Source organism: Megascapheus bottae, chromosome 7 (genome assembly GCF_031878675.1).
Source record: "Megascapheus bottae isolate mThoBot1 chromosome 7, mThoBot2.hap1, whole genome shotgun sequence".
NCBI classification, from domain to species: Eukaryota; Metazoa; Chordata; class Mammalia; order Rodentia; family Geomyidae; genus Megascapheus; species Megascapheus bottae.
The window spans coordinates 44,831,348-44,892,295 of NC_143515.1; the positions used below are offsets into that span (position 1 = coordinate 44,831,348).

At 36.8% G+C, this 60,948-nt stretch overlaps 1 pseudogene; it reads left to right on the top strand.

Moving 5' to 3' along the window:
- Positions 1–20,974: 20,974 nt before the first annotated feature.
- On the top strand, positions 20,975–40,216 carry LOC150060722 (TAR DNA-binding protein 43 pseudogene; annotated as a pseudogene).
- The last annotated feature ends 20,732 nt before the right edge of the window (positions 40,217–60,948 follow it).

Genomic DNA, 60,948 nt, shown 5'->3' on the forward strand with positions numbered 1-60,948 from the left:
CAACATTGCCACCAGCATTGTAATTATTAAATGAAATATCAGACTTCAATTTGCATTTACTTTGTGCTTTAGAAATGTCCTAGGAAGATGTTCAGTTAAGATACTGTTTCATAGCTACCTGGAACTTTCCTGTCTGCATGGTTATACCATTGAGTTAGTACAAAGTTAACTTAAAAGATTTATTTTGCTTCTGACGTTTGGAAAATACATAAATTTTTGAATTTTATAGGTGAACCTTATTATTATAGAGCATATTTAGTTTAAACACATAGTGCAAAAATCTACAGCAAATATTGTATTTTCAGAGTGCTGAGTTCTATTCACTTGTCGCCTTAAAAATAAGAACATTATATGTATGCGGACTCATGTATGGATTGTCTTTTTGCTTTGATATTCACATATACTCAGTTTGCAATGGCACCAAACACAAAATGAGTGGAAAATAAATGTGCTTCTGACAAATTAAAATTTACAAAAGTAAACAGGTATAGATGATTTCAGAATAAGAAATGTGACATATATATTAGGTTTTTCCTATAATTGCCTATAATTTCTTAATTTCTACTTTCCACTTAGTTTTGAATACAATGGCCTTAGCACCAGAGTTTACATCATCTTGATTTACTTATAACAAAGATGTAGCTGCCTACCAGTTTTGACACTGTGCTTGCAAACTTAGTCATCTGTGGATAGCCACTCGACTGCATTTCTGGTATTTCATATCCTTGTCAGCAGAATGGATTGAAGAGATTCAATCAATAGATTTGTGTTTGTATTTTCTCATCTTCACTGTAGCTATAATTCAACCCTTTGCTAAATATCAATGGCTTAGTGCTTTTGCTGCTATACCCAAGGAAAATTTCTGCTTTACACTTTATTAAAATGTTCTACTTTTGTCAACCTCTTTACATCAGTTTGTAATTATGTTTGACTACATGTAACAGAAATCCAATAAAAATAGCTTAATCAAATAGGGGATAATTTTTCTCACATTATTAAAAATATGGAAGCAATTAATTTAGCATTGGTACAGCAGCTCAGCAAAGATCTGAGATATTTAAAACTTCTAGCTTTACTATTATTTTTAATGATTTTTAATTATTTCAAAATGGCTTCTTCATTTACAGATGTCCACCTTTTAATACTTCAGGAAGACAAAATTTGATCCATTGCATTGCTAAATCTAAAATTAATGGCAATAAGAAAATAAGAACAACACAAAAGCTACAAGTAAAAAGTCACACATGGCCATCTTTCTCAAAGTTCAAACTGTATAAAGATTCCATTCCAATTTTTATCTCATCAGTACCATTTGAAAATTACGAACAAAAAACCTAGGTGAATATACAACATTGTCAAATGATTCCCAATTCCTGTGATCTATAGATTCTAATAGGTTATTAAATTAATTTGTCTAACTAGCATAAGTGGTCATATATTTTCAATTATTGACACATTAAACTCTAAAAAGCCAAAAACCCAATTAAATTAAATCCCAGTAAATTTCCCTGGAATTTGTGGAAGACAATTAAGCAAAGAGACATGCCATTTTTACAGTTCAATTTGCTTTTACCTGTCTACTTTTATCTATTATTATTTATCTCTGCTTAGTGTGTGATTATCTGCAGATAACCATCATCTGCATAGATAACACATAATATTGTAAGTTTGGAAAATTTTGTTAATGAACATGGGATAGATTAGTAAAATGAATGAACATCTCTTAGGCACTTGCCTCTATTGCTCTTATATGGTATTTTCCTGCCATTTTATAAACTATATAGTACTACAAGGCAATTTAAAACAAAACAAGCACAGCAGTGGTGATGCTTCATGTGAATTATCGAGAAAGGTAGAAAAACATACAATCCAAGCAAGTGTGAATTGCTATCGATTTAACAAATTAATGATTATCTTGAGAATCAATTCAGGTTTAAAAGTTTCATTCATTAAATAATTACAGTAATTATAGACTGAAATGGAGAATTTGGGGGTGGGTAAGGAGGTGTGATAGAGCTGGCTTGGCTGTCTGAGGTGTAAGTTTTAATATCCAACTATAATCAAGCTGACTAATAGAAGGAAGATTCTGGTAGCTGCAGCTTCTGTGTAAGCCTCTTCTCCAGAGTTCTTTACAATGAGATACTTCAGACAAGAAATCTATCATTCAGTGTTTGCTATATATCTAAACCAAAATCATCTGATTCAAATATTCTCTGTAGGTCAACTCAGTTAATTAATTGAACTTGCCTTTTTCAAACATAAGTCATTTAGTAGACACTGGGTACTTTACACTAAATACCCAGATACTTTTCTAGGTACTGGAGATACCATAATTGTTAGTTGTGTAGAAGAGAATGATTTGAAGGGGGCCACCTACAGATCAATGTATAGTTTACAAAATCAGGGACTGAATCTGACACTGATTCGATAAGTATCGTGATTTTCTCCATGGAAAGCACATCATTTTGATATCACAGAGTTGACTCATTTACCTTTCTAAAATGTTCCCACAAACATTGATACAGGAGAACACCTGCAAGAATGTCATTAACCCTCTCATTTCTTTTTGTCCTTCCAGCCACATTCTCAGAAGAGAGAAATAAAATCAGGGTGGTTTTTTTGCAGGCATTTTTCCCAAAGTGTTTTGTGTTAATACTTCAGATGAGAATGTTGATGTACAGTATTTATGTTATTTGTTATATATCCAATATGTGGCATGATAGATGCTGTTTGCTAGAGAGGAGACAGTACACCCATAGCAACAATTTTAGTCCCAGGTTAAAGGGACTGTTCAGAAAGTTTTAATGTTCACTGGCATGTGCTGTGCACTATACGATGCTAGGAAAAGAAATAGGAAAGTATCACCTGGTAATAGCCCTGAAGACCTTTAAGTTATAGGTAAAATTTGCATTCCTTCATTGATGGCTAAATCTTATTTCTCCATACTTTAATAATTCCCTGCTCCTCTTAAGTGATAAAAATGAACCTAGTGATTACACTGAAAAGATAGATGTTATAGGAGCGAGTAACTAATTGTGGCTTCAATGACATTATTCCTTGTTCAGTAAGACTCTCATGAACACACAAGCGTACTGGTCTCAATTGTGTATTTGTCACTCCAGAATCATAAGCAGGATCCATCCTAGAGTGTTTACAGATGCTAGGATTATAGAATAGGCCTGCCACCATATCTACATTTTCTCTCTGCAGTGGACGCTGAGCTCCTCCAATATGGAATGAGCCTCTTGAGGATATAGCTCTACACAAAAGCTTGTTATTAAGTGATACTTGATCCTGCTTAGGTGAAGGTAAGTAAAATGTGCACAGTGGGTACCATTATTTTGATTAATGAAGATTAATGCAGACACAAGCATATTTCCATACCACCCTTAACATTTAGCAGAATGGGCAACATTAGACCATTAACAGCAGAATATAAGCCATCCTGGTGTTTCCCAGGAAAGCTATAATAGGAAGCCAGGAGATGTGGAGAGGTTATCTATTTCTTTTCAAATTGATTATGGACTCTTAGAGGTCTCTATGAATGACAAATGCACATTGCCTTGTGTAATCTCATGAGAAATGAGATAGTACACTAGAGAGCACTTCCAAGAGACAGGAAGTAAAATGTTGGCATGTAAAACAAAGTATGCAATAGGCACATAATTAACCTTCTTGCCTCCATGGTTCAGAGACTCATCAGCGTTAAAAGAGCACAAAAATTTCAGTATTAAAACATGTAATGAAAACATCAAAGCAGACAATATCTTTAACTTTGAACTATCAAAACTCAAATTTTAAAGAAACATCCAACTTTGTTATCTGATATATTGAATTTATTTGTATTTGGTTATTTGAAATTTGATAGGGAAGGGGGGAAAACCAAGACGGGTGGGGGATGTGGGGAGGAGGGTAATGGGTACCAAGACATGTGAAAGGGTATCAATGTATGTGAATTAATGCACCTTCTATCTGGCAAATATCATGTAACCCTTTTACTAATTACAATAAAAAAAACAAGAAAGAAACATCCAAACTGCCTTCCAAAAGGTGCATGGTATCCTTAATATGTGGATATTAGATCCAACAGTACAAAAGTGGTAACTCAATATTTGGGTACTCAAGGTTATGCAAATGGTCTTGGAGATATAAACATAACTACATAGACATAAAAATCTATGATGGGCTGTATACTCTATAGACACAATGTATTATTACATAGATGAATATGTAACTATGACATATACAAAGACTCAGCTTAATTTTAATTAAGAGATTGTAGAGCTTCCCTTCTTGAATACTTGACTGTTAAACATGACATTTGAATTATGATAGAAAAAATATGTATGGAATTTGAAAAAAGAGACACACTATTGGAAAAAGAACCCCCAAATCTTTCCCATTTTGAAGAAATGTCTCCTTGTGCCTTGGGGGGAGTAAAACCTTTCTCTTTATCTCTTAATAGTTAAGAGCTACATTGGTTCCAGATTAAAAGTTGAAACCTTAGAGTTAGGGAAAAAAAGACAGATTTTATTTGGCCAAATTAAGAGGAGAAGAGGTGGAAAATACAGTCAAGAATTCAAAGCATTTCCTACAAAATTAAGAAGCACATGGGAAGAATTGAGTAAGGGAAGGATGGGTAGGAATGTTGAAAAAGTTGACAGTGACATATTGTATATATAAAATGTTCATTAAATCGCAATGCCTTTGTACAATTCCTTTGATAATAATAGTAATAATAATAATGCCACAGCAAGTTTGGCACCAGGTCTTTTTTTTACATGAAATGATGTCTAAGATCCATTTTTGTTTGTTGAAGCCCATTGTGGAACATTTATGCTTGCTGTCAATCCTTCATTTGCCAATAGTTAAAGCTACATAAGTGAAAAACACTAGTAAAAATCGTATCTTGTGTTGGAGTTAGGCTACCCCTCTCTCATTCAAAATCAAGTTGCTAATTTATTTAAAATAATCTCCCTTCTTTGTCTTCACTACTATGCCTTGTGAAGTCTAAGTTCTTCTCATACTGCTTTCTATCGAATTGCTAGCTACCAGTAAGTACTTAATACTCTGTAGTATTTGACCTTCTTGTAGCCTTTGTCCTGGCTGACTAATTCTTTTCCTTGATCTTTTCTTATATTTGAGGCCTGACACTTGTCCTTGTTGTTTGGTTCCTTCTACTTCCTGGAAGATTCTTCTTGCTTTCAAAAGTAAGCAGTATTTCAATTTGTTATCTGATATATTGGATATATGCGTATTTGGTTATTTGAAATTGGATAGGAAAGGGGGGAAAACAAGATGAGGGTGGGGGTAGGGGAGAGGGAAATGGGGACCAAGACATGAAAAAGGGTATCAATGTATGTGAAGTAATGCACCTTCCATCTGGCAAATGTAATGTAACCCTTCTATTAATTACAATAAAAATATATATGGAAAAAAAAGTAAACTCAGTTCTCACATTAGCTTTTAGCATTCTGTAGCATTTCCTGGGTGATCTCACTGAAAATATTGGCTTAAATTATATTGTGTAAATTTCAACATATATTGCCAAGGCTTCTGTGTTTAAATCTCTAGACCTAATTATGTGTTGGTTTCTTTCTATATTTGGAGAGCCTACAGATCTTTTTCTAAAATAAATCATGTTCTTACCACATCTTTACTTTTCTTTCTCACAAAGTAAGAGAAAGAAAGGAAAATAAAACACCTCCCACTTAATCTTTGTTTTTTACCTTTCATCTCTCTTCATATCTTCTCCCTCTTGTTCAAGCTCTGATGATGACTGTCTCTCAAAGGCCATGTATTATATACTGGGTCCTGAGGTGGCAGGATGGGAACAGTGGAAAAGACAGAGTCACTTGGAGATATTTAGGTCATTAGGAATTTAGAATCTTAGCTATTTTGGTCATTCTCTTCTGCTAACTTGCCATGAGTTGTGGATTGTGCAACCATTATTGCTAACCCATTTTTTATTTTATTTTATTTTATTTTTATTTTATTTTACTGGAGGTATAATGCTATAGATATGCCTGGTTGTGAATTGCTATCTCTAAAGCCATAAGGCAAAAAATAATCTTTTCTATTTAGAATTTAATTATTGCAGGTATTTAATTATCTCAGATACTTGTATTTTAAAGCTGAATGACACTCCATTTGCCAGGATGGTTAATCAAACAGCATTGTGTCACTTGCTTACCATTGCTTCCATTTCATTCTCTTTCCTCTGAGTTTGACTTTATTGACAGTAGCGTTTTTAGTGTTCATTACCTAATCCTCAGATCACCATGATGCTGAATAAAGTGCTTTCTCTATAATTCCAGTTTTGATACTCTATCCAGAAGGCTTTTCTAATATTCAAAAGCGACCATGTTTTCATAATTGCAATCATTTCTGTTGGGGTCAGTAGCACTTCCCCACAGATGCAGCTTGCTTGGCATATGATGTCAGACTCCTTAGGCCCAGATAAACCTAGACACATCTCTGAGATCCGTCCTTTCAAAATTCACACATATTTCACACATATTCATTTAATTTCCAAATGAAACTCCTCTCTCTCGCTAACTTTCAGAATTTAGTGCATTCCTCTTCTGTTTTATTATCTGGCTTTACCTTTCCTGTGTAATTAAAGGATTTTTGCCTTTTGATGAAAAGAATCCCATCATTATCTTTTGTACGCAATTGTCCATTCCAGAGTACAAAACTCAAATTTTAACTGAGACATCCTTTTGTAACTATTACCTCTCCACCTCCCCATCCTGAGAAACATACAAACACAATATAGGGGCAGGGAGGTATTCATTAGATTTGTTTTCCTAGTTAGGAATACATATTGAAAAATTATGTGATGAAGGTAGAACCTTCTTGTATTTTTTTCTTTTGATTTAATTCAGTTATATTAGATTACATTGCCTAAGGCTATTTTTCTGGGAGGGGGAAGGGAGTGGGGAAAGGGAAGACCATGCCATTCTCTCCTTGCCTCTGTGTCACATGGAAATGGTGGTCATGGTCATCACTTATTTCTGCTCTGTCTTTTTTTGTAGATCCTGGAATAATGGTGGTCAGGGCTATAATCTGAATATGAGAAAACACAGCACCTTTATTTTTTTCAATCAGATATGGACTTGAAAAGTAAATCTCAAATTGGTACAGCACTAGCTTGAGCTGAAGATCTTACCGACAGTGCCCAGGTGCAGAGTTCAAGCCCCACAACCAACAAAAACAAAATGAGAGAGAGAGAGAGAGAGAGAGAGAGAGAGAGAGAGAGAGAGAGAGAGAGAGAGAGAGAGAGAGAGAGAGAGAGAGAGAGACAAAGACAGAGACAGAGAATCATTTCTGTATTAATATCATTACAGTTTTTTAAAAAAATAAAATAATACCCTCCTGGCAAACTTTTCCACTCCCATTCTGGTTTCTCTTCCCATTTCATCCTGTACCCAGATCGTAGGGTATTAGAAATGTGAACATGACCACATGTTATTCTTGGTTTAAAATGATTTCCCACTAAATGGAGAATAAAGGATAAATACCTTCAGGGTGATGTATACAAGAGTTACAGTGATATTTGTCAGGTAGTGGGTATATTACTTCTTGAACATGGATACCCCTTTTCATATTTTTCTCCCAGTCTCCCTCCAATCATCTTGATTTTCCCCTTCCTTTCCCTATTTCAAATAAACAAATTAAATGTATATACAATATTCTAGGTCTTCTCATTTGAGAAGAAACTCTGTGGTATTGTTCCTTGTCTGAAAGCTATCATCTCCCCTGTTTGTGTCTTTTGGTCAGACTGTCTCTCTGTATCTTGTGTTCACATCTTGCTTGTACATCTGTATAGCTTATCATTTCTCATTGTATAATGAGCACTTTCTGTCTTTTCCCATTGTGCCTGTAAGCAAACCATCACACAGGACCATGGAGAGGCAGGCCAGGAGGAAAATATAGTAGGAGTTTATTAGGGAGGGATCCAGGTTGTCTGCGGGAGAGGGAGAGAGGGGCTGGAGGACAGCATCTGGCACCTCTGGGTAGGTAGAAGATAGTGACAGGAGGAAGGGAGGAAGGGAGGAGGGGCCAGATGGGCAGTGAGAGTAGGTGGGTCCATCTGTGCCAGGGCAGGGTTGAATGGCAAGCTTCCCCGCAGGAAATGCAAAGGGGAATGCAATGAGGGGGGGAGCCGAGGGCCCAATGTGGATGACAATATCTAACAGCTCCCTGTTGCAGTATTTGTAGAATAGCATAACTTCACATGATGGTTTGCTTCCTCTAGGTTCCATAGGTCTGGGAATCTCAAGACCATATGTTTAGTTTACCTCTGTAGCATCTATCAGAAATTTACTTCCCTGAGATGCAGTATTAATTATAACGTTTTGGGAACAAAGAAGTTGATGTGTTCTCATTGCTTGCCTTGGAGAGAGTAGAGTGGGACGCTAGCTGACCACGCATGCTTGCCATCTTCTAGCCATATCCTTTTCAATGCCTGAATTTTTGGGTGCATTCTGTTTTCTAAGTCCTTCTTTGATAGCAATAGCATTTGAAATCTTTTGGGAAAGCTGCTGGTGAGGCAGGTAGAAATGTTTCAAGCCCTTGAAAATATGATGAGTGTTTGGAGTAGGGTCTAAAACATTTTCTTTATCCTTAATTAAGACCAAGATTCTTCTATTTCTAAAACTCCCCTGTGGACAAATGTAAAGTCAGATTACATTACGCTGTGATATTGTGTAGTTCCACATCCTTGCTTAGCCTCTGTCTAGCCTTTGCCTATCCTACTTTCTCACTTAACTTTTGCTTTTCCGCATAAATCATTTTCATATGGATCCTTGACTCCAAGTCTGTTCTTGAGGCGTAAGCTTCACAGGAAGGGTTTGCAAATGTTTCCCATGTCCTTAGAACAGATAGTGTTGACCTAGGTTGTCAATCAAATCCTAAATTATTTCTTGTTTAAACAGGTACAGGTGGAAAACTTACTGGAACAGCCTCAGTGATCCATCCATCCATCCAGTGGCTTTGTTTTATTTATGAGGGTTTGAACAGTTGAAGGGCACTTGCTCTGCTCAAAGTCACAGGCTTCCCCAGAAGCAGAATGACAACCTGGACTAGAATCTCGATATTCCTCACACTCAGACTCATGATTTACATCAGGAAGTTTTCATACATTTAAACGAGATGTGTGAGACATAATGAGAAGCCACACACTATTCAAACAGTCCTGTAGATAAAAAGAATTCATACAGACATTAAAAATAATTAAAATGCATTTGCAGGGAAGTGGATGAAACTAGAGCAAATCATGTTGAGTGAGAGAAGTCAAGACCAAAAGAAAGAAAAGGTGCATGGTATCCTTAATATGTGGATATTACATCCAAACAGTACAAGAGCGAGGACTCAATATTTGCAAAACCAATGCTATGGACATAGTATTGGAAATATAAACACACCTGCATAGACATAAAATTTATGACTCTATAGACATAATGTTTTATTACATAGATTAATATGTATCTATGACATATAAACCCTCAGCCTAATTTTAAATTATGTTCTAAAATCTAAGTGTCAGTGACTGTATATAAAGATTCCCTTCTTGAATACTTGTTTGTTAAACATGTCACTTAAAATATGATGTAAAAATCAATGTTAATAAATTCTCTAAAGTAAAAAAATAATTAAAATGTAACTTGAGGATATTTGGACTGACAGTAACCTAGTGTCCTTTCCTATCATTTATTCCTTGGTTTTGGTTTTGTGTCATTTCCTCTAATGACTCCAGAGAAAACAGATAACACATGGAACTGTAGTCTCTGTTGTGTGTGTGTGTGTATAAACATTTCTATATAAGGTGTTTTGTGTATATGCATACCACAAAGCACCAGAGCAAATACATTTTAATAAATTTTGAAATATTTGCAAAATTATCAGTAAACCATAGAATAATTGCTTCAAAGACTTTAATGAGTAATAGCTTCCTAGATCTTACTTGAGATGCTGCAGAGTGCCTTAAATATATTATACTCATGAATTATGATTCCTCCCAGATAATACATAAGCCCATATTTTTCTGCTGTCATCATTATTCAAAATGATGGACTCAACTTAGGATGGAGTTGATTTATTTTATTAGCTTTTCTTACTCAGATGATGAAGCTAACATGTATTTCTGAAATTTCTGATTAATGAAAATTCTCTTATAAAGAAGCATTACATCACCCTAATTTTTACTGTAAAATACTTAATTGGGCTGGTAAACACCATCCAATAAATACCATATATTATTCTTTCTTACACACACATGTTCTCACTTTTTCTCTCTCTTTTGTGTGTGTGTGTGTGTGTGTGTGTGTGTGTGTGCACTTATATCTGTGAATGTGCATGAGTTTAATGGTAAGACCATGAAATTTTATAGAAAGTAGAGAACTCTTGCAACATCAACTTCTTTATTAGTAAGGTATTAGCATTGATAGTTTTACTAGAAGCAGCCCAGGTTCAGAAATTTTAATATCTTGCTGTGAAGTATATTTCTGGTAGTACAGTGTTGTTTCACCTTGGGTAAAACCACATGGAGCAACAGGTAAAGTCAGAAGGGATTGATCTGGTAATTACACAGCTTCTACTGGGTAGAGGAATGCTGTCTAACTTTTTTTCTGTGGGACTTGAACTTTGGGCCTGGGCATTGGCTCTGAGCTATTCAGCTCAAGGCTTCCACCCTACCACTTGAACCACAGTGCCACTTCTGGTTTTTCTAATGGTTAATTGGAGATAAGAGTCTCACAGACTTTAGAACCAGGGCTGGCTTTGAATCGTGATCCTCAGATCTCAGCCTCCTGAGTAGCTAGGATTACAGGTATGAGCCTGGCTTAACTTTCATTTTTTTAAACTGAAGACTGAATACTGCCAGAGATCCAGAGCTTACTATTTACAGTTTCAGACAAAATATGTCACAGGAAATTGTAATTTGAAGGCATATGCATACAACATGTGAAAATCCAAAGCCTTCTGGTAAGATATCAAATCAATCTTTCCTATGTCTTATAGGAGGACAGGTAGTCTCAGAGCTATAATCTGCCCATCACTCTTATTGTCCTAGATAGAACATGGTACCTTTGTTGTTCCTTTAAGCATTTCTCATGTAGCATGGTCGTTACTCAATTCTCTTTTTTTAAGTTCTTTTTTTATTGTAATTAATAGAAAGGTCACAGTTATATTCGTCAGATAGAAGGTTCATTATTTCACATACACTGATACCCCTTCTCATGTTTTTGTCCCTATATCCCTACTCCCCCTTATTTTGTTTCCCCCCTTCCCTTTCCTATTTCAAAGAAACAAATAAATGTATATACAATATACCAGATAACAAGGTAAGTTGAATGAGTAAAGTTCTCTCTAAAATTGTGATAGTCCCTTGAGAAAAAATAGAATTTTTCCTGCTCCTGATTTATTTATTCAATAAATATTGATTTGGTTTCTCTTCTCTGTCACAATTATTATTAAATTGGTTGAGAGGTGAGGGGCAGGAAAAGTTAGTCCTCATCTCCACAGTGTTAACATGTATGTTCTGCAGAGCCTGCCCTCTACACCTGAATATTCTCAATATGGCAATATGGTATCAAATAAAACCTGCCACCTTAATCTTAAAATTCTTCTCTTATTATTATATTAATTTTGCTAAAATATTTATGTTAGCAGGTAAATCATATTTGCTTATATATCTGAAATCATTGTGTGCTTATATTTGACAAATCATCCATCATTTAAGGGTTTCCATATATACACACACAATCTCATACTAACTCCTGTCTTCAATAATATCTAACATGAGCACAACATTTAGATCATGATCAACCTTTGGAAAAAAAACAATATTAGATGAGAAAATATTATCATGAGAGGACCGGACCAATTTAGAGAATGAGAGAGGATGAATATGATCAAAATAGATTGTCTACAATTATGAAAGTAGAAAAGAAACCTATTGATATAGTTTGGGGAAAGGGGAAAGAGAAAAATGAATGAAATAAAAGGGGCAAGATTGATAGGAATATATTGTAAACATGAAATGTAGCTGTAGTAATTAAATTTCCTCTTGGTTAACTACTAAAAGCTAATATATACATACATACACACACATATACATATGCAAATGACAACATTGTCTTTTATCTCATCCTCCAACTGCAAATGTTTTTAATTGTATCATTTTATATGTGAACTAGTCTTTCCAGTTCTGGGTCAGCCAAAAGTTGGGAAAATTTTTCTGTGCCTTAAATAAGTGATTTATATTTCAGACTCCTAAAATATGATATAACTATATTGCTTTAGGTTTCAAATGGTAATAACACATTAAGCAAACATAATTGACAAACAGAAAACAATAATTGACTAATGAAACCAAAAGTTTCCTGGAAAGAAATCTTACTTCTATGGATAATGATTATTGTTTAACTTACAGAACATATACACACACAGACCCCCCACATATACATAAATGGAACTATATACTTATGCTCTTTAAGCTAATGAAAATTATACCTTTTTCTATTTTAAAGTGCAAAAAGTATTTCTCATTCATTTAAATGTATTCGTCCACTCCCACTCTCACAGTGTACTGCAGCTCACTTAATGTATTCAATATTCACTGACATTTAAGCTAGGTCCAAAGTTTTTCCATTTTAAGCAACATGTCCTGTACATACCAAGGATATACATTGTTTGTGTACTCATATTCTCCTTACCTTAAGATACATTTTCCGAAGTGGAATAGTTTCAGAAATGGATATAAGTACACTCAAATTTAAATTTTGCAACACAGTACCAGCTTGCCCGCTGGAATGCATGAGCCATTTCACACAACCATCTCTATTAGGGAGTTTTTATTTCTGGAAACCTTTCTTTTTTTTTTTGCCAGTCCTGGGCTTGAGTTCAGAGCCTGAGCAGTGTCCTTGGACTTTCCTCAAGGCTAGTGTTATACCCTGAGCCACCGCACCACGTCTGGCTTTTTCTATGTATGTGGTACCGAGGAATCGAACCTGGGTCTTCATGCATGCTAGGCAGGCACTCTACCACTAGGCCAACCTCCCGGCCCTTCTGGAAACCTTTCTAAGTGAGGAAAACTGCGGGTCTTCCTAATTATTGTCCATCTAGTATTTTGTTTTACCTTGCATTTGCATGCTCAGCAGTACTCCTTTACATGATAACTGTAGGCTTACTATTTTTTCCAATAGTTGACTTTATTTTTCTTTTTATTTGTGAGTAGATACTGAGACTTTGCCATTTAACACAAATGTGTTTTAATATGTAATTTTTACATGACATGTATGGAGATTGTGTATTGTCCTATCTGGAAAACAAGTTTCTCTAGTTTTCTTTTTATCTTTAATGAACATTGTTCATTTTCTCAATCAACACAGGCTGGTATCAACACTACAATATCAAAATGGAGACTGTTGAGGGCTTGGACTGAAGTAACTAGCACATTATTATGTGTTTTATGCAGAGCACAGCTCTCTGTATAGATTTTCAAACAAGAAAAAACAACCAATAAATATCAAGAATAATAATTCATATGATAAAAATGTCATAATGATGGCGGATACGAATGCATTTGCTGAAACCTTTTTATACATTTTGTGTTCTTTTGTTAACTACTCTGGTTACAGACATGCATAGCCCACACTTTAGTTTCTCTTCTGTGATCTTAAAGTAGCACAGACATTTCCAAGGATTCTGAGACATCTCTGGAAATATTTGAACAATCACAAGTTTTCTTGATGCTGAAGATACAATTCTTTTTGATATAGAGACAAACCTTTGTTTAAGGCAGCTGAAGTCACTTGCTTCCTACTCCTCTTTCCTGAGTTTCAATTTTCTCCTAAGCATGTTTATTCTCTCCATTGTGGTCTACTGATTCCTTTATCTTTGAAAGTTACCACATTTTTACTTTGTACTTTGTTTTAGGCAACTATTCATCCCTGTTTCTCTGCATTGTAATTATCTGTAAATGCTTGATCTTCCTAAGGATATAATTTTCAGACATGATGGGTTAAAGCTGGTTTTTTTCCCCAAGCATTTCCTAATGTGGGGACTTAACTTTATGAAATAAATTCTTGGATCATTTTAAATCTCTCACCTTTTCTCGCTTGGATTTCTGTATTCGTTTCAGGTTATGTCTCTTCCTATCTGTCTTAGTCCGTGTAGGGAAGTATAACAAAAGTCCATAAACTGTGTCACTTATAGCAATGTGTTTTCCCAGTCTTGGAACTGGATGTCCATGATAAAATCAGGTGATTTTATCACACCCAGGTCCACTTTCTGGTTACCTATCATCCTCTCGTGGCAGAAGAGGCCAGATTACTCTTTACTAAAAGGGCATGAATTCTGCATTATGAAAACTTTGCCCTCATAACCTCCATACCTTCTCCAAACGACCTTCTAACACAGCCACACTGGTGATGAGGTCTCTGCCTACACCTGTGGATGTGGAAGTGCAAACATCAGGACCATAGCAGCACCACCAAGCACTTAGCTGCTTTTAGAGGTTGGAGAGCCACAGTATAGTCTACTAGTCTCAGAACCCTTCATGAGAATTTCAGTTCTACTCACAGCAATGGGAAACACCAAAGCTGGGGATAAAATTGTAAGAAGAATAGGACTGGAAAGGAGATCTGGGGAAGACAGCCATAGGTGGACAGACACGGCATGGGCCACCAGAAACAAATGGCAGCATAAATGCAAAGTAAGGCAGAGGAACCAGTCCCAAGGAGTCTATTCAATTCAGCAGAAATTGCATCTACTGCTTGCTTCTCAGGACTAGCGGCATCCATCTGAATGTGAATACATCTCTCTATTTTTCTTCAGATCTTGACCTAACTTTCCCTTAGACCCTCTCTGTACTTTAGCTATCTCATGTTCTGAATCAGATCTGCTGCTCTTGCTGAGGTAGACAGGGCTATGTATAGATCCATTGTTCAGATTTGTGAACTTCTAAGTTCTGTAGATTTGGCTCAGGAGGTTGATAACCGATAGGGTCAATGCTCCTTTTGTATCAACACATCTTACTTCTGCCACAGATCACTGGCATGTACACATGTTCATGAACTCTGATACTTCACTGGAAAGATAGAGGGAAATCTAATGACCCTTACATGGTATTGGTAATGGGTACAGACAGGAAAGGTTAAACCTGCTCAAGAGACAAGTGATGGATAAAAGATAAAGATACTACCCCTGGGATGCTGTGTCCTGAAATCTCTTCCTATGCAATGATACAGAAAGAATTTTAAATTTAAGATAGTGAGTTTTCCAATCCATGCACATGTCCATTTATTTTCATCTTCTTTAGTTTCTCTCTGTTTTATGTTATTAGTATATTTATAGACAGATATATGTGGTTTTGGTGGTGTTCTACCTAATTGAACAGAATCTCTAACCCTGCTTTTTTTTTTGAGATGGTCTCCTGGACTTCTAAGTGCAGGCTGGCCTCAAATCATTATACCCTTGATCTTAACCTCCTGTGTAGCTAGGATTACATATGTAAGCATCTGGCACACAGTTATGTGGGTAAGTTTTTTGTGTTTGTTTGTTCTTTGCAAGAGAACTGGTTTATGGTAGACTCTTGAATAGACAGACATGGCACTCGAGGTTCCTGGAATGGGCATCTTGAAATGTAGTTTCCTAGATGCTTCACATGGACAACAGGAAAGACATACACAACCAATCAAAAACAAAACCAAAGCTGCTATGCATCTGTTTTTCTGAGGTGAGGAAATATGATGAATAATCAAAACCAAGTTAGAACACACAATTTAACAACTAAAGTCAAGATAGAGCAGTCAAGTAAGACAAACTGTGAAGGCTCAGCCTTCTGATAGCAGTCTTCTTTTTCTTTTTTTGCCAGTCATGGGCTTGAGCTCAGGGCCTGAGCACTGTCCTTGGACTTTCTCAAGGTTAGAGCTCTACCACTTGAGCCTCAGCACCATTTCTGGCATTTTCTATGTATGTGGTACCGAGGAATTGAACCCGGGTATTCGTGCATGCTAGGCAAGCACTCTACCACTAGGCCAAACTCCTGGCCCCAGTCTTCTTAATTGTTCATTCACACCATTTGCCTGGCTGCTGTGAGGACAGGCTGACAGCATGCTTCTTTAACAGAAGGCAGTAAGTAGTCAGCAGGTTTAGATGGAGCACTTGGGAAATTATCAACAACATGACTAGGTCAGGATTGAGGAATTGCACACTCTAAAATTGGCCAGTAGATGGCACTAAAGCTTCACAAACTGGACCTTTTTTTCATTTTTTTTTTTTTTTTTTTTTTTTTTTTTTTTTTTTTTTTTTTTAGTAAAGGATTATTTTGACTATCAAAGTTACTTCACCAACGGATAGCTGCTGTGATTGCTGTCTGAATTAAATTCCTACTGGAAAGTCGATCTAATGTACTTTGTTTCTTGGTTCATCAGTCCAGCCCTTGTAACTCTGCACTGTGTTTCACAGCACTTTTGGCTAACAGGGCTGTCAGACTAAAAGTCTGACCTTGTTGTCTGTACATAACATACTGGTAATTAGACATGCTGGAAAGACCACATCAATTATCAAAGAAAGACAAGTTGTTTGGTAAAAAGATGTTGTGGTATCTTGAGAGGAATTGATTCATGTTTAAGCTGCCCAAATTCAATTGAAAAAGTAAAATGAGTTGAGAGAGTTAATGTCAATGTATCCTAATTTCACATTTTGAAAGAATTGACTATATGGGCATTCCCTGAAGTTGAGAACACAGATAGATAGATAGATAGATAGATAGATAGATAGATAGATAGATAGATGGATAGCCATAGCTTTGGAACAACATCTGGAAATTAATCTGCTACTAACAAGGAGCCATTAGGAAGAAGTCTCCCAGCACAAAGTAAAACAAAAAGGAAAAGTGACTATTTATACAATAGAGAAGGTAATAGAAACAGGACACTACAGTGGGCTTACATGGTCAGACTATCTTGGGATATATTTCTTCTTTGGAAGTGCCAATCCTGAGGAAACAGGCAAACCACATTTGACAGGAGTAACTTGTGATTTAAATGATTGCTCCTGATTTCTATTGGACAGTGGAAAATAATCCATGCTGAGAAATGTAACACTTTTTGAAAATTAAAGAAACAGTTTGAGACTGAATTGGCCCAAAGAACTGCAGGTCTTATATTAGAGAGAAGAGAAGACAAAAATATGAAATTAGGGAAAGTATCAGAGAAGGAGAATATGAACATAAATTCTATTTCTTTAGTTTTCCATTTGAAATGTTTTAATAGAAAAATCTATGACTACATTAGAGACCATCCCTGATATTTTAATAACAAGGTAACTTTGGAGAGTCATATATTATCATTCCCATTTTACACATCAGGAAAAATAGATGCTTGCAGCCATTCAGTGTGTCTGCTGAGATAAGTAAAATTAGGCAATGTTTATACAGAGCCCAAGCTTATGTTTCTTCTACCCAAAGTGCCAGTTCTTTTCTTCTATGGCTTGTGAAGTGGAGAAACTTTGAAAGGGTCACAATTTTCTCATTCGTGAAGGCAGAAAATCATGTAGATTTGTTAACCGTGTCAGAAATATGTGGGAGTGATCCATGAAAAACACTCAGGAGAGAGTTTGTCACAATTGGGCTTAATGAACCATGAGTGAAAGTTTAAAGTACCTGGTAACAGTGGAGGATTTGGAAGGAAACCTGTCAAGCCTCATGGACTTTCCTATTCTGGCTGCCTTTAAACTGTGATCTTTGGATCTCAGCTTCTTGAATAGCTAGGGTTATAGTTACTGGAAAACTTTAGCTCCTGTCCCCACCCTAAGCTCAGTTCAGTTCCCTCAGTCTAAAGAAAGAATTTTGCCAGAGTCTAAAATCAAAAACCAGATTATTTACAGCTACTATCCAGCACCATCTGCTGGAAAATGGAGAGAAATAAATGAAGTCAGAAAACTTGAAGGCTAAAAAGATGGAGCAAATTTAGATTTTTAAAGTCAATATGTAATATGCAAATGGCTAAAGGAGATGTTGGGTAAAATAGTGTGGCAAAACAGGTTTGCTAAGAGAGGGTGAATGTACTGAGGCAAGACTTTGAAATGCTGAATAAAAAGTCAGATTGTGATGTGATAAACACATATGCAAGCATGCTTTCAAGGGAGGAAGAACAAATGAATAAACACACTCAGATGGTTTAAACTGTTAAAAATTATTTTTTGCTTTAAATACAAACATATCCTTCAAATGATGTACGACAGGTGACAACTGAACTAAACTGCTTTCAATAGATCATCGTAGATGGGAGACAGAAGAGTATTTTAGATGCCTTATACTTTTCTTCAGACACTGTACCATCTTTTAATTTTATTTATTTATTTTTTGCCAGTCCTGGGCTTAAGCTCAGGGCCTGAGCACTGTCCTTGGATTTTTCTCAAGGCTAGAACTCTACCACTTGAGCCTCAGCACCACTTCTGGCTTTTTCTAAGTATGTGGTACTGAGGAATCGAACCCAGGGCTTCGTGCATGCTAGGCAAGCACTCTACCACTAGGCCAAACTCCCCGCCCCCATCTTTTAATTTTAAATGTAAAGGTTAATTTAGGATAATTCTGGGCCTCAGAATCCCACTCCCTCTCTCAGAAATTAATCCAAGATATTCATGCTTATTTGACTTCATAATTATTTTCTCTGTACACAAATACGTGCTGTAGGTGTGCTATATGTCATTTTCTCTCATTCATAAAATTATATTAAGAAAACTGTTCCATGGGAATGGCGCTGTAGCTAAGTAGGAGAGGAGTAGCCTTGAGATGAACTCGGGGACAGAGCCAGGCCCAGAATTCAAGCCCCACAACCACCACCAACAACAACAAAAAAGAAGATTGTTGCATGTTTGTCATTTTAGCCGAACATTTTATATTAAAGACTTATAATTATGATCAATCAGAAGCCTCTGGAACATGCCTTAAGCTACAACTTATTTCAGAGTAATCTCATACTGGTGCAACTTGAAGATACAAAGTTGCCTGAATGTAACAGACCTATCATGAATAGGCATTGTCAGGTTTCTTTTTAATTTAAATGATTTACATTTTAAGGATTGGTTCATTTCTTAAGCTTTGTTTTTCTTCAAATACATATTTCCATGGGGTACAGCTGATCAAATATTTCTACCTGTCAAGGTCAATATGCTTACTGTAACCAGCAACTAGCACAAGTTCTCCCTCTTCAGAGATTGCTTTTCACATTACTAGACTATTGTAGTATTATTTATATTCTCATGTCTGTGTCACATGCTAGGGAATACATGTCATATTTCATCAGTTTTATATAACATCTATTTCACTTTACAATTTGAGATGAGGAACTCACTGCTTAAGAAAACCTAAGCCTGTGTTCTCTTCACCAGCCAGTCAATACTCACCTTTGCATTCACTCTTAGGATTCATTGCATTCACTCTTAGGATTTCTTTCTCTATTTCTTATTTTCTTTCTTTCCTTCTTCCTCCACCTCCTCTCTTTCCTCTTCTTCTTCCTCCTCTTCTTTTTCTTTTCCTTCTCCCTGTCCCCCTCCACTCCCCCTCCCCCTCCTCCCCCTCCTCCCCCTCCTCCCCCTCCTCCCCCTCCTCCCCCTTCTCCCCCCCCCTCCTCCTCCTCCTCTTCTTCTTTCTTCTTCTTTCTTCTTTCTTCTTCCTGCTACTCTTGAGCCTGAACATTGCCCTTGGGTCTTCTCAAGACTAGAGTTTTACCACTAGAGCCTCAGCTCCACTTCTGGCTTTTTTTCTATGTATGTGGTACCAAGGAATCAAACCCGCATCCAACCCGTGTCTTTGTGCTAGGCAAGCACTCTACCACTAGGCCAAGCACCTTGTCTCTTCTTTTTGTATTTTTGACGTTCTTTAAAGATCTGACAATTCAGGGCCGGGAGTTTGGCCTAGTAGTTAAAGTGCTTGCCTAGCATGCATGAAGACCCGGGTTCGATTCCTTGGTACCACATACATAGAAAAAAGCCAGAAGTGGTGCTGAGGCTCAAGTGGTAGAGCTCTAGCCTTGAGAAAGTCCAAAGACAGTTCTCAGGCCCTGAGTTCAAGCCCAGGACTGGCAAAAAAAAAAAAAAAAAAGATCTGACAATTCATTTTCCAAATCTGAATTCCAACTCTGAATTTTTCTTTTTCTTTGCCATAGTGAGACTTTTTTCCCCCAAAATTACTTTTTGATATATTGAAAAGGTCTCTTCATTAATGGAACGTGAAACTTCAATTATTTTTATAAGGATAAAATGGCTGTTTTTGTTTTGTTTAGTCTAAGTGTGTTCATCTTTTTATGCTGTTCCTGTTTTCTTAGTTTCCTTAGTTTACTGTTTTAGTTCTTAAATTTTTATTTCTTTTATTTTTCTCTAATTTCACAATATCTTGTGGATAGGCAGAAGGGGCATGCCCTATCATTCTATGTATTGCACTGAGTTTAATTTCTTGTCACCTTATACTCTTTCTAATGACTCCATACCTAAAGCTCATCTATTCTATCTCCTTATTAATTTAATATTTGTTTCTATAAAGTTGTAGAGGTCTAGTACTCCTCATGAAGTTATAAATTCATTCTTTTATTTCTTCAACAGATATTTGCCAAGTGACTTTCTGTAAGCCAAATGCTATTTAGGTGCTATGGAAAGAAATATCTCTTTATGAAATACTTCAGATGTCTTGATCTTACTAGATTTCCAGATCCTAGGCCATCCCAAGTTTTCTGACTGGACTTTCTGGAGGATTTTCTTCTTCAGATTCTTTGTCCACACTGTTTTTGTTTCCTGTTTTCTCTGAGCAGTAAGTACCCATGCCACCCTTTGTTTTCTAGTTCCCAAACTGGACTTCCTCCATCTCCTCTTCACCTCCTCTTGCACTTGTAGCATTTCAAGAGACTTAAAATGGATACAGAGATAAATATATCCTTTACCAGAAACATCAGTGAGAAACTTGGAACAGATGAGAGTCCCAAACACTGATGTAATTGAATACTCCTGCATCTCAGGACGATTGAGAATGAGGACTGCCCTCTACTTAAACCCACTTCTGCTACAAGAGGACCATCTCTGGAAAGGTTTTGAAACACCTGAACAGCAGCCGCACTCTCTGAGCTGTTTGTCAGAAATGCTGCTGCTTTTCTGACCAAACCTTAGAAGATCCAGATTTCTGTTATCTGTGGCTATCTGGCCACTACCTAACTCAGTACTACTCTAGCATCCAATATGTGACACCCACACTTATACTAGCATTACAAAGCTTCTTTATTTATTTTAAATTTTATTTTTACTGTTGGGGTGATGTACAGAGGGGTTACATTTTTCAGGTAATGGGTACATTACTTCTTGAACATTGTTGCCTCTTCCCATGTTTTTCTCCCACTTTCCTTCCCCCCATCCCTTCCCATTCATCTTGTTTTCCCTTACCTTCCCATTTTCAAATACATAAATAAGCATATATACAATATACTAAGTGCCAAAGTCATATACAGTAACAACATGAGATGAACCTTAAGGGAAAAAGAAGAAAAACTATACCTTCACATAGTATCTTAAGAACAGCAATCACAAAGATAAACCTCTTGTTTCTGTATCCTGGAGTTCATTTCACTTAGCCTCATCCTATATGGTCATATGTACATAGCTTTTGAGCTGTTAGAATCCTAAATGTATATTAATTGTTGTAAATGAGGAAAACCATGGAACCTATGTTTCTTTGGGTCTGGCTTACTTCACTTAATATGATTTTTTTCTAAGCCTTTTCATTTCCTTACAAAAGAGGCAATGTCATTCTTTCTAATGGCAGCATAGAATCCCATGGTGTAAATATACCACATCTTCATGATCCAATCGTCTACTGAAGGGAATCTGGGTTGGTTCTATATCTTAGCTATGGTGAATAATGCTGTGATGGAGATAGTTGTGCTGGTAGGTTTAGTATGGCTTTGTTTCTGGATATTTGGGTAAATGCCCAGAAGTGGGATTGCTGAGTCATAGGAGAACTCTATGTTTAGTCTTTTGAGGAACCTCCATTCCGCTTTCCATAGTAGTTGGATAAGTTTACACTCCCACCAACAGTGTAGTAGCAATCCCTTCTGGCCATATCCCCACCAGCATCTGTTGTTACTAGATTTCTTGATTTTGGCCATTCTAACTGGGGCGAGGTAAAATCTCAGAGTTGTTTTAATTTGCATTTCTTTTATCACATAGCTTTTTAAATTAAGAAAACGCTCACAATTTCCCCTTTCAGAGCCTGTTTGGAAGCTTCAGGAGGAAAGAGCATATAACATTGTAATGATACTGTCAACAATTTACCATGAGCCATCTGTTTAAAAATTATAATTAAGGGCCGGGAGTTTGGCCTAGTGGTTAAAGTGCTTGCCTAGCATGCACGAAGACCCAGGTTCGATTCCTCGGTACCACATACATAGAAAAAAGCCGGAAGTGGTGCTGAGGCTCAAGTGGTAGAGCTCTAGCCTTGAGAAAGTCCAAGGACAGTGCTCAGGCCCTGAGCTCAAGCCCAGGACTGGCAAAAAAAAAAAATTATAATTAAGTGTGATACAACTATAGAAGTGACTTCTGCACGGTAAAGACATAAGGGAATTTGAATTACCATAGGGTCTTTCTGGAAAAATGTCAGGAAATAAAAGTATTGTAAGTTTAAAGATTTGTTAACAAAGTTTCCTTCTCTAATATGTCTTAATGACACATTTCTATTGTCACTACCAATTTATTTTTTTAAAATTTTCAATTACTAGTACAATTAGAAAAAATATACATGAAGAAAAGGAAAAATGAAACTATTTCTACAAGGACATATTTAGGTGTATCAAAAATCCAGGACAAAGGTATCCATAGGGAAATGACTACAAAGCGGCATTGGCAGATCAGGCCATCTTTCCACCTGTTTAGGAAGCTGGGACCTGGAGGACTGCCTTACTTCAAACTAATACTAAGGAAAGAAAAAAAGAGGTGTGCGAGGGATGGGGGGATTAGTAGAAACAATAAAGCAATGAAGCAATGTAGCAAGATGGCTGGATATAAAGATAATACATGACTTGGCATTCATAAAAGTTTCAAAGTTAATTCTTTAAAAAAGCTAGAAGCCAGTGACTCATGCCTAACTACTCAGTCTGAGCATCAAGGTTCAAAGCCAGCTCAAGCAGGACAGTCCATGAAATGCTTATATCCAATTAACTAGAAAAGAATCTGAAAGTGTAGCTATATTTTGAGTGGTACAACCCCAGTTTTGAAGGAAAGAGCTATGAGACAGTACCCAGACACTGAGTATAAGCCTTTGTTCTGGAAATAAAAATGAAAACAAGGAAACAAACAAAATGAATATAAACCTTCCAAACTGAAAAATATAAATTATTACCAACAGAAATTAAAGCCCTTCATGGAAAAATATTCTAATATATGAATTAGCAAACTAAATTAATATAAGTGATTTTTCTTAATCAAAACTATCAAAACCAATTATTACAAAAACACCAATGCATTTGACAACGCACTCATCTAAGAGTTGAGAAAGATTTCCTATAGGTGTACAGTAAAATGGACAGCAACATGTCAATAAACATAAGGGGATTTCCAGTGTTTGGTTGTTATAAATATCTGTGTCTATTTATGGATATACAGTATTTTTAAATAGTATACTTGGAAGAGCAGATGTATGGAGTATTTGGGAAGAAATTTAACTTGAAAAGTCTAATCGTTTTTAAAGTGATTTATTTGAGGAGTCTCACAAATTCATTTGAGCAAAAGAAACCAAGCACACGAATATCTGACTCTGAAAGTATATGACATTAATTAATTGGTAGAAACATCAGACATACATAGCAATGTATAACCAATCTTTAATCAGAGTGTCTGAATTGTAAGGCAAGGGGATAGCTGTAACTGAACAATGAGAGATTTTTCCAAATTGACCTTTATGGGAACAACCAAACAAAAGTATCCTTGAGTACTGAAATCTGACCAACCTGACTAGAGATGCACTTTAAGTAAAAAGTACACGTCAAAGACATACTATTAAAACATTTAAAACTCATATAAATACGTTTTATTTGATTTCATATTGAAGGTACATTTTGGGACTGCTGTGTAAATAAAATGTGATTCAAATTAGTTTGATCTCCTATTTTAACTTTCTGTTTTGTTTTGTTTTGAGATGTGGGCCTCTATGTACCACAGGCTGGTTGTGTAGTCTGGCTTAGCCATGAGCTTTTGATTCTCCTGCTTCAGTCACCTGAATACTGGGCATATTCAGGAGGTTAAGGTATAAGCTATCATTCATATCTTCTCCTTTTCTTCCTCTTCTCCTTCTCCTCTACTGTCTCCCTCCTCCATCTTCTTCCTTTTCTCCTCCTTCCTTTTATACCTTCTCCATCTCTGTCTCCCCACCCTCTTCCTCTTCCTCCTCCTCCTCTTCCTTTTCCTCCATCATCTCCCTCTTCTACTTTCTCTCTACTCCTCATCCTTCTCCTTGAACAAGATAAAAATGACAAGGCTCTGTGTGTGTGTGTGTGTGTGTGTGTGTGTGTGTGTGTGTGTGTGTGTGTATGTGTGTGCTTGTGTGTATGTGCACAGGTAATGATGCTGGACTCTGAGACTTGCTTGTTCACAAGTGTCCCTACCACTTGAGCCTCACCTCTTACACCTCATTATTATGGATTGCTCTTTATTTGCATTAATTCTCTAAATGAGAAAACCCCACAATTTCCCATTATAGTGGCTCTTTGTTCAAGCCCGTCAGACTGATTTTGAAAGTATCATTGGTTAATGAAACTGAAATTCCTTGCACCTTGGAAATCAGCCTTTACAGTAAAGTAAATAAGATGTCTCACACAAAGTAAGCTGCTTTGAATCATAATGATGATCTCCCAAGTGTAAAATAGGCCATAGGGAGATATTATAAGGAAATCCCTATTCTCTGGGCAAGCTTTTGTTAGATTCTGTATCAATCATTGTGACAGTCCCTTCACTGGCCGTTTTTTTTCTTGTCTCTTTCTCCTTCATTATCCTTGATGGAGAATCTAATGAGCAGTGAAGTGCCCAGAATGTTGGACCAGGAAGAAGTGAGGCTCCTTAATAAGCCAGCATGAGCAAGTCAGTTCCTCCCAGTGTTTCCTGAAATAAACAAAGATGGCAATCATGACATACAGAAAGGAGGCTTTTTTTCTGTCACAGGGATTTAGAAGAGCTCATTGCAATTTAATTTACAACTTCTTTTCCTCCATACAGCCCTTATGCAAATAAAATAGAATTTAGCCCTTAAATTACATTTCCCTTGTGATAAATCACTAGACAATTTCTAATAAGAATGATGGATAGCACCTGTGTTCTTACTGCCATCAGAGCTTGGAAGATTTGGAGAATCTGAAAACAAATAAAGTCAAAATCTTGAACCTCAGTATACTCAATTGTCCCCTAAAAGTATTTCTGGAGATTTAATACAAAACCTCTTGTCCCTGGACTCAGGCAGTGACGTCTTTTGTATTACAAAGCTGCAAGTGTTCATTGAGATTTAAAAATACCAATACAACAACAGAGATTTCTTTTAATGCAACTTTCATATAGATAATAATTCATACAAAAAAGATCCAAAAGAAGCTGTTTTTAAAATTCTGTTTTTCCAGGGCTCCTCTTGCTTTTCACTGACCCTGACCAGAAAACTCAGTATACTATTTCATGTTCTAAGTACTAAAGTTGCATATTGAATACCCTAGATAGAAACTAGAGCACACCTTAGGCTTTCCTTAATCATTAAGGATATTCTGAAGAAATGTATTCCAATAAATTTGTTAAATTAATTCTTAACATATCAATGTCCCTAACTTAGTTTACATAGATACAACAGAGTATCTATAAAATTTCTGTTGATCTACATTAAGAATATCAACAAATTTGGGTGGCCAGGAGTTTGGCTTAGTGATAGAGTGCTTGCTTAGCATGCACAAAGATCTGGGTTTGATTCATCAGTACCGCATACATAGAAAATGCTGGAAGTGATGCTGTGGCTCAAGTGGTAGAGCATTAGCCTTGAGAAAGCCCAAGAACAGTGCTAAGGACATGATATTGGCTTTATATATATATATACACACACACACACACACACACACACACACACACAAATTTGCTCTAGATTTCATAAGCACAGTAAAAACCTAGGAAATCCAATGGAATATTAAAGAATGAAAAAGTAACATGATTGATCACTTATAAGACTTCACAAAATTAGTAATTACAAGAAGGTGGTTATAGCAAATACATATATGAATCAATGTCACAGATTACAGATCCTAGAAAAATATCCATACAAATACAGTTTCATCTTTTTTTGCCAGGCTCAGAGCCTGAGAACGGTCAGTGGGCTTTCTCAAGGCCACAGCTCTAGAACTTGAGCCACAGCACCACTTGGAGCATTTTCCTATATATGTGGTAGCTAGGAATCAAACCCGGGTCTTTGTGAATGCTAGGCAAATGCTTTACCATTAGGCCAAACTCCCAGGCCTCATATTTTTTTTTACATTTTTTATACATATTTTATTGTAATTAATAGAAGGGTTACATTATACTCACCAGATAGAGGGTATATTACGTCACAAATATTAATACCCTTTCTCATGTCTTGGTCCCCATTTCCCTACTCCCACCCCCGCCAATCATCTTTTTTCCCCCCTTCATTATCCAATTTCAAATAACCAAATAAGCATATATACAATATATCAGATAACAAGGTGAAATAACAATATGAGATAACCAAGAGATAGCCAAAGAAATGAGAGATAAAATACTACATTAAGGACTACAAGCACTCATTATATGGCTTTTGTTTCTATACCCTGGAGGTACTTTCGTTTAGCATCATACTATATGGCCTTATGTATCTAGCATTTGCTCTATTGTAAATCTCTGCAAGGAGAGCCCAAGGTTTCTACTGATTATCACAAATGTTCCTTTGAGTCTTGCTTACTTCATTTAATATGAATTTTTCTAAGTCTTTCCATTTCCTTACAAATGGGGAGATGTTGTTCTTTCTGACAGTAACGTAGAAATCCATTGTGTATAAATACCAAATCTTGTTGATCCATTCATCAACTGAGGGACATCTGGGTTGGTTCCATATCTTTGCTATGGTAAATAGTGCTGCAGTGAACATTATTGTGTTAGTGGATTTAGTATGTCCTTGTTTCTGGACGATTGAGTAAATGTCAAGTAGTGGAATTGCTGGGTCATAGGGAAGTTCTATGTTTACTCTTTTGAGGAATTGCCATACTGCTTTCTATAGTGGTTGGACAAGTTTGCACTCCCAACCGTGTAGTAGTGATCCCTCCTGGCCACATCCCCTCCAGCACCTGTTGTTATTAGATTTCTTGATCCTGGAGTGAGGTGGAATCTTAAGTTGTTTTGATTTGCATTTTTTTTATGTCCAGAGATGCCGAGCATTTCTTCATGTGTCTATAGGCCATTTTTGTTTCTTCTTCAGAGAAGACTTTCTTTAAGTCTTTGGCCCATCTTTTAATGGGATGGTTGTTTCTTTGGAAATTAGTTTTGGAGTGATTCAATTTTTTTAACTGTTAATATATTTTAGATATGAGGCCTTTTTCCATTGTATGGTTAGTGAAGATCTTCTCCTACTCTGTAGGCATTCTAGTTAATTTGCTAGCTATGTCTTTTGCCACACAAATGCTCTTGCAGTCTAATGCAGTCCCACTTATCCAGCCTTTCTTTGATTTTTGTGTTTCTTAGTCCTTATTAAGGAGGTTTCGACCTGTGCCAAGGAGGCCTAGTGTATCTCCTATTCTTTCTTGTAAAGTTTTCTGTGTGTTGGCTTTTACCTCGAGGTCTTTTATCCATTTGGGGTTAATCCTGGTGCAAGGTTACAAATGATCCAGCTTTAGTTTTCTCTAGGTGCTTAACCAGTTCTGCCAGCACCACCTGTTGAAGAGGCTGTCTTTCTTCCATTCTATTTTTTTGGCTCCCTTATCAAAGATTAGGTGACCATAGGTTTGTGGGTTAATATATCGGTCCTCAGTTCTATTCCATTGGTCTTCAGGCCTGTTTTTGTGCCATTACTAAGCTGTTTTGGTCACTGTAGCTCTGCAATAGAGCCTAAAGTTTGGTATTGGAATTCCTCCTGTGCTGTTCTTTCTGCTAAGAATTGTTTTTGCTATACGGGGTCTTTCATTATTCCATATGAAATTTTGGATTGCCTCTTCTATTTCTTTAAAGAATGCCATTGGGATATTGATGGGTATTGCATTGAAATTATTCATAGCCCTTGGAAAGATTGCCATTCTCACGATGTTAATTCTTCCAATCCAGGAACATGGGAGGTTTTTCCATTTTCTCAGTTCTGCTCTAATTTCCTTTTTTAAGGTTTTAAAGTTTTCATCAAAAAGGTCATTTACATTCTTAGTTAAGTTAATACCTAGGTACTTTATTTTCTTTGAGGCTACTGCAAAAGGAGTTGCTTTCCTGATTGTTACCTCTTTCCTCTCATCATTGGCATAGAGGAAGGCAGTTGATTTTTGAGGGTTAATTTTATACCCTGTTACCTTGCCCAAGTTTTGAATCAGCTCAAGCAGCTTGGTAGTGGAGTCTGTAGGGTTCTTTAAATACAGAATCATGTCATCTGCAAAGAGGGAAAGTTTCACTTCCTCTTTCCCTATTTGGATCCCTTTTATGCTTGCTTCTTGACTTATTGCACTGGCTAGGAATTCTAATACTATGTTAAAGAGGAGTGGAGAGAGTGGGCATCCTTGTCTCATTCCTGATTTTAGAGAAAATGGCTTTAGCTTTTGCCATTAAGTATAATGCTATCTGTGGGTTTGTCATACACAGCCTTTATTATATTGAGGAATGTTCCATGGATTCCATGGAATCCAGAGCTTTTAGCATAAAAGGTGTTGCATCTTGTCAAATGCCTTTTCTTCATCTATTGAGACAATCATGTGATTCTTGTCCATACTCCTGTTGATGTGGTGGATTATATTAATTGAATTGCATATGTTGAACCAGCTTTGCAAACCTGTGATGAATCCTGTTTGATCATAGTGTATAATTTTTTGATGAGTTGCTTAAGATGGTTGGCCAGTATTTTGCTGAGAAGTTTTGCATCAATATTCACCAAAGAAATGGTTCTATAGTTCTCTTTCTTTGATGCATCTCTGTCTGGTTTTGGGATTAAGGTTATAGTGGCTTCGCAGAATGAGTTTGGCAAAGAGCCTTTGTTCTCTATTTCGTTGAAGAGCTTGAGGAGTGTTGGTGTGAGCTCTGCTTTGAAGACCTTATAGAATTCAGCTGTGAATCCATCTGGCCCTGGGATTTTCTTGGATGGAAGGTCTCTTACTACCATTTCTATTTCAGTGCTTGAAATAGGTCTGTTTAGCTGGATTAGGTCCTCTTGGTTCAGTGTGTGTATGTTAATATTGGCTAGAAATTCATCCATTTCTTCTAATTTCTCAAATTCGTTGTCATAAAGCTTTGAAAACTATTCCCTCATGATGCTCTGGATCTTGGTAATTTTTTGTCTTGATATTAGCATTCTTACCTCTGATTTTGTTTATTTGGGTATACCAGCCCTCATCTTTTTTATGCCTTAATGGGATTTGAACTCAGGGCTTTTTACTTGCGAGGCAGGTAATCTACCACTTGCTTCTGTACTCCAGCCTTTTCACTCTTGTTCTGTCTATCTGTCTATCTATTTCTGTTGTCTGTACTGGGGCTTGAATCCAGAGTCTGGGGCTATCCTTCAGCTTTCTCTGCTTTTTCTCTTTTTGTTCAAGGTTAATGTTCTTTTACTGGAGCCACACACAGTCAGTTTATCCTTTTAGTGGTTAATTGGAGATAAGAGTCTCACAGTTTCCTGCCCAGGCTGGCTTTGAAACACAATCCACAGGTTCTTACACTCCTGAATAGCTAGGATTATAGTTATAAGACACAATTGCACCTGGCTATTGCTGTCATTATTTTTGTGATAGGCTATTGATAAAAGTCTGTAAGACCCTGTCTTTCTTTCTCGTCTCTGTGTAATATTTCTTTAAGTATTCTTCATGGTTGGGTTAGTGGTTATAAATCACTACAACTGAGGTTTGCCTTAGAAGGCCTTCATTTTTCTATCAGATTTAAATAATTTTGAGGAATATAGTAATCTTTGTAAGCAAGTGTTTCCTTTCAAGCCTTGAAATATATCCTTGTGTGCTTTTTTTTAGCTTTTTAGTTTTTTCTGATATTTTTCCCTGTGGCTTTTATAGGTCTTATTTTCCAGAATGAGAATTTTAACTATAACGTGAGTAGAGAAAGTATATTTTGTCCAGTCTACTTGGGATTTTAAATGTCTCTTGTAGTGGATGTCAACATCTTTCTTAAGATATGGGAATTTTTCTACAGTAATTTTATTGAATGTGTTTTTATGTACCTTGGCTGCTTATTTTACCGCATAGACACTAAAGTTTGATCCCTTTTAAATTTTATTTAATTTTTTATTGTCAGAGTGATGTATGAGGGGTTATAATCACATTTGCTTTTGTCCCCATTTTCTTCCCCCAACCCCTCCCAATCATCTTATTTCCCCCCTTCTCTTTCCTATTTCAAATAAACATATATAAAATATACCAGGTAACAAAGTCAGATACTGTAACAATATGAGATTAACCAAAGGGCAACAAAATAGAAGAGAAATAACATAGTACATTAAGATCTACGATCACACAAGATAAAGATCTTGTTTCCATATCCTAGAGATCTTTTCATTTAGTCTCATCCTATATGACCTATGTACCTAGGTTTTGAGTTATTGCAATCTTCTGCTAGGAGAGTCCAAGATGTGTAATAATTATTACAAACAAGGGAAACCATTGAACCTAGGTTCCTTTGGTACTGACTTACTTCACTTAATATAATTTTTTCCAAGTCTTTTCATTTCCTTACAAATGGGGCAATGTTGTTCTTTCTGACGGCAGCATAGAATTCCATTTTATATAAATACCACATCTTGTTCATCCACTTATCAACTGAGGGGCATCTTAATCGGTTCCATATCTTTGCTATGGTAAATATATTGCTGCAATGCAAATCCTTTTGCTAGTGGGGACAATAACATGAGAAGGGATATCATTGTGTGAGAAGTAATGCACCTACTATCTGGCGAATGTAACTGCAACCCCTCTATGCATTACCCCAATAATAAAAAATATAAAGTTTTGCTCTATTGAAAATCTAGGAGAGCCCAAGGTTTCTACTGATTATGACAAATGAGGGAAACCATTGAGCCTATGTTCCTTTGAGTCTGGCTTACTTCATTTAATATGATTTTTTCTAAGTCTTTCCATTTCCTAACAAATGGGGTGATGTCGTTCTTTCTGACAGCAGCATAGAATTCCATTGTGTACAAACACCACATCTTGTTGATCCACTCATCAACTGAGGGACATCTAGGTTGGTTACATATTTTTGCTATGGTAAATAATGCTGCAATGAACATTGTTGTGCTAGTGGATTTAGTATGTCCTTGTTTCTGGATGATTGGGTAAATGCCAAGTAGTGGAATTTCTGGGTCATAGGGGAGCTCTACGTTTAGCCTTTTGAGGCACTGCCATACTGCTTTCCATAGTGGTTGAGCGAGTTTGCACTCCCACCAACAGTGTAGTAGTGATCCCTCCTGACCACATCCCCTCCAGGATCTGTTGTTATTCGTTTTCCTGATCCATTCTAACTGGAGTGAGGTAGAATCTCAAAGTTGTTTTGATTTGCATTTCTTTTATGACCAGAGATGTTGAGCATTTCTTTATATGTCTATAGGCCATTTTTGTTTCTTCTTCAGAGAAGGCTCTCTTTAAGTCTTTGGCCCATCTTTTAATGAGATGGTTGTTACTTTGGAGATTAGTTTTGGATTGATTCAATTTTTTGAGCTGTTGATACATTTTAGATATGAGGCCTTTGTCTGTTGTATGGTTGGTGAAGATCTTCTCCCACTCTGTAGGTTTCCTAATTAATTTACTAGCTATGTCCTTTGCCATACAAAAGCTCTGCAATTTAATGCAGTTCCACTTATCCAGTCTTTCTCTGTTTTGTTGTGATTCTTGGTCCTTATAAAGAAAGTTTTGACCTGTGCCAAGGAGGCCTAGTGTATCTCCTATTCCTTCTTGTAAAGTTTTCAGTGTGTCAGCTTTTACCTCTAGGTCTTTGATCCATATGGAGTTAATTCTAGTGCAGCGTGACAAAGAAGGATCCAACTTTAGTTTTCTGCCGGTGCTTAACCAGTTCTGCCAACACCACTTGTTGAAGAGGCTATCTTTCTTCCATTCTATTTTTTTGGCTCCCTTGTCAAAGATTAGGTGGCCATAGGTCTGTGGTTTAATATCTGGGTCTTCAGTTCTATTCCATTGGTCTTTAGGCCTGTTCTTGTGCCAGTACCAAGCTGTTTTGATAATTATAGCTCTGTAATAGAGTCTAAAGTTTGGTATTGAAATTCCTCCTGCACTGTTCTTTCTGCTAAGAAGTGTGTTTCCTATACAGGGTCTTTAATTATTCCATATGAAATTTTGGATTGCCTCTTCTACTTCTTTAAAGAATGACATTGGGATATTGATGGGTATTGCGTTGAATTTGTAGATAGCCCTTGGCAAGATTGTCATTTTCAAGATGTTGATTCTTCCAATCCAGGTGCCTGGGAAGTTTTTCCATTTCCTCAGTTCTGCTTTAATTTCATTTTTCAGGGTTTTAAAGTAAAAGGTCAGTTACATTCTTAGATAAGGTAATTCCTAGCTACTTTATTTTCTTTGAGGCTATTGCAAAAGGAGTTGCTTTCCTGATTGTTACCTCTTTCCTCTCATCATTGGCATAGAGGAAGGCAGTTGATTTTTGAGGGTTAATTTTATACCCTGCTACACTTCCAAAGTTTTGAATCACCTCAAGAAGCTTGGGAGCAGAGTCTATAGTGTTCTTTAAATACAGAATCATGTCATCTGCAAAGAGGGATAGTTTTACTTCCTCTTTCCCTATTTGGATCCCCTTTATTTTTGCTTCTTGCCCTATTGCACTGGCTAGGAATTCTAATACTATGTTAAAGAGGAGTGGAGAGAGTGGGCATCCTTTTCTCATTCCTGATTGTAGAGGGAATGCTTTTTGCCATTAAGTATAATACTAACTGTGGGTTTGTCACACAGCCTTTATTATATTGAGGAATGTTCCATGGATTCCTAGTTTCTCCAGAACTTTTAACATAAAGGGGTGTTGGATCTTGTCAATTGCGTTTTCTGCATCTATTGAGATACTCATGTGATTTTTGTCCTTGCTCCTGTTGATGTGTTGAATTATTGAAAGGACCTCTAGGATATTGAAACAAAAGCCATATAGTGAATGATTGTTGACCTTAAGGTACTATGTTATCTGTCATCTCTTTTGCTGTCCCTTGGTTATCTCATATTGTTACAGTATCTCACTTTGTTATCTGATATATTGGATATATTTGTATTTGGTTATTTGAAATTGGGTAGGGAAGGCGGGAAACAAGATGAGGGGTTGGGGTGGGGGGGGAGGGTATTGGGGACCAAGATATGTGAAAGGGTATCAATGTATGTGAATTAATGCACCTTCTATCTGGCAAATATGTAACCCTTTTATTAATTACAATAAAAATATCAAAATATATAATTAATTTTTTTAAAATAAGCACAGTTTGTGTTCGTCTTCCTTCACCAGCCACTGTCCTGTTGTCCTTGGCAGCTATGTCTGTGTCTTGGCTCACAAGAATTCCAGGTCACTGTAGTTCATGGCAGCAGATTCTCAACTTGTGGTAGGATGAACCATAAATGTTCATCATTGTCTGCCCTCATATATTATTTTTGTCTGTGGAGATCCTGCTCTAGTTCAAGCTGATTCTCAACTGGCTTTTGGCTGGTGGCAGAATTGGACCCATAGCTACTGATAGTGTTGGCTCTGGTTTTTGACTTGCAGAGTTCTCCCCTTGCTCTGTTCCCACTGGTTTCCAACAGGTTCTCATTTGATTGCCACAACCTGGCACATTTTGCTTTTTGGTGTTCGTTTCACAGCAGAGTTACTGAGAAGCTCCTTTGTGGTGGACATGTTTTCCGTGACTTAGAAGCTGCACAGTGCGGCTCCCTTCTAACCTACCATTCTGGGTATCTCCAGATGGTATTTTTCCTAGATTACTGATTAGGAAATTAAAGCTCTAACATTTCTAAGAACAAACTGTTTCCTGGGGAGAAATTTAAATTATATAATTCAAATTCTAACTCACATGTTTTTAAAGCAGGTCTTGATTTTCTATAGGAACAGAGAATGAATCAAAATTCTTTCAAAAATCTAAAGTTGACCATTTAAAATTCAAAAATGACAATGTGAGCACCTCTATTTCAGAAATGCATGTGCATGTTAAGAAAATATCAGTAACTCATACCTGTAATCTTATGTATTGAGGAGAGACCTATTGAACCAAGGTTTCTGGTGTAACTGGGAGAGCAATGTCTGAAATACTTCATCTCCAAAATAGCCATCAAAAAGCAGGGCAGAAGAGTTGGATCAGTTGATAGAGTATCAGTGGAGAAAGAGAGTCAATCAAATCAAATCAGAGAGGTGCTATAAATTCACATCTCAATATCAAAAAAATGTGGGTATGCTGTGTTGTTTAAAATGCCATCAGAAGGAGGGCAAGATGTATTAACTAACCTGTACTATTCTTGAGGACTAGTCTTATTCCCTGGGTGATTTTTTGAACTCCTAAATCTCAGATCACCTCTACTTCTATCACTAAAGATAATAATATTTTTAGAGTTTGACAAATAGTAGGCATTCCCTGCCTAGCAGTACAGCAATAGTAATAATTCTCATTACTATTCTTCCATCTAAATATTTGTTGCTTTTTTACGCAGTCAACATTTTACTATTGTTCCCTTTGTATTGGAATCTCAAAAGTAGGATCCATAGGAGTTGCTTACTGGTTAACCTGTCCAGAACACCTTCTCTGACTTTCCTAATTTAATATAAACATGGTATATTTTATTTCCTGGGCAACAAGATAGAAATAACATTAGTATGCATTGATAGGAGTTTAAGAATAGGTTATATAAAATGATTCACAAGGGGGAAAACAAGATGATTGGGAGTGGGTGGGGAAGAAATGCAGACAAAAACATGAGAGGGGTATCATTGTGTGAGAAGTAATGCCCCTGTTACCTGGCAAATGTAACTGTAACCCCTCTATACATTACCCCGACAATAAAAAATATAATGAAATAAAAAAGAATAAAAAATAAATGCAGGGTCAAACTTTTAATGAAGAATTGTAATACAAAAGAAGCAATTACAAATTAATGATGTCTGGCATTACTTTGATCATAAAGAAAACAATTTTTTCATAACACATTGAGAATCAAGTGGAAAAGTAAGTTGATTTGGGCAAATACTTATCATGAATATGTACAGAAAATGTTGGGATCTGTTCTTCTAACTTTGGCGCATTTATGTCAACCAGTCTCAGAGATCATAACCTGCTTAACCTTCCCAAGGGTAAATTGATAACATTTTTTTCTCATCATACAACGTATTAGGCTTCTATATCTGAAACATTGCTGTCTTTCTAGAATGCCATAGTAAGAGAAACAGGTGTTTGACAGTGATTTGTGATTGTGATGACTATAAAATCATTTTTGTTCTCTATTTCTATGTAATTAGACTCATTGCAATTGTGAATTCTGATTCAGAACTCAATGGTACCAATACCTATGAGCCACTAGATGTCAGTATTTTCAAAGCAATAAAAGAATTTGAGCCATGATGTAATCATAAGGACCTAACATTTTTATTCTCATTCTCTCCCTCTCTTCCTCCCTCCCTCCCTCCCTCCTTCCCTCGCCCCTCCCTCCTTTTCCTCCTGGTCTTTTCTTTCCTGGATTTTTCTCCCTCCCTTAATCATGTAATTTTCATTTAAAAATAATATAATATTTCTGAAAACAATTTTGAATATGAAGAAGGTTGAAGTACACAAACTTTTACTTTATTCTTCTATAATGATAAATATCAAACAGACTTTTATGTATTATAAGACAAGAATAATTGAGCCAAAATAGATATTAGCTAATATTCTTGAGCATTTTCTAAATTACTTTCAATCAGTGGTTAAAAAAATTTGGGAGACAAAAGGAACTGTGTTAATGGAAGAAATATTTCTTTTCCAATTTTTTCTTGTTTGATAATTTAAAGAAAACACATCTTCTTTATTTGCTTAAGTCACTGACCTCACAAATGTAATTTTTCCTCTGTGAGAACTCAAGCAAATAGAAGCAGTGTACATTATAACAAATCTCATAAAATCCTGCTCTGGAGAAGCGAGAAGACCTGCTTGTAGCATGTCATTTTATCAGTATTTTTAATGGCAAGAAAGCCTGGAAATGCCTATACATTTTAAGTGGTTAACATAGAATAGAAACTAGAACTTAGAAAATTTATTTTTTTTGTTTCTGACTGCATTTTGAAAACTACACTCTGTTTCTGACTGTGGTTTGAAAAAAATGTTAAATACAATATATTATTTTTAAAATTTAATACTGCATTCTGTTCTCTACCCTCTCTGGAATAGCCTCAGCCAAGAGCTCCACCTTCTGCAGAACTGAACTCTGGGCCCAAGCTGCTTAGCAACCATTAACCTATTAGAAGAGGGAACTATTTATACTTTTACTTACCTTGCTTTTTCCTATTCTTTTTTTTTGCCAGTTTCTGTTTTCCAGCCCAAGAGGCATCTAGAAACCTGAAATAATATAATAATATTCATCAGACAACAAACGGATAATTTATTAATTTATATAAATCTCTCTCTCCTCTCTCTCTCTCTCTCTCTCTCTCTCTCTCTCTCTCTCTCTCTCTCTCTCTCTCTCTCTCTTCTTTCTTGCCTGAGTATTGTCCATGAACTTCTCAAATTCAAGGCTAGTACTCTACGACTTGAACCACAGCTCCATTTCTGGCTTTTGCGGAGGGAAGGGAGCCAGGGGGTTAATTGGAAATAAAAATACCGGTTTCCTGCTTTGGCTGGCTTTGACCCCACAATCTTCAGATCTCAGGCTCTGGAGTAGCCAGGATTCAAGGTGTGAGCCGCTGGTGCCTAGTCAAAACCTTACCTTTTAGTAATAAATAGAATTAGAAGTAAAACCTTTAGCAAAAAGCAGTAAGGGGATCATACACATAAAGCTGGGAGCATGAGCAGCAGGACTGACCAAGGATTCCTGTCACCCATCAATTCAGTCTTTGGCTTACTGAAAGACTGATATTCTTCAAGAATATATATATATATATATATATATATATATATATATACATTTAACACACACACACACACACACATATATATATATATATAATATATATGGTGGTAGTCCTGGAGCTTGAATTAAGGTGTTTGGTACTTTCCCTTAGCATTTTTGTTCAAGGCTGGCACTCTACCACTTGAACCACAGCTCTGCTTTCAGCTTTTTTTCCTGCCCAGGCTACCTAAGAGGACTTGGTATTCTTAAAGAGCTTTCTTCCAGAGTTATTAACCAAAGCAATATCTTTGAATGGTTATTCATTCAATTGTTAATTTGCTCATGTTATGGAAGGACATAGTGTGTACTAAGACTGTTCTTTCTATGTCCTCAGTTACTGGTACTCCATGACAAAAAGCAAGGATTTGTGTTCTCCTTATTTACTCTAGAGAAAATGACAAGGAAATTCATCATTTTCTTCATTCTTTGATCCTGAAGTTAATAAAACTAATTCTAAAACTAGTGTTGCTTTACTTACTCTTTTTTAAAATAAATATCATATGAATGTGATAGAACATTTTATAGGGTTAGTACTAAAATAACTTTTTCCGAACAATAGAAGTTATGTTTTATTTTAAGGTCAATAAGGACATCAAAAGGGTCATAACTATATACAATATTGTCTGTACTATAGATAATAATCTGACATGAAAGCAAAATAGAACTAACTTCATGGTGATCTTGTCACTGGAAAAATATTTAGACTATTTTCTGTATTAACTTATTGTAATATCTGTAGGGATGACTTTATAGTCTTAACATGCTTTCAAAATACACATTCCATAGTCTCTGAAGGATGTATTAGTTTGTTGGCATAGAAGGTTCCTGTTGCATCCCCTGAAGTTTAAATTTTTTTCTCGTTAACAAATCTTTCCTCATTTTTTACTTTGAATATATTAGTATTTATGATAATCTGAATCTTTATTATGTCTATAATTATGTACTTAGCAACATTAAAGCAGATAGAAGAATGAAAATCAGCATTAATTATTCACAGAGGAAAATCACTGCTCATATTGAAGAAAATTTTAAAATACATACATTCAGCATTTAGTTAAACAGCACTCTGGTGTTGTTTCTGGGGCTTGAACTCAAGATCTGGGTGCTGACCCTGAATTCCTCTCCCCACCACTTTCAGAGCTAGTGCTTTGCTACTTGAGCCATAGCTCCCTTTTTGGCTTTGTTTTTTGTTCTGGCTTTTTAAAATTCTTGAGTGGAGGTTGGTTTCATGCTTAATGGAAGATAACAATCTCTTAGAGCTTCCTGACAAGTTGGCTTGGAACTGGTATCTGCCTTTATCAGCCTTCTAAGTAGCTAGGATTACAGGCATGAGCCAACAGTGCCCAGCTAATTACTGTATTTTACATGAAGATTAAGGCAAACCTTGCTAAAAAGATAGTTTCTCAATTAATTACAAAATCTAACCATCCCAACTATCTTTGTTATGACATGAATAAATGATTGAATTTAATGAAAATTATTCTTTTTCCAGATTAAAGATGATGAGAATTTTTGGTCTACTTATGTCTTTTAAGTCATTTGTTTATAATTTTAAGTGTTGTCTTTTTTTGTCAAGAAGATTTAAAATGTAAGGACTAGGTTTGAAAATACCAGATTTCATTCTTTTTCACTTTTGCACTTATCCACATGGCTCCTTCTTCTCATGTCAATCACTTTTTCCTGGAAGGCTGATGAAGTTTAGCCATTTCTAACTTCCTCCTGCATTTCATCCCTCCCCACTTATTGACTTAGTGCCATTTTTTCCTACAGCCATAGCTTTTTTTTTTTTAATCTTTGTTGCTTCTGCCTTGTATACATTAGATAAATGCTTAGATTACATGGATTGTGCATATGTATCTTTCTATATCTCTGTCTTTACCCTTTTATTTTCTCTTTCCTCCCCTGCTTTTCTTTCTTCTTTGTATTTTTGAATACTTGCACTTGCAAAGTCTTAATTTTATTTTCAACTATACCCACCTATGATTCAAAGCATCATTATATCTTTTTGTTGTTAATGTTTATTTTTCAATGCATACTTTCTTTCTTTATGACTTCCCATTATTACCCCCATTTGGTTTATGAGTATACTTTTCTTCACAATATCTAGTATATTAGCTATAATTTCATTTCATATTTCTCCCTGCTATATTTACTAATATGGACAGGTTTTTTGTTTTGTTTTGTTTTGTTTTCCAGACAATCCTGGGGCTTCAACTCTGGGCCTGGGCACTGTCCTTGGGCTTTCTCAAGGCTAGTGCTCTACCACTTGAGCCACAACACCACTTCTAACTTTTGCTGGGTATGTGGTACTAAGGAATCAAACCCAGGGCGTTACATTTGCAGATGATCAGGTGGCCCAGTCTCTCTGCGGCGAGGACCTGATCATAAAAGGCATCAGTGTGCATATCTCCAGTGCAGAACCTAAGCACAATGGCAGTAGACAGTTAGAAAGAAGTGGAAGATTTGGTGGTAATCCAGGTGGCTTTGGGAATCAGGGTGGGTTTGGTAACAGTAGAGGGGATGGAGCTGGTTTGGAAAATAATTAGGGTAGCAATATGGGGGGAGGGATGAACTTCGGTGCTTTCCACATTAATCCAGCAATGATGGCTGCCGCCCAACCAGCCATGCAGAGCAGTTGGGGTATGATGGGCATGCTGGCCAGTCAGCAGAACTAGTCAGGCCCATCAGGCAATAACCAAAGCCAGGGGAACATGCAGAGAGAGCCAAACCAGGCTTTTGGTTCTGGGAATAACTCTTAAAGTGGGTCTAATTCTTGTGCGGCCATTGGTTGGGGCTCAGCCTCGAATACTGGCTCGGGCAGTGGGTTCAATGGAGGATTCGGTTCAAGCATGGATTCCAAGTCTTCTGGCTGGGGAATGTAGATGGTGGGTGTGGGCGGTTGGGTGGTTGGTTGGAGTGGAATGGAATGGAATGGTGGGAACTCAAATTTTTCTAAACTCGTGGTAAGTATATTGTAAAATACCTATGTACTAAGGATTTTCCAAATTGGTTTGTTCCGTGTGGAGTATATTCAGCGGTATTTTTGACATTTTTCTTTAGAAAGAGGAAGAGCTAAAGGAATTTTACATGTTTTGTTACATACAAGGTTGAAATATTGAGTGGCTGGAAGGGAGCTGCTGTTGTCTGAATGGTAAACCAACACTACAATTGAGAGCAAAAGGTTCCTCCCTGCTCATTTATCCTGGGACTTGTTAAGAGAATTCTTTGCATGTTCAAAATGGAAACCATTGGTTAGAACTGCATCTTTTTCTCCTTGTTTTAATTTGAACCCCACCACATGGGTTTCCCCTGGGAACAGACAGTGTCTTGTGGTGTTTGGTTCTTTTGACTTTAGTTTTAACGCTTGTCTCCCCTCACATGCAAAAGTACAATATGAAGCCTTCATTTAATCTCTGCAGTTCATCTCATTTCAAATGTTTATGGAAGAAGCACTTCATTGAAAGTAGTGCTGTAAATATTCTGCCCTAGGAATGCTTCTGTCTACATGCTTTCTCATCCAAGAGTCCGCCATCACACTGCACAGGCTGCGTCTTTGACGGTGGGTGTCCCATTTTTATCCGCTGCTCTTTATGTCATGGAGTCGTATCAACGCTCTGAACGCAAGGCTGTGAGATGGAACCAGAAGGCTGTTTGAACTTTTGAAACCTTGTGTGGGATTTGGTGCCGAGGCATGAAAGGCTAGTATGAGCGAGAAAAGGAGAGCGCTTGCAGAGACTTGGTGGTGCATAATGGATATTTTTTAACTTGGCGAGATGTGTCTCTCGATCCTGTGGGCTTTGGTGAGAGAGTGTGCAGAGAGCATTGCTAGCAAATAACATACGGATGTTTTTGCATTCAAAGGACATCCACATCTGTGGGAAGACTTTGAGTTTTGTTCTTAGATAACCCCCTTAGCTGAATGTGTTAGTGAAATGACACTTGTACCTCCCCTCCCCTCTCGTCCACTGCTGTGAATGCTGTATGGTGTGTGTTCTCCTATGTTACCGATCTGCAAGTGCGGGAACGTGAACTGAAGCTGGTGGGCTGAGAACATGGACTGAGCTTGTGGTGTGCTTTGCGGGAGTACTTGGAAGCAGAGTTCACCAGCGAGCTCAGGTGTCTCGCGGGTGCAAGTTCTCTGTCTGTTAGCTTCCCAGAAGAATGCTGTTTGCTGCAGTTCTGTGTCCTGTGCTTGGATGCTTTTTATAAGAGTTGTCAATGTTGGAAATTCTTAAATAAAACTGATTTAAGTAAAAAAAAAAAAGACAGTACCACCAACATCCTCAGCTGACATTAACGGCAGAAGCTACACTGCAGAAGATTAAGAACTCTCCTGAAGAAAGGAACTACATGTATAACAGGGTGGTATTTGGCTGGACTGAAGAGCCAGCTATGATGAGCCAGGCATCAGTGGCTTAAGCTTGTAATCTCAGGTACCCAAGATACTAAGATCTGAGATTCAATGTTCCAAATAGGCAGAAAACTCTCAACCAAACTTCATCTTCAGTTAACAAGCATGAATCCAAAAGTGGAAGTAGAAGTATGGCTCAAGTGACAGAGTGCCAGCCTTGAGGGGAGAAAATGCTGAGTTACAGTGAAAGTGCAACGCCCTTCATCCAGACTCCAGTAAGAGTGTGTGAGCACACACACACACACACACACACACACACACACACACACACACACAGGCTCGCTGTAAGTTTAGTGACACATCAATATAAACTTAAAAAAAGGTTGGTAGTCCGAAAAATGAAGCATTTCAAATTGTGGAAGTGTTGAGCAGGGCAATTTCTTTTATAGTCTGCTGACATGATAGTAGTTTCCAAACTTAAGAATGTATCAGGATTTCATGTCTAGAAGTCTGGCACCATCCTTTGGAGTTTCTGGGTTAGGAGGGTCTACTGGGAGTCCGAGAATTTGCACTTCTAACAAGCTCACTGGTGTTGCTGACACTACTGGGGGGTTCAGGGACTGCACTTTAAAAGTTGGAGTTAGAAAACAATACTTAATCTTATAAAATGCCCTTTGGGATTTTTTAAGCCAACAATACTCACATGTGAAGGACATAACTAGAATATATTTTTTGTCTATCTCCTGTAGGAATTATAGAATTGTTTTTCATTATTCATACAAAAGACACCACCACTTTAATTTTTAAAACATAAATTTTATTATGACACCTTCTATTCTCAAACTCCCATGAGTCTTCTTTTATTTAAGCTTCCAATGCCAGGTGCAGTTTATGTAATAAGGGAATTTCAACATAATAGTAGGAGTTGCCTCAAGAGCAGGATTAAAAAAGATTCTGGAGTAGGATTGCCAGATAACATACAATGCCCAGTTATATTTAAGTTTAATTAAACAATAGATACTCCCTTTTTTCTCATGCAATATTTGAAGCATGCTTATACTAAAAATATTTTCTTCTCATGAAATTCTAATTTAACTGGCTGTCCTGTGTTTTTATGTGCTCAGTCTGCTCATCCTACAGATGGGCATCCCAGGCCAAGAGAGAGAGGGGGTGGAGAGAAAAGAGGGAGAGGGAGAGAGAGAGATGTAGAATGATTAATTTTCAGTGTCTACTGGTAAATGGGAGTGGGGATTGATGGCTCCATACACAGTGAATTAAACAATCCTTGTATTGTAACTGGAGTTTTCCATCAGCCATTTGTTCCTACTGAATTTGGGGACCCTTCACCATTAGTCAAGGAACTAGGAGATACGTTTTCTGTCATAATATTTCAACCATACTATACAGCGCCGGTCTGATATTCATCACATGGCCTCACGGAGCCTGGGAGGGGGAAGAAGGAGAAGGTTGACAGCAGCTGCTGTGATAAGTGTTGCATCATTTTGTGATAATGGCACTTAACAGTGAAGCTATCAACTGCTTTGAAATTAGGGCAGCTACAATTCTTCCATCGAATGAGTGTTTGTCTCTAGAGCGATCACAGTATCACACACACAGCAGATCTGGGAACACTGCAAGTTTCATTCATTACCCTGCTCTGTGGGTTAGACCAAATGGTTCTGATACTTTACAGCCATCATGTCTTAATATCATCGATTTTAAGTCGGTTTTCTGAAAGGTACCCTCTAATTTTGTCTATATTAAGTATTTTCCTATGTGAAATTCTTTAGTTCTTAGTATTTGGAGGTAAGAATAGAAGTCTATGTTCATGCACACAATCAAATGCTCTCTATCCATGAAATTCTGTTGGTAAGAACCTTAAACACCAATCTACATGACACAAAATCCCATCAACCATCAGGAAAGTGATGTTTCAGCTGTCATCTGAGTAGAAACTGAACACTGTTCAAAAGTGTTTACGCTGGACAGCGACAATAACAACAACAAAAGCAATCTCCCATGTGCTGAGATTACACAAGATTAAGGCAGGAAGATTTCAAATTCAAGGCCAGCCTAGGCTACATAGCAAGGAACTGTCTCCAAACCACAGGTAACAATCAAAAGCAAAAACATAAAGATATTGATTCCTGAAAGATCTGACAAGAGATTTCAGTTAAGTACATTTATGTAAGATTGTAGTGGTTATAGCGAGTTTACTAAAAGTTTCTGAACAGAAATTTTGGAGTAACTTCCTGGATGCAAAGGAAAAATGCTATGATTCAATTGTCTGTGGGGTTCTGATTATATAAAGGAATGTTAACCACTGTCACTAAGAAAAAAAATGTTGAATATATTTGCCCTGAACTTACACTAATCACTACTAGGTACTTACTACACTTTGCTAAGTTCTTTGGATGTTGGGAGGTGGGGTAGATGTATTTCTCCTGATAATTATTGTTTGTGTTTTCAAAATGAGAAAGAATTGAATTTTAATACTTCTTACATAAGTATTAGTGTAAACTGCCATGTTTTCCATATTAAATCTTAACCTATCATCCATGTGTTGAGTAGTTGTATTTAATGAGGTCATAATTGTATAATTTGGATAGCAAATGATTTTAAAGGGGTCATGTGGAAAGGGTTCTAGTCATATGTTTCTTTAAATCTCATTGTTTATTAATTTGCCTTTTTTTCTCTCTGGGTTTCTTGAATCAGTGTTTTTACCTTTGAATTTATTATGAGAATAACAGCTAATATATATTCATTTTAACTTTTGTGTTAGTTGTTCACTTGATTAATTCATTTCAAATGTGCTAAATGCATTTCATCATAAAATATATCTGTGTTGTTATTACTGTCATAATGACCCAATTATATACATGAAGAAACTGAGGCACAAAGCTTGTAAGAACAAAGCAGTGACAACTTTCTGCATTGAAAAACATACATGAATGATGAATGACAAAGAATGTTACTGTCAGCCTGAGAACATTACTTTTCTAGTTTCTTCAATACAGCATTCCAGCTGAGGAAATTATTTGTTTACCATGTTGCAATATGACTCCCTGGAATTTTGGTCCCATAAAGCAGTAGTTCAGTGTTTATGTCATTTACTTATTAACATGAACATTGTTTTCACAAACAAAGACAGGCAACATTTCATATCAACCATGATTTATAAACAATCAGCCATATTCATAAAATTAAAAATTCTCAGTGGGATTTGCTTCATATCAAGGCACTTACACTAAAAAAATTTATTATTTTTCTCAGGGACCTTTGTGTCTAAGCATACATATGTGAATGGTTATGTGGTGATATTAATTATTGCAGCTGATATTGATATAACCATGCCTATGTGTTAGGCACAGTGCTCAATGTTTTTCTATGAATTATTCCAATTATAGTCTCTGACTATTTTAATAAGCACTTCATTTATCCATATTTCACCGATTAGAGCTATTTCAGCAGATGCAAACAGTAAATAAAATGTTCAATGGGCTATGAATTTCCAGTGTATAAAAGATTCATACATGTAATTTTAAACTACCAATGAGAAAATTAAATGAAGGAGACCTTTTTAAACACCCATGAGAGATCTGGCACTACATTAGATGCTAACTTTAAAATTCATTGCAAGATGGGATCCTGATGGAATTTCAAGTCCAGTAGACTTTGCAAAACCTTTAACACAGAATCAACCAAACTGTATTTACTCAGAAACAGAAATTATTAACTCAGCTGATTCAGAATTGAGTGAAATATTGGAATTTGTGTTCAAAGCAGTAGAGCTAATAGAAGGGGAAGCAGAGTTGGAGATAGTTTGATTTCATGTTGGGGAATTTGAGAAGCATGAAGGCCCCCTGGAAATGTTTAGTTGGTAGAATGAGGTACAAAGGGGGAGGCTGGTACAGAAAGATTCAAACAGTGGAAGAAACATCCTGAGGTATGTATGAGTTAAGCCCAGATGCCTGGAAAGTAACATCTCAGCACCACTTTCATCTAGTTGAAAGCTGGATTACGTATTCAGTTCCATTTATTACTGTTTTGAAAGAAAATGGGAAATTCCCAGGGGGTATTTATTTGATAACAAACTTGGATTCTATCTTCCCTGAGATTCCCTTAGGCTGGAGAAAAGAACGTCATGAGGATAGGATAAGTGTCTTAAATGTAGCTGATGTTTCTGAAGATACAAATCTAAGAAGAAAAAAAATCAGCTAAAATAAATATCAGATTCTTCCTTAGCTTCCTGTAGAGGCAAAAGAATTTTTTTAAAAATCACTTTTGCATGAGCGACCACCAGAGGGCAGATGCACCTTGAGAAGATCCGGATGAGGCAGTTAAATCAATTTTATAATGTAGTTCTGAGTCATCCCTCCCTCAGCAGTACAAGCGTGGCATTCCAAAACTCTGTAGGTCTTTGGGTTTCTATATCTGAAGATGATTTTATTGTTTACTTGGTCACACTTACCAGCTTATATTTGCTCTACATAGATCATTGACTTTTTATTTTCTGTTTGTAAGAAAATTATCCTCCTACTTTTCCTGAGCCAAATGTGCTAAATGGATCAAATCTGGGAGGCATCATGATTTATTTCTTAGCGGCTGTCGTTACTTGAGTCAGAAACTATCTGGACTTATAAAAACATGCTAAACCGTTGGAACCAAAAAGCCTGATATGGCCTCCAAAGGTACAGAGACGTCTGTGGATTCCTTCTTCAGCTTCTTTTATTGAAATGGGAGAGATGATAACAGGGATTGTCATTTAGTCACTCTACAATTATGTCTCAAGCTCTGTCATGTTACTTTATTTGACAGAGAGAAAAAGCAACTTCAAAAACAGTATCAACCATATTTAAATTGTCACATGAAGAGAATAAGTAGTAGGAGGCCTTTACTCCCTGATGTCTTTTCTTTGAAAGCTCCTGTTCTTAATTCTCCACAAGCTTCCCATCTTCTACTTGAACCTTCTTTGATAAACAACAGGGAAAAGGCAGGAAAGATATGTAAAAGTGCTACACCCAAGAAAGTCCTTGTGTGCTTCTGTATTTTGTGCCCTCTGGACAGTGCAGACCCCTCTGTAGAAAAACAACAGAAACTCCTAATTTTCTAATCTGACTTATGACCACAGTGCATGCACAATGGACACTGTGCATGGCTGGCTGTTCAGAAATGAGATCACATATTCCTCAGCCATTTTGAATACGATTTTTAATAACCCTAGTCCTCTCCACTGAGGAGAAAAAGATGTCAGGAACACCAGATGTAGGAAAAACTAGCTTAAATAATCACCTTAGATTCCAGAGGAGGCAGTCCTGGGTGGAAGCAATGCCCTAACCTGACTTCAAATCTAAGTCTCTGACCTTTATTAGAGAAAATTTAAGAGAAAAACACTGCCTCCTTTGGCAATCTCTGAGGTGGAACTGCCCTAATGTAGTGTGTAAGCATAGAGTTCCTTGTTCTTCAGTTCCTGGAGCAAATATTTAGTAGTAATACTATATTACGAGTTTGAAATATCATCTCATAGGTAAACATAATAAGTATATGGTTTCCCCACTATTTAGCTGATGTTTAAAATGTGATGCCCTCAACTGAAAATAATGAATTTACACAGCAGCCCCTCACCCAATAAGGATGTTTTGACATTCTCTTTTTTCTCTCCTTGTTGGGTGCTCCAGTTTGGTGCTGTACATCAAAAACAATAGTGTGTTCAGCCCTATCCTGGGTATACATGTTCTGGACGCTGTTGTTGCTCAGCTATGGCTAATTTTAAATGCAAAACCATACTTCTTCTGGAAAATATGTTTGCTGTAACCTTCATGTCACCTTCAGCTATTTGTGTGGTTCCTTAGAAGAATTGTGTGTGTGTGTGTGTGTGTGTGTGTGTGTGTGTTTTCTGAGAAGTTAAAAGGAAAAGGAAATAAAACAAATGTCCAGTAGTGTGTTGTGTTGTCTTGCTTCTTTATGTGCCTTTAGGCAATCATGCGTTAACTTATAAAGAAAACTGAGCTGGGTGCTGGTAACTCACACTTGTAATTCTAGATAGATAGATGACTGAGTGGTAAGGAACATAGCTTGAAGCTAGCCTGGACAGAAAAATCTGTGATAATATTGTCTCTAGTTATTTAGCAAAAAAGCCAGCAGTTGACTTGGGGCTCAAGTAGAGAATTAGACTAGTGCTCAAGATAGAAGGCGAAACCATGGGTTTGAACACACACACACACACAACCACACAAACCAGAAATAATAATAATAATAATAGTAATAATAATAACAACAACAACTCAGGATAAGACCGTTAGATGTTAAGCATTCTAGATTATTTGAGTTGATATTTTATTTTTATTATTTCTTCTTACAATGTATTTTTAGAAAAATATAAATTCTACACGCATGCCTATAATTTATTTACAAATCTATTATATCCTCTATAATTTTATATTGGGAAGGGATGACCAACAGGATCTGATGGACCAAAATTACAGTTGGAATGTCAATATAAACAATAAACAATAAATGGCCATTGCCAGCTTACCACTCACAATTAAAGAGAAGTTATGCTATTTTTCCCACACTTTACCTTGACTTATATTAGTTTCCTAATATGTACAATATGACCAACTCAGACAAACTTAAGAGTCTTAAAGCAGCACACCTTTATATGCTATATTCCTTGAAGTCATATTTCCTAAAATAAGACTTCTTATTTGATCAACAGGGTTGAGTTCTTCTATGGCTCTAGGGCTGAATTCATTTCTTTTCCTTTTCAGTTCTTGAAGATGATGACATGTTGTAGTTTATGGATCCTTCCTCCATCTTCAGTGCTCTTGGCAACCTCTTCAAGTGCCCATGCATTCTTCCTCTTCATTTCCCTTCATTTCCATCCTAACTGCTTCTGATTCTGAGTTTCCTGCCTCTTTTTGATCAGATCCTGGCGATTACATTCTGCCTGGTTGACTAATCCTCAATGATCTCATCATCTCAAGATTCTTAATTACATCTGTAAAATCCTCTGTGAGTGAAGGACATAGCTTCCCTACACTAAGACTGGTGCTTCTTGAAGGTGGGGCATTCTTCTACCTACCACACTCACATATTTGAACCCTCCTTCTCCAAGATAAAATTTCATCGTTTAAATTGTTTTGGATTCCTGAAATATTTTTAGAATAATAAAACATGTATATTTGTAATATTTTTATGAATATAATGATTCTTGTATTCTTTAAAAAATATCTTTAGCTGTGTATAAAAGAGTTGCCAGTCTACAAAGCACTTTATGAATACAGTGCACCATGTTCAATATATTTTAATGGCATGTAAATAAGTATTCAAATCCCTTGGATGGATGCATAGAATTCAGCACCAATCCCAGGGACAGTTCCAAGGCCACTAACAAGGAAATATATTTCTTAATAACTTGCAACAGAAGATTGTCCACTGAGCCCAAATCCTCTCAGAAATCCAGTTTCTTCAGCAGGAGGTAAACACTTTTGGAATTTGCTGATCCTACCCTGGGAAATATTTTTGTTGTTTTTAAATACAACAAAAATTGTAATTTTAAAATAGAAAAAAAACATTTTAGTATCTTGGATCTTAGCACATTTCCCCCAAGCTAGATTATTACTCAGTTCTTAGAGCACAAAAGCCATAAGCACATGCCTCCAGCAGTATAACACCATGACTCTTTCCATAATGATTTCTAGCTCTCAAAATGCATTCATTTGCCTGTCTATATCACAGTATTTTACATATGAATAAAATGGGGCTTAGCTATACTAAAGATAGGTTCATATGGACTGGAATTTTCCAGAAATACTTCTTTGGGCTCTGATAGCTCATTCTGTGCTGGACATAAATTGAGGCAGAAGCCAAAAGAGTACATTTTGATCCTAGAGGTATCCAACACTTGGCATTTCTCAGTAGCCCAAAGTACATTTTTTTCAGATATTGTTTGAGCCGTTGTCTGAGGAGCAAAAGTGAAGTGGTGTCCATATTGCAATGACAGGAAGGAATAAAACACCATGTATAGATGTGGCACTCAGATCTGTGGTTACTGGAAATCCACAGCTGCACTTTGATTTCCTCTGCTGATGAATCCTGGAGTAGAGTCAGCTGTCATCTGCTCACATCTTCTGTTAATAGTGACTTCTAGAAATGTCTGGATGGGTTATGAACTAGTAGGATGAGGCTACATGCACACACACACACACACACACACACGCATGTGAGTATGTACATATATGCATGTATTGCTGAAGGTTAGAGTTCAGGTTTCAATTTTCCAAAATCATAATTAAATATGAATATTATAGCCCTAAGGAATGAGGAATTGAATGAGGTAGTGGTTCTTGTGGAATTCAGGCTCCAAACAGGGGCCCGGAACAACGCTGCCAGAGAAAGGAAACTGTTCCCATCATCAAGAAAACTCAATTGCGGAGTGCCATAATCTTTGAACAGCTTTAAACATGCCTTGCATTCCATGAAGTGTTTTCATGTATCAGGGCTTTCCTAATTTTAATCTAAATCAGTCTCTTCAAAGAGGAAATATTTTAATATTAAATATGAAAAGAACCTATATGCCTCTGAATAATTACTCAACTTTTATTTCTCAGTAGTCACCTCCCCACTGAGTTCAGGTCCCGTTAGCCTCATGGCTTTGATCCTAAGTTTGATCCAGTTTGGTTGTTTCCAGCCTGTTTATTGACAGTTCACTGAGGATCATGTTGTCTCTTCTTGGTAGTTTTCCTTTGCCTCCAAACTATGCTGGTGTTAGTTACGTTATTAGGACAGAATGGGATTCAGAGGCTCTGAATGGTTCAAATTTATAGTAAACATTTTATTTCTCTTCTAATGCTCCCAGCTATGAAGAGGCATAGACAGGATTAAGTTTATGTGAGTTGGTGCTTGAAACCTAGTTCTTCACTGCTTACTTGAAACCCTAGTAATCTATTACAACCTCCTTGAGGTGAAAGGCTTTGTTCCATGTAGAGCATCTTGGCTCTTCTCCTATGCCTCTTGAGCCTACATTCGCTGACAGCACCTAAAAAGTCATGTATCTTTTCCCTTGTGGTTGCTTTTATGTTCAGAGAACAATCTGTATGTTAGCACAAGCCAGTCATCTTGGCTTGGTCAGAATTTCTCTTTTTTACTTTTTAACTCATAATCTCATAAAAGATCCCGGCTTTTCACATAATGGGGGCTTGTAAAACACTTGTTGGATGAAAGGTACTTCATCTTAACCCAGAATTCAAATAACTATTGGATATAAAGCCTTAATTGTTGTTGGTGGTCGTCATGGGACTTGCACTCAGGGCCTTGGTACTTTCCATGAGTTCTTTGCTCACTGCTCATGCTCTACCACAGTACAACTTCCAGATTTTGAGTTAGAGAAAAGAGTCTCACAAGGACTTTTCCTTACAGGTTGGCTTCAAACTGCAATCCTCAGATCTCAGCCTCCTAAGTAGCTAGGATTACAGGTGTGAGCCATCTGTGCTTGGCTGAATCATCATATTTTTTAGGTTATCATCATTGTTCAGTTTATGTGTCTGATTGGCTTTACCATTTACTAGTGCATGAAGAGGACTGGGAAGATTTTTACTTAAAAAAATCTAATGTAAAAGAAAAAAACTGACAGACTTACTAGATGCACTGTTTCATATTCATAGAGGGCAGAAGTTCTAACTGGCCCTATAAAATTAGTGCATGGGTAAACATGAAACTTGGATCCTTTTCTGGAAGGGAGGAGAATGAAAAAGGGAGAGGAGAAGGAAGAAGAAGAAAAGGATGATGATGAAGAGAATAGCAACCATAATAAAAAGGGACCAATGGACTGGGGAGAGGGAAGAGGAGAGGGAAGAGGGGATAGAAGGAAGAGGGAAGAAGGGAGACAGATCTCAGCTTCCTGAATAGCTAGGATTAGAGTTGTGAGCCACTGCACCCAGCTTGATTTTTTTTTAAGAGCTTAAACCTTTAGTACTCCTAATTCCTGTCTTAACACACATAAATAATCTTCCCATCCTTCAGCTTCCAAATATTGTTAAATGAAACATTTTTGGAGGGGTCATGGAGCTTGAACTCTGGGCCTGGATGTTGTCCCAGACCTCTTCCGCTCAAGGCTACCGCCCTGCCCCTTGAGTCACAGCCCCACTTCTGATTTTTCTAGTGTTTAATTGGAGATAAGAGTCTCAGGTTCTTTAGTGACTGGGCCAGCTTTGAACCTTGATCCTCAGATCTCAGAATCCTGAGTAGCTAGGATTTCAGGTGTAAGCCACCACACCTGGCTTTAAATGGAAATTTTTATGAGATGACTGTTCAGTATTAGACAATGTCAATACTGTTCATAGCTGAGATACTTGTATTTTTCTGCTGCTCTATAATTGATACATTTACCTCTTATGAATATTAGACATTTATCTTTATATATTTGACTTATTTTAGTAGTTATAGTATCCTCCAGGTTTATCTATGTTATCTCTAATGAGATGCATTTTTTTTCCTTGTAAAGTGTGCATGGTATTTCATTATGAATATAGAATGAATGTTTTTTATTTGCGAAACTATGGATACTTAGGTTAATTTATGCCTTGGGTAATTGTCAGTAATGATGCAAAAAAGATGGCAGTGCAGATATTTCAAATCCTTTGAATCTATGCCTAGAAATGTAATTGCTTAATTATGTAGTACTTTTGTTATTTTCAGGGCCTATGAAGAACCGCTGTACCTTCTTTCAAAATGGCTTAATTAGCTTATTTTCCCATCAACACAACATCAGGGTTTTCCTTTTTTGTATCCTTGTCAAGGCATCTTGTTTTTTTAAATCTTTTTGTTAATATATGAAGTGATATCTCGTTGTGGTTTAATTCATATTCCCTAAGGACTAGGAATATTTGGATTGTCCCATGTATCAATCAAACACTTTTATGACTTCCTTGGAGACATCTGCATTCATTTGAATAGTCTGCTCATATCAATGAGTTATTTATTTTCTCCTTAAAGGTTTGTTTGAATACTTTTGTATTTTGCCAGTAACTACTTACCAGATGTATGGCTTGCACATATATTCTTGCATTCTTCCATTTGTGTCTTTAGTTCACTTGTTTTCTTCTTGTGTACAATCATTTTAGGGTGATGTGACCTCATTTGTCTGTTTTAACTTTGGTTGCTTGGATGTTTTCCATCCTTCTGTATATTATCTCACACATCTGCTCAGTCCTAGATGATTGCGTCAGAGCAATCAAGCAAAGGAAAGAAAGAGGCATCCATACAGGAAAGAATATATGATTAACCTCCAATGTAAATGCTGAAGATAGGAGTAGAGTGCTTGGGATGCCGCAGGAATCTGACATTTCAGAACAGAGGAGTTAAAGATTATTTAGAGCTTGGGTAGAAGTTGCCTATCTAAAGAATCCTTCAAACTATCTCATCGAAAGAGTTTGGCCCAAATATTTGCCTTCCCACACCCCCTAAATGCTTGTATCTGTAGCTTCCAGTGATTCAGCCCTAAATTTGTGACTGCTGGTATTTATACCCTTGCATTGAACCTTCTCACATTTTGTAGTCCTGGTTGGTATCAGCAGTAAGATAGCATAAAAATGAAACAATCTGAATAATGATGTGAGGAGATGAAAGACAACTTGGCTTGCTCTCTTGATCATCTCCCCCGAAGAACACTAGTAGCCATGTCAGGACACTCAAAGCAGTCCTGAGCAAAGGTTTCTGGGGCAAGAAATTGAGGGCTCTTGTCAGACTTACCAGACATTTGATTGAGCCCTTTCTGGCTGACATTTTAAATGCAACCTCATGGGAGATCACCCAATCAAAAGACCTAGCTTAGCTACTCTCAATTACTTGGACACAGTGAAACAATGCCAGATAACAAATGTGTATTGCTGTATTAAAGTGCTAAATCTTCCGACCATTGGTATCACAGTGATAGATAACTAGTGAAATGTTTGTACCTCGAAGTCAGAATGCTGTCAACGAAATATCTAATGATGTAAGGGAGCTTTTGGGCCTGAGAGTGCACAGGAATTGGAAAGAATATGAGAATAGTATTGAAACAGACTCTTAGAGAAAGTACAATGAAATCAGAAAATCAGAAAATTTCTACCCTAGCCAGAAATGAAACAGCCTTTGTTAGCTTGTAGAAGAGAGTGTGGAAACATTATCATCTGTGGTGATGTAGGAAAGAGAAAAATGCATTTAATAGACTTAGCAATCTGGCTAAATAGATTTCCAGACAATGTTTTGATGTTTCATTTTTTCTTCCTGCTGTTTCTACTAAGATCGTAGAGAAGACAAATATGCTAATACAAGAGCTTCAAGTTAAAGGAGCCAAGAATGGCTGGTTTTTAAAAATTCCAGCCTCTCCTGTTTGCTAACAATTTTAAAATTAAAAAATAAATTTCAGGCAGATATAAAATCTAGGGCACTTCCCAGAAAATGTGACCTAAATATAAAGCTGAGGATGTGGCTGTGAAATCCTTTCTTGAGGCTTTCAGTTAGATCAAATGGAATTCCTCAGAGAATAATTCAGTTTACTGGTTGTTCTTAAGCATTTCCACAAGAATCCCAAGGAGGTAAGGGTTAATGGAAGAATGATTTCTGGGTGCAGCTTTTGTCTAATGTCCTGAATAAGTTTCTCAGGAGATTCATAAAATTTAAAGCAATGTTATCTTGGCCAAAGCATAGCTAGATTGTACTGAAAATAAGAATCTGAACAAGACATCGGACTTTGAGTCCTCAGTCTTCTAGAGGAGGGATTCAGGCTCCAAAAGATGTGAGCATTCTGTCTTTACACTTTTTGAAATTATCTTTAAGTAGTTATACCAAGGAGCTGCCATTTAACCAAGCAGTTTATGAATGCAGTATATCTTGGTCAGTATCAGCCCTTTCAACACTTTCATGACCTCTCTCCTACCCACCTTTTCCTTCTTCCTTCACTCTTCTTAATTTTGTAGGAAGTACATTAGATGCCTGACTGACATTTGTCTGCTCTCTCCTCTCATTTATCTACCACTCTCTCTTTGACCTCACCACACCGCTTCCACAGACCTGCTTTCTGTTGTTCATTCTGAATACTGGCTTTGCCTATCTAAGGAAATATCCTATTTCAGTTCTCCTTAGACTCTACCATATTTCAGTTAATACATTTGTACACACCTTCACACCACCCAACATATTTATTTATAAGTTTATAAGCTAAACCTAGCTTCCACATATAAGGGGAAACATGCATTCTTTGTCTCTTTGGGACTGACTTACTTTATTTAACATAGTTTTATCCAGGTCATTCCATTTCTTTACAATATTATTCTTTCTAATGGATAAGTGAAATTTCATTGTGTATATATACATTTGCTTGATCCATTAGTCCATTGAAGGGCATGTAGGCTTACACCATAGAAAAATGGCAGTAGCCATTGAGTGAAGAGTAGCTGTGTAAAGTGAAGGCAACTAATAAAGAAAGATCTAATTGTTCTTGCCTCCCATTGCTCCATCTTTCTTTTCCCTAACAGAATTTACCTGGGCAAGGAGAACTTGGTATGAATGAAGATAGCAGGTTGGATTTTATAGAGAGCTGAACTAGCATGTTTCTGAAACAAGAATTTATTTTGTGACTTAAGTATTTACTATGTCAAAAATAAGGACTGTTGCCCATTTGGTTTATAGTGAAAAATATATACTTGTTGGAATAAACCAGGTTGTTAAATTAAGCATAAGTCATAAATGTCCGGAAAAACAGGTGCTTAAGTTGAGTTAGCTTAGAGTGTATAGAGGTGTGGCACTTCTGGGAAAGCAGGGCAAGGAAAACTGAAGACATCTACTTGATTAATCGAACAAGGAAAGAAGGCAGAAAATGCACTTACTCTGGAATTGCAGCTCATGAGTCCTATTCAACATAATGGTAATTATGTGAAGTAAGCACATCAATTCTTCACACATGTCCTCACACATTTCTTCTTTGCTCTGCCTCTTAGAACTGGTCAGCTTTATACATATATTCTGTAGTGATTCATTGTATGCCTAGATCCAAAAATAGAAATACACTTTCTTCTCAAAGGAGATGTTTTCAAAGTCCTGATCAAATAAATAACTTTGTTCCCCCATTATAAACTTTGATTTCTGCTTTGGTGGCTTGATATTTTTCCTTGTCCTATGTATTTCATTCAGGAGCAATTTCAGTAGTTCTACTTTGTTAATACGACCATTGGTTTTCATTTTCATCTTGCCATAGTAGTATTAAGTCACAGGGTATATTACTTCAGATTTAAAATTTAATATGTATATATTAGCTTACATCAGTTATATGAGGGTGTGGTTTTATTATTACATTTCCACTACACTTCCATTTCCATTTCCATTTACGCTTATTTGTATGGTGTTCCTATCTCATCTGCTTTGTCAGTTGCCCTGCTCTCCTTTTCAAAATAATTTTAGTAGATTTCATCATTTTATCTTCATAGTTGAAATATTCTATTTTGACAGTATTTGACCTTCCTCAAACACCTTCCAGCCAAGACCCACCTCTGACAGTCCCTGCAATTGCCTTTTAATCTATGGTTTTCACTGACTTGCTTTATGCTGTTTTCATATATACTGAAAATCATTATACATTTATAGACCCTCCATCTTCCTTTCTTTTTTCTTATCCATTGTGGGTCTTAAATCCCGGGCCTAAGTGGACATTGCCCCTGAGATTTTCTGCTCAAGAGATTTTCTGCTCAAGGTTGATGCTATACCACTTTGAGCTACAGCTCCACTTCCTGTTTTCTGGTGGTTAATTAAAGGATGGTTAATTGCAGTGTGGATGCTCCTGCCCAGGCTGGCTTTGAACTTTAATCCTCAGATCCAGCCTTGTGAGTAGCTAGAATTACAGGTAGAAGCCACTAGCACCTGGTTCTTTATCTTCCATTTAACATTCTCTTTCGCCCTTTCCAAAGCTTTCCCTTACTCTGATTTATTTTTATGTTTATTCATACAAATACCTATGTATGGATATATTTGTAACTTTTAATGAATGTATATATACATATGTATTCATATATACACATATAAGCACACACATATCTTTCAGATGCAGCATCCACATATACGTGCATATATATGGTATTTTGTTTTACAAACTTGTCTTGTTTTAACATGATGTCACCAATTGTATCCATTTTCCTTCAAATCACGTAATTTCACTTTTCTCTATGAGGTTCCAAGGTCTGTCTGACAACAGATTACTAATTGATTTTTACTTCCTCTGTTCCTTCCAGAATCTCACTTTCCTCCTCTCTCTCACTCTGTGTGCATATGTCTGTGCCTATCTCTGCATGTGTATGTATATAATGTATATGTATATACATACATCAATTCCTACCGTCTACAGGTTGCTAATTATTTTTTTTACTTTTTATCCTCCTCCCAAAATATCTTCCTCATATATATATATATATATAGCCAATATATACATATACATATATGCATATACATAGGAATCATATCCTTCAATTGTTTGAGACTCATCTTGGAGTAGCACCTAGGAATGTGTTTTTGATGTACTCTGACATGTGTTCCCTGATCTTACATGGTTTTTTTTTTTTTTTGCAAATTTATTCCCCAAATTTCTCCTTTCCTTCTCCATGTTCCATTTGCACTGATTCTGTTTTCTTAACAGTGCCAGCTGGGTCACTGTGTAGAGCTGTTGCTTCAGCTCTTCAGTCCTTCAGTGTTATCTCATCCAGACCATGGCATGTCTGGCATCCAACAATTTCCCCTGGAAGAGTCTTCCGCATCAGCCCGTGAAGGTCTCTGCCATGTCTTTTAATGTCTTCACAGCAATTACTACTATTTGACCTTATTAAATTTGTTCTTGGGGGCCAGGAGTGTGGCCTAGTGGTAGAGTGCTTGTCTAGCAGGCATGAGGCTCTGGGTTTGATTCCCTGGTATCACATACACAGAAAAAGCCAGAAGTGGTACAGTGGCTCAAGTGGTAAAATGCTAGGCTCAAGAAAGCTCAAGGACAGAGCCTAGGCCCTGAGTTCAAGCTCCAGTACTGGCAAAGTGAAATCATTTTTGGTGTACTCAATATGTATTTTCTTTTTGTAAAATATAAACTACAGCTGTTTATAGACCTTATCTGTTGCCCTTAATACATCCATCTAACTAGAATTATAAATGTATAATCAGTTTAATAAAGGTTTCTTAAATGTAAAACGCATAATAAATTAGATTACTTATTCTTTGATCCAGAAATATTTTGTTTGTTTGCTTGCTTGTTTTTTTTCTTTTTTGTCTGTTGTGGGGCTTGAACCCTGGACCTGGGTACTGTCCCTGAGGTCTTCAGTTCAAAGCTAGTGCTCTACCACTAAACCATAGTGCCACTTCCTAGAAGTGTTTTTATAATTCTTCTTCTCCCTAGCATTTCTAATCACAGGTCCCTTTTCATTCTTTATTGAAGAAACATTCACTTCCTTCATGACACAAAGACAACTCAGTACATTAAACGTTATTTACTGTGCACCATCTTTCCTTTACAACAGAACACTGTTAAAATGTGGATATATTGCTTTCTCAATTGCTCAAGTGCAGATGTTCACATAGGACATCTTTTTCACTTTTCTCCTGCGTTAAAATCTTTGCTTCTTGCTTTCAATATTTGGTTGTGGACTACTATTTTTCTTTAAACAAAGCACTCAGATACATTCTATATAATGTTATTACTTACTTGAGCAGAAATTCTAACTGAAATTGGAGCCAAGTACAGTAGCTATCCATGATGATAACTTATCCATGGTGAGAGATTTCCATGGCTCATCATTAAAAATTTTAATGTCCTCTTCGAAATGTGTTGATATAGGGACATCTTCATCGTGATTCTACAATCAGTTATATTATATCTCTCATAAGACTATTTTTTCACAAATGATGACTGTGACTTCATAACTTATAAGCTTTCCTCAAGGGAAGCATGTACTTCATGTCAAGGCCCAGACTCCTCCTGACAAAAGTAGTCAGCTTAAATTCTATCTATCTCTATTTCTGTTTATATTTTGCTAGATTGCTTTTTATTGAAATTACTTGCTAAATGTGAACTATGTAAAATTTTTGTTCAAATATTTAAGCTCTGTAAAGTCAGGTCCAATGCCACTTGTCCTAATTATATCTAATGCCTACTTAAAGCTTCTGGAACACACTAAATATATGTACTACATAGTTAATGAATGAATGAGGAAAGATTGAGTCATATCTAGGCAAGCGTTTTGTTTTTATATTTTTGCTTTTATTAGTGTAGTATCTTAGAAATATTTTTCTAAGGAGATATTTAAGGGTCTAAATTGGCTTGGTAAGGATAGTACAGTGGTTAGTATAAGGAAGGAAAAAAATCATAGAAGTAAAAGAAAATATTAATTGTGAACAGACATAACAAAGGGCAAGCATTCAATAATTACTGAGATTATATTAAAGTGATTACAGCTAAAGATGAAAATAATTACATGTCAATGCACTTTATATATAACACACTACATATACATACATATATATAGAGAGAGAGAGAGAGAGAGAGAGAGAGAGAGAGAGAGAGAGAGAGAGAGAGAGAGAGAGAGAGAGAGAGAGAGAGAGAGAGCGCTGCATTGAGACTTAAACTCAGAGCCTTGAGCTCTGACTTTTTTCACTCAAGGCTATTGATCTACCACTTGAGCCAAGCCTCCACTTATGGGATTTTGGGGGCGTTAATTGGAGATAAGTTTCCTGGACAATTCTGATCAGGCTATGGTGGACCCATGCTCCTCTTCTCTCAGCCCCATGACTAGCTAGGATTGTAGCTGTGAGCTACTACCTTCCAATCTGATGTCTGTGTTATTCTATGTACAGAATGCCAAAGCCAAAGCATGCAAGGAAAGCCGGGGAGAAGTAAAGGTTACTAGTAGACCTGTGACTATTTCATCTGAGGATTTGAATTATATTACTTGAAACTCAAAGAAGATAGGTTCAGGGCAGGTTTTTCTGAAGTAGAGTTTATATAAAAATAAGACAGGAAATCAGCACTTCCTGTCCCACCCATTCCTGCAGGCAATATGAACAGAGCTGCTCTTCTTTCCCAATGCCCCATCCTCCATGTGAAATATGGTTCAGTGGTGTGAAGTAGTCTCAGATGCCCATTGAGTGGCCATCCGAGATGACAAGCTTGAGAGGATTAATGCATCATTAGCCTTTCTTTGTAGGCCCCTCAGGAGTTAGCTGAATCAAAGAATGAACTTACCTTCCCACAAATGGAATCAGGTCTGTCACACTACCAAATTGCCTCCCATGCTGGGGAGGAGATGGCCAACCTGAGACTTCAGCAAGAGTGCCTGCAACTGTTCGTTATGGAAACCAATCACCTTCTATCTGTGCTTCGTGCATTGAGAAGGCCGCACAAAGGCCTTTGTCTTATGCTGTTCCCAGAATTAGCAGTGGTGTTCTTTAGAAACTTTTTCAGCATGTAACTAGGAGAATATATAGGAGACAATGTAACTAGGAGATAATTCAGTAGAAAAGTTATAATGCTACTGAGTCCTTTGTAAAGAACTGATGATTTGGTTGATGCAGCAATAAGCTAAGCTTTGTCAATGGAACATTTCCTGTGTTCATGCTTATGTCCTGTTCTATTACTATACAATGAGCAATTTCAAGGTTGCAATACATGTGATATACTTAGGTATCATTTATAGCATCTGGCCTTTAGAGTGAAAAATTCTCTCACCAGTCTATCTGGTCATCAGGCTTTTATGACAGTATTTTGTAGGATGCTCTCGCATCTGTCGCACTCAGTTTTCTTTATGAAAGCATGTCATTTGAGTCTTCATTTTTTTGACAACCCGTTCTACATAAAAGCTGATCTCTCATGCTGGGAATACAATAATTCATTCGCAAAGATGTGGTTTGTTAAACTTGAGATTTGGGTTAATATCCAAAATTGGGAGATTTACTTTAAAAGGAGGGAAAATGCAGAAATCTGTTATGACTCTTATTCATCAGAGAACAGAGTTGTAATATGCCATGAATGAAGACATTCAATTATGCCAGGTAGGTAATTTATTTACCTTATAAGCAGGTGAGATTTAAGGCAAAATACCAAGTTATTAAAAGTCAGATGGTAGAGCAAGGCGCCAGAAGCTCATTCCTATAGTCCTGGCTCCTCAGAAGACTGAGATCTAAGGATTGCCATGCAAATCTAGCAGGGGCATGAAAGTCCATGTGACTCTTTTATCTACAGTTAACCACCAGAAAACC